Raw genomic sequence first — 72,089 nt, 5'->3', positions numbered from 1 at the left:
GTCCACAAATGACCCTTCCCTTTTCCGTCTCCCAGCCATCCCCTCCCTCTGCATATACCTGTGACACGAATAGTTTAAGACAGTGACTGCCAACCAGAGTTCTGAAGTACCACTGGGAGAGAGACCCTGGAGAACGTTGGCCTTTTGCTGAATTGGAGAAGAAATTCACAGCAGAAGGCTTGAGCCAAGTCCCAATTATAATGTGGCCTCAGGGACCAGTTCCTATGTGTCCCAACAATGTTCCATTTAAAGATGTCAAGAAAATGGCCTAATGGTAAATTCTGTCACAAAAGAACTACTAGGCTAAGGGGATCTGATGATCTGGAAAATCCACTGCCACTAGCAAACTGTATGATCTAGGGCAAGTTATCAGTCTTACTGCATCCATATTCTTTCATCTGTAAAATGGATATAACTATTGTTGATTGAGGTTCTATTATGCGCTATGTCTTTTCATTCTTATGCTCTCTTAATCTTCATGATAACATCATTATATACTTACTCATCCCTTGGTAGAAGAGACAACTGATGCTTAGAGATGTCAAGTATTGACCAGGGTCGCACAAGCATGGCGGCAGGATTTGAAAGCAAGCCCTCCATAATGCTTGACCTGAATTACTGCACTGATTCCCAGGATGCTAATTAACACCTACTTCACAGGATTGTTCCTGGGCTGAACTTATTCAATGCATATAAAACACATAGCACAAATATCTGAAAACAAATGCTAGCTTTAGCATCTGGATCCAGTTGCAGCAAACACAAAGTCTTCTTAGGTAATCTTTTTATTAATTCCCTTCTAACATTCCCCTCACCTTTCTTCAATGTTAATAAATTAAGAGTCAGTACCATCTAACAGGTATTTGTCTGTATCATCAAAACCTTTTCATTATTCCTTAATTATTTTATGAAGAATATTTCTCTACAATTTCCACTGGTTTATGCAGGGAGAGTTAAGAAGTAACAGGCTCTTGGTTAGAAGATCAGCATGGATTCTTAGCTTTTCCATTGGACTTTGAGGGAAAAAAAACTTCAGAAGTTCAATTTTCTCACTTCTGAAAGGGGAATAATGATACCTGTTCTTTGCCTCTGTCAGCTCTACAATAAAATTAAAATTAAAGCAAGCATATGAAAGGATTTATACATGCTAGTGTGCCATAGAAATGTAAAGGTGGTATTAGCAAGGGTTATGACATCTTCTGCTTTCTTTCCATTCATCCATTTTTATGTGTCTATCAACATAAAAAGCAATAATTTTTGACTTGCAAATTTTACTGTTAGACAGAACTGTTGAATGACACAATGAAAGAAGGATGCATTCACATTTTATTTTTATGTGAATAAATTATGGACAATTGTTTTTCCTTTTTACTTTTTTCCCCCTTGTGGCAAATGAGCTCATCTTATTCATATGTAGACCAAAGATTCAAATTTCTTTCTGGAAAATATTCAGGCTGTAAGATGTTATGTGAACTAATCAATTTGTATGAAGTTGGCTGGGTTTTTTCAGATGGTGTTAGAGGTTGGTTTCCTCCTGAAGGAGACTTTGAGACAGAAATTTGGATATAAGAAGGCTATTAGGAAGTGCCCTTGGGTTCAACACCTGTGGGAGAAGGGATGGAAACAAGATTGGGCAAAGGGAAAAGGTCACTCTAATCTAATTCAGAAAAGGTCTCAGCTGATCCCATGGGTAACTCTAACATGGGATGCTCCTTCAGAGTTGTCTTGAAGTGGGAGGAAGGACTGAGTCTTTGTATGCTCACAGCAGTTAATCTTGGATGCCAACTTCCCCATGGAAGAGGGCATGGTGTTAGGTGAGTTGGCTTTCTTTAGACAAAAGCAATTCCCAGAAGAGACCGACAGCCAGAAGTGCTTGCAGATGGGGGGAATCACGCTGTCTGGTTCTGAAAGGGGTCTTGCACAGGATATTACAGTGTCCACTACAGATGGTAATGTACTTGCTTTACCATATTTATTTATGAATCTCATCAACATCCTTCTGATGAGTTATCATGCAGTCTCAGGTAAGGCATTAATTACCTCATGAGTATTTCTAAGTTTAGACAGAAAATAATTCTTATTATATTATGTCAACCTTATATTAAGCTGAAATCTGACACCAGATTCCTTGATCTCTGAAAAGAGAAGATTCTGAGGAAACTCTACTAAAGAGCTCAACTTGGCATTAGAACAAAGTGGGAACAGTACAATACTTGGAACTCATAAATGTTTGCTGAAGGAATAGTTGAGAGAAATGGAGAATTTATGCAGCTGATGGCTATAGCACCAATCTTTACTCACAGTCACAGTTTTCATCCCCTGAGTAAGAATAATGGCTAATACTTTTTGAATATTCACTATATACTGGACACTGTTCTAAGTTCATTATATAAGTTAACTGTACTAATATCACAATAACTCTGTAAGATGGGCATTATAAACCACATTTTACAAATAAAAAACAGGCTCAGAGACGTTAAAATGTATATCTAAACTCACATGACTAGTAAATAATGAAAACCATAACACTCATACATCTCATGAAGGGAATGATAGTAAAGGAAATTTGCGTCTCACATTTTAATCCTTACTTATCTTCCTAACCGTTTCTCTTTGCCATATGCAAGAAGAGTTGCCCTAACAAAGTATCACAAACTATATGGCTTAAAATAATGGAAATTCATTCTCTTACTGTTCTAGAGGACAGAGGTCTAAAATCAAGGTGTTGGCAAGCTTGGTGCCTTCTGGAGAGCTCTGAGGGAGTCTGTTCCATGCTTTCTCTTAGCTTCTGATGTTACTGACAATCCTTGGCTTGAAGACCTACCACTCCAGTCTCTGCCTCTATCATCAGATAATTTTCTCCCATTGTGTCTGTCTCTGCATCTCTTCTCTTCTTATAAGAATACTAGTCATATTGGATTAAGGGCCGCCATAATAAAGAATGACCTCATCTTAATGACATCAGCAAAGGCATTGTTTCCAAATAAGATCACATTCACAGGTACCAGGGTTTAGGAATTAAAAAAATCTTTTGGGGGGACACAATTCAACCCATAACACCACATAATTCTTAAGAGGATTAATTCTCAGAGAACATACCTAATTCAATAAACAAGTATCTCTTATGCATCGAGAATGTGTCTGGTGTTGTGCCAGCCCCTGGAGGTAGAACGGTTAACAAGCAAACTCTACCATTAAGTCAAAATATTTATTAAACATCTACATCTACTATTTATCAGGAACAGGTCCAAGAACTGAGAATACAGTAATTAATAGGATAAAGTCTCAGTTCTCAAGGAATTTATCTTCAAGTGAGACAAGATAGACAATAAATAAATTAACAAATATGATAATTTATGATACCAAAATGTGCTATGAAAAAATAAAGTAGGAAAATATGAGGAAGAGTGACTGGGGAAGGGTATCTAAAGAGTCAAGGAAGAACTCTATGGGAGGGTAAATTTTGAGTTAAGAGCTGAGTGACTAGAAGGAAGTGGCCATGCAAAGATCTTGGAGCAGAGAATCCAAGCAGAAGGGCAGCCAAGGGCAAAGACCCTGGTTGGGAATGATGTAGAATGTTCAAGCCAGAGAATGAAAGCCATTGTCCCTAAAGCGTATGAACTAAAGGAAAAATGAAAAGAAACATGGTTGAGAAGTCAGTGCATAAGGGGTTTGGCTTTTATGATCTTTTCCCTAGGTAGATATTTAGGGGTTTTTAAATGACAATGACTTGAATGTAAGTTTTAGAAACATAACCCTGGCTGCATTCTGTGGGGTAGACTATAGAGAGAGAAGAACAGAATCAGGAAGACCACTGAGGTGACCACCGGATGAATCCAAACAAAAGACAGTGGGAACGTGGGGTAGAGCTGTAGTGGTGAAACTGGCAAGAAAAGAGTTAGAACAGAGATATATTTTACTAGAGAGGATGGAAACTTCTCATGAATTAGATGCAGGGTACGAATAAAAAAATAAATCAAGGATGACACCTCTTCATCAAAGAGCTTACAGTATAATGGGAGATATCACAGAAAGGCACAATTTTAATTCATTGTGATCAGTGCTGTAATAAGAATAAGCCCAGACGGAATTCCCAGAACCATTTGGGAAAACTTGAAGGGAGGCTAGAATTCCCTCAGGAGTTGTGGGGAGGTATCTTTTATAGCTGATGTTTTGTCCTATTCTCATTTCAAAGGCCAGCTTGCCTATGAGAAACAGATTACATATGGTTTTCTGCTCAGAAAGAACCCACATCAAAATGTTACATTTTGACAAAGACTTCTGTTTCATGTCTGCTGAAATATAAATGAGTGTGTATTGGGGAGCCATTTGATGAGTGGAAGGAGGTTTGGAACCAGAACATGAGATTGACCCCAACTGTCTCTCTATGACTCTAGAGGAGCAAGACTTGAGGCCGATGAGGTACCGTTCTTGAAAGGAACCCCAGGTGAGAACATAATAGGGAGATACATGGTTCACTTAAGGCCAGTCTCTCGAGATATTGTGGGTCTTTAGCCAGCAAAGTTTCTCTCAAAATGTAGAATGGGCTTCCTCAGAGAGGACAAGAACTCAGAGTGGAATGTGCATGACTTCATAAGTTCCTAAATCACATTTCCCTAGACACCATCATCTGTATCTGTATATAACAAAACTCTCCTTAATATAGCCTTCATAATTAAAGTTGCTCTGTATTAATCACATGAAGAGAAAAATATATTATTGCCAAATCAGGTACAAAACTTTCTGCAACACCTAAGCAGATACACATGCACTGCCTAGTGCTTACCTCACTTATCTTTTCTAATATTAGTTTAATCTGACCTTGCCTCAGGATGTTCGCTTCTCTTGCTGCTCTTCTAGGCTTCTGACCATTTATTCATGGATTGTTTCTCTTGTTTCTGTACCTTCCCCAACACTCGCTCTCCTGTTGATTTGCTGCTGGGGTTCTATTTATTTCACCCCAGCTGCATGGTAAGCTATGCCAACATGTATTTTGTTAGTCTCTGATTTAGCAGGTAGATTCTCAAAATACGTTAAGTCTTTCAGGCAAGTCATGACCTCTTGGAACCCTGCTTGGGATACAGATTGTTATTACCATTTGGGATAGTGAGTTTACTTCACTATTCATTTGCCTAGTCATAGATTAGGAAGGAGGACATAAAATCAATGTTTTCATAATCAAGGGTGCTTTTCTTTAAACATAAAACTTCTAAATAAAATATTCAGTATAAATATTGACTAAAGTAAACTGTAAAGGAAAGGTCTAGGAAGAAAAGACAAAATGGAACAAGATTTAAGCAACTACAATTGGGTAAGCGCAGATTAGGGCGCTTACTCTAGTCTCAGCCATGTGCATGTGCATGTGCATAAACATACACATGTATGTATGTGCATGGATATGTGCGCATATAAATCAAACTTCTGGTATTCTCTCAGAATTAACTTCCATATCCTGACTTTTGCTTAAGTTCTTAAAAGTTTCAGTTTCATGCTTGGAGCTAGTGGTATCTGAAAGCTTAATGCACATCTACTTTGGGCAGGCTTTTGTATAGATACTGAAGCCTTAATTGAGTAAATAGTTAGCATTTTTACTATCTTAGTTCTTTCATTAAGCTTTTCATCTGACTACCTAAGGCCATCCTACTTTCATTTGATAAGGGAAACAAAACCAAAGCTCTTTGTGTCATTTTCTCAGAAGGCCTATTGAGAAAAGGAAATTAATATGTATCAATTCTCCTTTCTTTTCTTAGGACTAATTTAAGAAAACTCTGTGAATTCTCATATTTGCCCATTTTGTTGATTTCTGCTTTTACACTCAACTTCTGAAAAATGGTCATCAACTTCTTTATAACGTTTAAACTGCTGCCACTTTAAGATGCTGAACTCTTCTGTCATGAAGGCTTTAACACATCCTGAGCAAACCTTACTGCAACTATTTTAAGTGAAACCAGAGAATGGCTTACCCCGAAACAGTAGCTAGTTTTCCCAGTGGAGAGAATTATTCCTTTCAAAACAGTTCAGAATAAAAATCAAGACCATCGGTATAGAGCATAAGTAGAAATATACTCTAGGTTGTCCTAAGTCTTGGTAAGTGCAAGGTGGAGGAAACAAGCAAAATTTAGTGAAAAGAAATTCTAGGTAATATATTTTTTTAAGATGTGGTATGAATAAACCTGAAAGCCCACTGAGACCTTACAATTTCTAGAAGTGAAAGAAATTTCACAGCAGCACATTTAGGAATTGAAAAAAAAAAAACCTGAATACTCAAGGCTTACCTCAGTGAAACAGCTACTGACTTGTAGAATCTTGGAGGTGATGGTAGCCAATCAGAATAACCAGATTTTTCTCGAATATCAGATTCCAACATTAATACACAACCAAAATCAAAGTCAGGCATCAGTCCTCATGCCACACACCTTTCCTGAAAAGGGAAAAATATGAACAGAGAAAATGACAACATGATACCATGGAGAGGTCATAAGAAATCATAACCAAAATTAAGCAACCATGTTAGAAATAAATTGTCATTGTATTGTTACTTTGCACTTTCCTGTTATATTAGCTCCTAGCAATTCTATGATTTCTACTCTCTTTCTGCAGGTACTAGCACCTGATGCTTTTTGATACTAAATGAGAGAAAACCAAGAAAAAATGTTCATTGTGCATTAAGTCATCTCGTCAGTCTTTCAAGAACACAATTTCAGAAATGTTGATTTCCACATTGCTATACCCTATGGTACACTGATATGTATTAACTGGTGAGTAATACATAAAACATCAACATTCTAAGTATAAGATTCATGACAATTAATGAGAATTAACAGTGGTTTTATTATATAGATACAAGTTTTGGAAAATGGGTCTATATACATCATTAGTGTATAATGGTATCATTTAGAAATTCTGGGGAAAGTACAGCAATTTTATCTTGATTAAAATATTCTTCTGAAGGGATTCACTTTTGAGTAACTCAATGTTCCCGAGTGCTGGATGACATTATCTTTTCAATAATACTTATACAAAAATGTAATCATTGTAATTATATTATGGGAAAATTCACTGTATACTACATATAGAATTATTTCCCTCTGTTGCAGATTTTATCTTTCCTTCAGAGTCACTCTGAACTGAGCCATTACAAATAATTATTGAGGGGCATATTTAAAGTGGTGCTGTCTTCTGATGTTTGGGGGTATTAAATATCACTGGTTCTTTTGATTTTTTTTTTTTGTAATTTGTATTTATTTCAATGCTTAGGCAGCTTAGTTTATTTATATGACTAGGTGACAGTGTATGTCTTCTTATATGTCATAGAAAACTGATGAAAAGGTGAGAAGTATAGCTCATCATGCTTATACTCAGGTATAAAGAAGTATTAGATAAAATGGGGAGTAATTAAGGGAAAGATTTATGTCTTGTGCCAGTCACATGAATTTTAAAAGTAGTTTTACTTTTTAACACTGAAAAAGAGAATTTTTAATAGCGATTTTCTTTCTTATATTTACCTGCACCATATATCAGTATATGTGTGCCTTCACTAAACTCAGTGTGGGCTTTTATTTTGTAAATCAAGAAAATAGAGGAAGTTTTGTTGGAGTAAATAGGAAAATGAATGGAGGGGTACAGCATAGCTTTTGTTCCTTCAAACTCTCTGCTTTTGTTATTGTTTTTAATCACTTAGTGTTAGAGACGCTATTTTGATGAGAGGCTGTGGAAATTTGTGTATCGCACATTTTGTTTTGGGCCAGATGACAAAAGGTAGTAAAAACTGGAGAAGGCACCTATGCTGAACATAATACAATACTGTGGCTTCGATAACATTGAGAAGTAGCTCTCTTGGTGCAAATGTTCTTATAAGGGGTAGCAGCAATGCAAATGCTATTTGAGTGACTTGTCGGGCATCATTCTTCAAAAGGGAGATCCAGAGCAGAAGCAGAACATGATGGGCACCAAGTATGTACTCTAGCTGATAGTTTGGGTTGCTAACATCCTTGTAACATTTGTTGGGGGGCTGTTCTGGAAAATATATGGGAGTCATAAAGACCCTGGCAGTTCTGCGTGCGTAAGTGAGAACACTTTATAGGAATATAGGTTTATTGACTTTATCATAGGTTTATCTGTACTGATCAGATTAAATGGCTTAGTACTTGGGAGTTGTAAATTTTAGCCTATCTTTGTTTTATTCTCTGGATTAAAGTCAGAGTAAAGCTTAGATCCCAAAATATTATGTTAGGATACTTGGTGTTAGCTGTCTCAATGATGTGTCACATAAAGGTTCATTTCTCGCTCAGGTAAAATCTGATGCAGGTCAAGTGTCTTCCATTTTAAGTTACATCGCGTGAAGGCCATGACTTCCACATTCTGCCAGAGAAGAAGGGAGGGATAGATGAGGCACCTGACTCCTGGGACCGAACCCTGTATTAGTCAGAGTTCTCCAGAGAAACAGAATCAATAGGACATAGACTGATGCATCAATAGACAGATACTACCTATCTGTCTGTCTGTCTGCCTGCCTGCCTGCCTGCCTGTCTGTCTATCTATCTATCAATCTATCATCAAGAGATTTAGTATAAGGAATTGGCACACGTGATTATGGAGGTGATCAAGTCCCAAGATCCAGAGGATGAAATAGCAAGCTAGAGACCAGGAGAGCCAATAGTTTAATTCCAGTCCAAAAACTGGAAAAAAAAAAATGATGTCCCAGTTTACAGGTAATTTGGCAGGAAGAATTCTCTCTCACTCGGGGGAGGATCAGCCTTTTTGTTCTATTTAAGCTTTCAACTGATTAAATGAGGCCCACTCACATTAAGGAGAGCAACCTGCTTTACTCAGTCTACCTACCAATTTAAATATTATTTTTTTCCCAAAATACCCTCACAGAAACACCCAGAATAATGTTTGACTAAATATCTGGGTACATCGTGGCCCAGTCAAGTTGACACATAAAATTAACCATCCCAAGTTCATCCCTTGCTACTGGGCACCATACACATCTCTTTAAGCTGTATTTAATCTTTAAATAAAGGCAATACCAAGATCATCTTTCACCTAAAATGATACAACTATCATGCTTATAACAGAAAACTCACTAACTTCTTTTTCCCAGAAGAAAAGATAAAGTTCTTGAGTGAGGTTTACTATTCTCAATATCCTGCAACTTAAATACTATGATGTAAAGGTAAGAATACTTAAATACTAGGATATAAAATCAATCAATCACCACCTTATGTTACAGAAAAAGAAATAAGAAAAGGAAGAAAACAAAGACATTTACTTAAAATTACATACATACAAATATAATCATAACAAAATAAGGAGGAAATACTTATGACAATTATATTCTTTGTTTCTGAAACTGATCATGTGATTGTAGCTTGTTATAAAAACTACCTTCTTTCACTAGTTATTCTGTATTCCCTTTGGCTTAATCAAGCACTTTAGCTGGTTCTTCACCTAGTGGAGCATCCCAAATCTTCATTCCTGAAGGGTCTGATGGGGTGTGCAAGGAAAAAACACTTGGAATATTTGGTGAGCCCTAAACATCTCCAATATGGTAGCTGAAGCTTGAAAAGTGAAAAGCACATTTGAAAACCAATTGTATTCAAAGCTAGAAAACCAGACAGACATTTGTACTTTTGGATCATGTAGGGCATCTTTTTTTTGGGGATCAGTTCTACATTCTTTGCCTAAGTGAAAAAAACCTGTTGCTTTTATGCCTCAGTTCTGGATGACTCTGCTATTAATATTTTGCCTCCCAGATGGATGATCTATCTACACTGGCTACTTCCTTAGGGAATCGCAGACATTTTCACAATAGAATCTGCATTAATTAACTATGAAGTGATCAAGGCTGTTCATTAAGTAATACAAGTCCACAGCAGACTCTACCATCTTATAGTCATTTTTGAGGTGTAAACAAGCCTCTTCATCAAATTCCTCTTCCTGTAAAAGCACTGTTGGGAGATTAAACAAACAAAAAATTGTACCACATCGACTTATTTCACTGTTTACCCAGAAAGTATGGTGCTTCTATGTCATCTTCACATCCAAAACATCCATTAAACAGAAATAAAACAGTGTAAGAAGCAGGTCTACTTATATCCTTAAAGACTCTTCCTTCCATGAGTCTTCTGCTCTACCCAAGACTAAGCCAAATGCGAAGTATGCTTGAAGACTTCTTGTTGATCTTCCTCCCAAACAAAACACAACTAAATATTATTATTATTATTATTACTATTATTGTTTGACTGAAAAACCATAGTTGAGAGAGAATGGGTGGGAATCCAAAAGAAAGGAAGAAAGAAAGGGCAATGACCAGGAAGAATGCTGCCAAAGAAACAAAAATTAAGGAGACAATTTTACTACCACCTATTTAAATGGTTTCCTAGGTCTTTGTTTACTTTTCTATTCTCCAGTAGTTTGATTGCAGCAGTTACCTCCTAGTTTGAGTCTCTTTCTATGATATTTAAAAAATTGATAGCCTTAGTTAACTAATGAGAATATTAAATTTGCCTTTATCATCATGTGACTAAAACAACAAATATTTTCTGGCTTTACATTTTTCAGCTAAGTTCTCTTGGAATCAAGGACACATTGCTTGACCCAATTAATGTGCAGAATGAGGTTCTCTCCATCTCAGCTTATTCCAGTAGTCCAGTGAGGGTATTAAGCAAGTCGCCTAGTTCTTACTTATTTCCTGTTCTTCAGTTAAGCAGACCCAGGGTTACATACTTTATTATAAAGATTTCTTTGGCATATAGAAGGGCATACAGAGTATGTGTATGTGTGTGTTGTGTGTGTGTTTGTGTTTGTGTGTATGCAGTCTGCAAAACAAGATTTAAAATTAATTTGAGATTTGACTCACAGCCTGTTAGACTTTGTTCTGAAAAAGTGGTCACTATCACTACTTTGTGACAATACAGATTTTCAGTCAACATGTTTGGGGCATGAACATTTCTTCTCATATAGTACTTATTGCTTTGATGTTTCTGACTCCCTCCTTAGATAGGATTTCTTGTGTTATTTTCTTCTCCCAGATCAAAGAAATGTCACATTGCCCAGCGATTTCATATCTTAGTGTACAGAAAATTCAAAGGCATGAAGTTTAGAAAGATTTAAAATAAATATCTGAGTAATGTAACTCTGATATCCAGGTGTTCCTTGCAGCTTTATATTATTACAGAGGAATGATATAACTGAGATCAGGTCCAGTAAAACACAATACATTTTTTGTACAAAATATAGTTTACAAAGAACATTCACATATATCACCTGATAGTATATTTATAAGAACTTTAATGAAAGTTGGAGCAGATATTATTCTAATTTTATCAACCATAAAATCATGAGCCAAAGAATTTTAAATAACTAATATTTTAGCAGTGGAACAATGATTAGAAATCATCTAGTCCAATGTATGTCAAACAAAGCTAGTCCAAGTTTATGCAGCTGGTAAGAGAGACAACTAGGACTCTGATATTCTCAACCAAAGTTCCTCAGTAAGAATTGAGATCCAAAAATTGGAGAAATCAGATATACAGATGAGATCCAAAAGACAAGAGTGAGGCTATACATGGACAATAGAGCCAATGGTCAGAGTGACTGAATAATAAGACTAGACTAGTTCAAACTAGCAGAAGACTCCTGGGTCATGGTGGAAAAGTGCTGGGGGGCTATAAACTGGGAGTGTGCTAAGTCAATAGATCACGGTGGTAAAAGGGTATAGAATTCAAATAGACCGTGTTGTCTGTATAGAATTTCTGGACTGTGAAAGGAAGAACCTGGTCATCAGATTCACTTGTCAAGTCAATGTGTGACCCAGAATGACTCCAAAACTTTAAAAGATAAAAATTAGTACAGCATTTGTATAGAGAGAGTCACAGACACTGCTCCGTCATAGACAAGATTTGATACCATGGTGGTAACAGGCACTGATATAGTGCTGGAACTCTGCTCCCTCAGGAACTCTGCCTTAGGGAGTTGACTTACATAGGGTGATTCTCAGATAAAGTGAGAATGTTGGACTAGGAAAGGCATTCAGAAAATACTTTGATCTGTGAAGCCCTTTTTTCCAGAGGCGATCATGCATGGTTACCCAGTCTGTAAAGGAGGTACACGTTATTGAAGCTTGCTTGAATGGAGAGCTTGCTTGAATGGAGAGACCCCTGCTCTCTCCATTCACCCTACAGTTAGCCCCTGAGTGATACTTTGCGTCCTTCATCATCTGCAGAGTATTGCTTGAAAATCACTAGATTGGACGATTTATGATCATACTTTCACCGCTAAAGATAGTAGGAGACTGTGGTTCTAGAAGCAGGCTTTTACATTTGTTAATAAAGGTAGAGCGTGTATGTCATTGCTCTAGTTTATAACATTTGTCCATGGCTTCTTAGATAACTCTTACAGGGAAGAAGCTCTACCTCCCATCTGGCTTTTATAGGACTCAAGTTTGGGGATATGACAGAGAATGAGGATTAAATAGGCAAAAATAGGTGTCAAGATTGTAATTCCCTCTTCCTAGGGTCAGGGGATTCATTGCCTTTGAGGGGGACAGAGGAGGTCAGGAGGTCAGTCCTAGTCTCCAGACGGCCTGAGGAACTGGACATTAGCAGCATAAACAACATCTGCTGTCACTACAGGTATGGTTTTCTGAACATGGAAAAACTGAGCAGAGGGGGCAGTGCTGCTTCATTTTATTCCCAGTTTGCTTATTTCCTGACTTTGGGATCTTGGATGTATATCATTTGACATAGCATTTAGCACGCTATTTAGCAGCCACCAGGAGCATCAAGAGACATAGAATCTGTAGCCCCAGTTTGCTAATTCTTAGTTTCTTGACCTTGGGCATATTAGGGTGGTTGGAGGAGTAAATGAGATAAGTTGCAGCAATAACCATATTACCGAGTGGTGTAAATAGTATCTATAAATGATGGGTACCACTAAACCATCAGTAATCATAGTACTAAGTGTAATTTCTTCCCTGTGACTAGTCTATTCAGCAAAATTATAAAAAAAAATAGCTAATAAACCCTTTTCTGGGAGTGAAGCATCTTTTATTTCCATCTAGGACTCTTTGGGATCTCTCTAGAGGTAGAGCCATAATTTGGGGCGGGGGTAGGATTTAGCAGCAGAGTCTCATGGGTTCTGTTGGGCCCAATCTCAAAGGGTTCTGCAGGAGCAACTTTGCCACCTACTTTTGTGTAGGTGCAGTAAAAGGGACAGTGGTGGAATTACTTGCTATATGCTTTAGAGGCAGGTAAGGGACAGCACCTTAACATTCTTGGAGACAAAATACTCTTACCTGAGGTGACAACATTCATTATCAAGGATAATTGATAATGAGTGAGATCCTTTCTTTGCTGCTGATAAACAGGTGACATCAGGCTACAGAGGACGTACATTTTTGTGGTGATTCAGTATTTCTTTCATTTTGCTATTACTGACAGGAGATGTATAATTGACCTTTGCTCAGTCATGAAGCCTTATCATTTCCATGATTTCAATAATAAGATATTTGATTGATAGAGGAAAACTAGTCTCTGAGGGAAGCACATAATGGGCCACCCATAGTGTGGAATTTTAGAATATTTTCTAGCAAAATATGATGGAATCCTTCTGAATAAGTTCAAACTGGGAAGAAACAATATTAAATAATTCTAAATACTGCAGTGGAGTTTGGGACCCTAAGGTTGATTGGGCTGTTTGTTTTGTGATGTTCCCCCGGGTTATTTTGTTGAGAGTTTGCCATTAAGTGGTCTAATTGTGTCAGTGGATGGGGGCCTTTTCAATTTGCATAATTTCCTCAGGGGACTGCAGTTGCTAATTTGGTGATTAATTATCCATATTACACATTGTTTATTTGACCATGCCTAGATTAATTTCTTTTTTCCAGCAAATCACATTTAGATATGAATTTGCATATCTTGATTACATTTTAATGCCTTGGCTATCATTGTCTCTTCCCTGGACACCTCATCAGATTACAGAAGAGTGCTCAAGCAGAGAATGATGGAATGTCTTAAATGACATTGCACATCAGTGGACAGATAATGCACATGACTTATTTTTAATGAAGAATGTGTTATTTCATAATCAAGTGAGTTATTACATCTAATGTACAATATATTTTGTGTTTTTACCATTTCCATTTCACCATTATCAACCAGTTTTAAAAAACAGCCTTAATTAACATTTTGGATGTTGTTATAGATTGTTTATCTCTCTATATGTCAAAATGTTTTATTTCTATTTATTTGTAATCTTGTTATTTGGCTATCAATTACTCGTAAGCTGGTTAATATTCAAGGTCTCTAATTAGTTAATTTCCCATCCAATTTTTTCCAGGATTGAAAACCACTAAGATTCCTGTGGCACTCAGTACACCATAGGTTTTTAACAATCAAGGACTGTGTCTCAGTTTATCTTTTATTCAATTTATCTAATAGAGTGTCTTTGCTGCTCTCATTATTATAAAAATATATAATAATTCATATTATAGCTATACTTTTTTGAGCATTATCTGGGTTCCATATAGTGTTAAGAGCTTTACTTGCATCATCTGCTTCAGTTGTGAAATCATCTTATGAGAAAAGTATTATTTTCCTTGTTTTACTGTGAGATAATGAGTTTTAGAGACAGACAGAAAGGAATTTGCTCCAGGTAAGATAACTAGGAAATGGTGTAGCCAAAATTAGAAACTGTCTAATAGTAAAGGCTGTGCTTTTAAGTAACATTGGGTGCAGAATGCTAAGTGATAGGTGCTCTTAACCAAAATGAATAAATGCTCTTAATCAACAATGAATGAATGCTTTTAATCAACTGAATGGGCACAAAATGAGTGAATTAATGTTCATAATCAGCAATGAATGAATGCTCTTCACCACTTGGAGGTGGTATATGGATGTGAAATACTGAGTGAATGAATGAATGAATGGTGGAAAGTTACTCTCCTATACCAGAGCTACAATCATGTAAAGAAGTTCTATTTCAACCCTCCATCCAAGTGTCAAGGCAGGAATAAATAGGATCAGGTCCAGGGCCTCCCTGAAGTGGGGGCTGGCAGCCTTGACGTACAGCAGCCTGTGGGATGGAGCGCAGGCACAGTTCACCTCTCCCCAAACTATTGCCACATTCTCCCCAAACCATCCCTGGGATAAAACACAGAAACTGGATACTCACGAATCTGCAGAAAATGTGGCTTATAGCTAACATTGTGGTTTTGAAGCCTGCACGTAAAGAACAACAACTACCGAAGAACTCTGCTGGTTCTTATGGGGAGGAACTTTTTGATACATTGGACTCCTGCTCTCTTGAAGAGATATGCTTCAGGGCCATTTCCATATGCTGGTCCCTCCTAGTACAGTGTGAGGTCTTCAGAGCAACCTTACACTTAACTGCTTAAGCTAGTACACATAACCATTTTACCAGGGAAATATGCTAGCTATGCTATGCAGGACATTGGGGCAAACTATTTAACTTCTCTGTACTTCAGTTTCCTCATCTATAATATAATAATATGATTATTAATATATTTTACACTATGCATTTAATATATTAATTTATGTCAATTATATATTGTTATATAGCTAACATAGCAATGGTGTAATTTATATATAATATAAACAAATTGTAAAATAATTGATATATTTATATAATAGACTTCTTCTGGCAAGTAAATGTTACTTCTTATCAACTATTTAGAACTCTGCCAAGCTCTAAGTATGTTAGGTATTATTATTGTCACCAAAACTCTTTTTTGTTATGTGTCTTTGCTAACCTGAAGCTCCCCCAATTTATACTCTGGTAGCCAGTTTAAAAAATTCAGTTTCACCACCTCTACTTCCTGCTCTTTTTGGAATTCATTATTACTCCTTTCCACTACTGGAAATAATACTGGAGTTAATCTGTTCATTAAACAGATGTTTATTGAACATTTTCTATATATGAAATGACTTGGACTTGAACCCTGACTTGAAGAAATTTGTGATCTAGAAAGGAAATTCATCAACAAATTAATACAGAATATACTTTAAATATTATGATGGCAGGAATCTTAAGTTTTTTAGAAACTGAAGAGCCAATAACTTAACTGTTTGGGAAGCTGGGAAAACTTCAAAGAGAAATTTGGAGGCAGAAGAAGGAGGGAAGGGCATTTCCAGACAAATGTCCGTCTGTCCTTCCTCCCTCCCTCCCTTCCTTCCTCCTTCCTTCATCCCTCCCTACCTTTCTTTGCATCATCTCTTTACAGTCATGACCATGTATCACAACCAACCTCTCACCATCAATAGTTTCTTACTTGTCTTTCATTTTTACTTCACTTCTCAAAAAAAGTTGGTTTATTTCTCAAACACCTTTTAAACTCCCAAATACCCTCACCATTTATCTTGGCTTGTACTCACCCTACAGACACCCTAGAGGCCCAGCCATCTTCCCTACATCAGCTGTGCCAGGCCGTACCTTCCAGTTCCCAGAGTTGACCAGCGTAGCCAAGTGTGTCACGGAACCCTGATCTATCCTCTACGATTTTCTCACTTTGTAACTTTACCTAAGCTTCGCAGCTACTTAGCAATTTTTGTATATTCTTTGCTGTATGAGTCATGGCTGTTTTAATTATCCTACAATTTATTTATTTATGTGGCATTTAGGATATTCTGCTTCATGTTGTATATGTGTGTAGTTCTTGCCTGTACCTCTTAGAAGTCAGTCCTAAGTTTTAATAAATTTTTAAAGTCCTATCATATCTATTTAATTTTTATTTATTTATTAACAAATATTTACTGAATGAATTCTATGTGTTATACATGCTCTAAGCAGAGGGAATTCTGCAATATCCCAAATGAGCATTAAATTCTATCAAGAGATAGACAAAAAATACATAAACAGATAAATAATCAAAATAATAGCAGATAATAAGTAAATTACTTATCCCCTCAAGACTATGGTTTCTGCTTTGAGAAATAGTAAAAATTAGATCTTTCCTGTCTGCCTTTTGAAGTTGTTTTAGGGATGATACGGATATATTTGGCAATGCCTATATGCCCCATAAGATTATTACCATTAATGACAATAAAAGTGGAAGAAATCCTTGGTTAGGTGTCAAGGCACCCCACCCAGTTCTAGTCACAACTTAGACATGAATTAGGTCACGTCAATTAGTCTCTCTCAGCCTCTGTGTCCTCTCCTCTAAAATGAAGGATCCGGTCTGGATAATTATAAAGGCCCTTCCAGCCTGTACAGTATGTTTCTAAGATCCATAATGTTGCTATTCATATCTAGAGGCTCCAATTGATCTGTCGAAGTATTCAGAATATCTTTGAAAAGACACTGTAAACATCTTCTGGGAAGAGTTTCATTTTAATAACTATTAGGACAACAGGAACACTGTGTTTTTTATTAAATTTGTCTGTTCCCTGGTGCTGATAGTATCTTCAGAATATAAATTGCACAATAGAATATAATAAAGCACAGTTTAGGATTGTTTTCACAATAGTGCATGCCATAGTAGTCGGCCATAAAATAAGAACTGAAAGTACATCTTGTTCTGTAAACTCGTAATTTTCAGCTGTCTAGAAACTGGGTGGAAAAAGGAAATTAATAAGAGAAAAATATTTCACAGCATGCACGCACAGCTTAAAAAAAGATTGTGTTCTTTGTAGAAAAAAAAACAGGAATGTCATTCTTCTGGAATTTGATAACCTAGAAAAACATTTGTATTTTTAATCTTCATTTTTGCTAATAATTATCACTGTCACATGTACTCATTCACTGACTTATTCTGTAATTCTCTTAAGAAGCATTGGTTTAGCAGTCACCATGTACTCAGCTCGACTTGAAAATCAACTGATGTATAGACTCATTAGACATTAAAAGAAAAGGTGGCCCCAGAAGATTGGAAGCCATGAAATTTTATATTAAGGATAAGTCAATATCATATCCAGCTGATGAAATTCAGCTGAAGTTGGGTACTGTTAGTTGGGTTTTGCCAACCTGTAGGATCAGCTTAAAAGTGATGTTTTTCTAGTAGCATTGTTCAATTAACTTTGGGAAATCATCAGTTAATGTGGGCATACGGTAAGTAAAAGTCCAGATTGGATGTAAAATGCTTGTTTTAGCAATGCAGTTTTGTTCATCAACGTTATGGCCATTGGGTTTACTTTTTGTGGAGCTAGATAATATAATAATGGCATTAATACTATTATTACTTATTTTACACTTAACATATACCAGGGGCTTCATTCTTTCATTGTATAGCCATCATTTCACCATATTCTTGGGAGAAAATGGCAAAAATAGCAAAGTCCTTGTCTTCTAAATGCTAATTTAGGAGGCTCATGGCTACAGTGCAGTGTGATAAATGCTAAGGAGTGGTATGGACACACATACTAATGGTAACTAGCCTTTGAAGGGTTAAGCGGACAAGTTTACACATCGTGTGTCTTGACTGCTTAAAATCTTTTAAGGTAAATATGACAATCTACATATACTGATAAAGAAATTGAGGCCAGAAATAAGTGACTAGACCAAGTTCATGCAGGTAGAAATTATGATAGCTGAAGTTTTAACACCTGGTTCCAAAAACACTTGCTCTATCTGCTTCAACAGAGATTGCAACCTCTGTCTCTTTCCTAAATGTTTGCTCGCTGATAGCCATGTGCAAAATGATTAAGAGAATGTGAGCAGCTTAAAATAAAAGGCAGAGAAAAAAATGACAACTGTATATGAATATACACATATGATACACAAATATATATACAAACTAATAATACATGCCTGCATTCACACACACATACATATTCTACTTTTTTGAGTGAATAGACTAATCCTTATACAAAAGCAGCATGATATAAGATGAAAAAAACTGGCTTGTGGAGCCAGACGACAGGATTTAAATTCCATTTTCAATACATGCACAGTGAAACTGCCTCCTTTACAGGCTCTTGTTCCACATCTGTAAAATGACATTAATAATGATAATATTTACTATTCCCATATGCAGAAGATTACACATTCAATAATGTAAGCCATTGTAAACATTAAATGTTCTACATATATTAGTAGTTTATTTTGAAGATGGTGATTTGTACGAAATTGTCAGATGCCATTGTTAATCTACGAGCCTCTCTGCTCAGAGTTCAGTCCAGGTGAATTTGAGGCAGCAGTAGACATGATGAAAAATTACATGAATAATTACATTCCTCTTGTCATAGTATTTTTGGAGATTTATTTTTATACTAACACATGGGTCATCTGGATAAATAACTTTTTTTTTTAATGCAGAAGACAAACTCCGTGTTGCTGGATTCAACAGTCAGTTCTCAAATCTCAGTTTACCTATCCAGAATTAGGACACAGTGATGACTCATAGCCAAGAAACACATTTGCTGCTAACTTCATAGACACTATTCAAATCTCTTTTAGTGATTCTTCATCAACTCCCTGTCCTCCTAAGGCTACAATCTCCCTGGTTTTAGGACATGGACCCATTTACTGATCAATCTACATTCACTGCCTCAGTGATTGCATCCACTCTAATGACTTTTAATGCATTTACATCTGGAACATTTATTTCTCCAGCAAAAACTTTATCCCTGAGCTCCAAATTCATATATCCAACAGTCTATTTGACACCTCCACTTGGATGTCAAAAACACACCTCAAATTTAACATGACCCACACTGAACTAATGATATTACTACTGCTCACTCTTACTTGTCTCTCAAATTTCCCTCATTCAAATTAACAAAATGTTACTTCTTTAGCTGCTCATATCAATAAGTGTCATATAATCCTTGACCCATTTCTTACCTTCAGATGCCACATGTGGTCTATCACCATATTTGTTTGACTCTTCCATAATTTCATCAGTTCTCAACTCCAGTGTTGCCATCAAAAATATCCTCACCTTGCATCCGGATTACACAAGAACCTACCTGCTCTCCTTGCTTCTATCCTTGCTCTATGCTGTGATCTGTTCTCAACACAGCTGCCAAAGCAATTCTTTTAAAATGTAAGCCATAGCATGTCACTTCTTTGCAAGAAGCTTTCCAATGATTTGTCATTTCACTTAAAACAAAAGTCAAAGTCCTAACAGCAGCCTAGGTGACCCTTGTAACTTACAGCAACCTTCCTCCCCATCTTTCTGACCTTTTCTTCTTTTGTCTCAATTTGCTCCAGCCCCATGAACCCCTTCCTGCTCCTTAAAGTCTTGGGCACCCTCCTTTGGCCTTGGCACTTGCCACAAAAAAAAAAAAAAAAGTTTCCTTTGATACCTCACATCAAACAAATTAGGTTGTTATTGAACCAAACTTGGGTCCACTTGCCCAATGCACAGCAAAGTCAATCTACTGACACCAAGTTGTGGTAAAGGGAAGTCAGCATTTATTGCAGGGCCAAGAAGGAGGACAGACAGCTCATGCTCAAAGACTCGAACTCTCTGATGTCTTTCAGGAAATGGTTTTAAAGACAGGGTTAGGAAGAGGATCACAGGGTGTGTGATCAGCTTATGCATAATTCTCTGATTGGCTGATAGGGAGGTAACAGGGTGATGTTTCAAGAAACTCAATCATCAACCTCCTGGTTCTAACCAGTCTGGGGTCTACATGCTGGTGGGCAGCATATAGTTAACTTCTTCCTCCTGGTGGGAGTGTTAGTATCTGCAACACAACTCAAGGATATGACTCAGGATATTATCTATAGCCTTTAAGGAAGGACCAAAGGTCATTGACTTTGTTTTATGACTAAGCAATTATTATTTTGTCTTGTTTGACTGCTTTTCTTTGTTTCTTCATTTTCTTACTTCTCTGATTAAATTTGCTTTTTGAAACTTGAAGAAGGCCCAGGAGGCTAAAGCTTTTCTACAAAGGCAGGGGACAAGGCGAGGAGAGGGGTCTGTCCCAGGGAAGGTCCCCCAGAATCCTACTCTGTTTCAACTGGTCCTTTCCTAGAATATGTAGAATATTTTAACTGGTTTATATCCACATGGATTCAATAGGTCTTATTCTGCATTTATGCAACCAAAAGTTTCTCTAGTGTGTGAATCATCCTTCCTGATTTCCTCATCATCCCTGATTACTTTGACCCAGTGACTACTGGTTTAGTGTGATGTCAGTGTCAACTGGATTTTGCTGACATGGTGAGATTATAACTGAGTTTTGGTCATTATTGTAAGAGGATCTTGTTTATGAGAAGAAACGTTGGAAAAATGAGAAGCTGCAAGTGGAGATATGATAAATTGAGATGTTAGAGGTTACCCTGACATTATATATAAATGTTAGTTATCTGTTGTTATATACTCCACTTTATAAACTTATGTTTACAATATAACATATTCATTCAACAACTAATGAGCAGGCTTTACTTAGGCTCTGGATATACAATATACAAAACAGGTACTAGTTTTACTACTAAGCTTCTAGGCAGAAAATATACATGTAAGCACACCCCCAAAATATAGTGAATTACAACTTATGAGGGAAATAAACAGGGTTCTAAGACAGACAGGATTTGCTTAGGTCAATGACCAGTAGTAGCATTTCAGAGGAAGTGACAATTAAACTGAAACTTGAAAGACAAAAAAAAGTCAACTGTGTAAATACTGGGGGAGATGGGAAGGTGGTCTAATACTGGGGAGGAGAACAGTGCAAAACCCCTGAGACAGGTGTGTTAGGGAAAGACTAAGACATTTGTGTTAGAGAGGGGAGAGACAAGTAAGTGAAGGGGAAAATGGAAGCAGGTGAGGTTGGAAGGCAAACGGGATCTTTAAACCTCAGTAAGCTTGCTAGTGTTTCATTTTGGAAGTAGACCAGATAGCAGCAAACACTGGCTTTACACGTATCAGTGCTTTCCTCTTCAGATCTGAGTCTTTTTCTAACCCTTTAAAATTCCATACCAATTGATATATTATGTAATAGCATATTCCCTATGAGCATCATGATTCACTTTATCCTGGAAATTATTAATTACTCCTGATTTCTGAAGAGTTACCATATCATTAAAAAAAATCTTGAACCATAATAAGTACCTAAGGTAGGTGTTAGAATCAAAGAAGCTTGGTAAATATGTATTGGTAAGTAGTTTGCTGCATGATCTTTGGCAGTTAATCTGTCTGAACCTTAGTTTCCTTAGCAATAAAATGGGGACAAAAATACTTACTTAATCAGGTTGTTGTAAGACTTAATTGAGATGATACATGTAATGTTCAAGGTCTCAGTAAATAGATGATGATGATGATGATTACCACACTATTACCCTTATGACTATTGGATAAAATCACTTTCTTGCTTGCTTTTGAATAAAATACAAGCTTAAATATTTATCTTAAAAATTGGCAAGTTCTGAATAAAGTTTATTGTATATTCTATCTCAGGGGACTAACAGGCTAACTAGAGTCGCCTCTCCAGAGAGATGGCTCAAGTATATAAAGAGTTATCACAGTGGTTGTAGGTTCCTCCTAGATTGGAAATACCATTTCAAAGATTTACAGAAATGTAAGTCACCACACTTCTATGTATGTGATTTTTTTTTCTTTGCATCTTTCTGCTGTATATTAGAGGGAATGAAGCAGCAGAGGAGAAGCAGAGAAATTACAAAGTGCCATGAAGCATTTCTTTTGATTACGTTTCAGAAGCCGACTATGAAACAGTCATTCTAGAGAAAGTGAAGAAACAGACGTTGTCTCTGAAGGTTTGTCCTTACACTGTAGAGAAGCTTTGGAAATGAAGCTGATGATACGAAGGTATGGAGGGCTTTTTTAAAAGACAAAAGTTTGAGATTTGAATGGAGGAATGACTGTATAATGTTATTTTGGAGCAGTTCTGTTTTGGCTAGTGGTATTTTAAAGTGGAGAATGGCTCTAAAGTTAAAAATAGATATTCAGTGGTAAAAGGTTAATCCTAACATCTTAGTTTGGGAAAAACAAATTAGTGAGTTGAGTATGTCAACATTTCTTAAGAATTGTCTAGACAGGACTCAGTCACTCTAACTGGATGGGGCAGACAGGTCGCCTTATAGGTGAGCAATGCAGAAAATACACTGGGGAAGGATTCTGAGGAAGTTGCAGACACAGGAGGTTCAGCTTGAGAGTCAAATCCTAATGGCAAAGGTCTCCAAAAATGTAAACAGAAGGGAGACCACAGGATTTGCTATTTTAAGACTGTTCTAAATTCTGTTTCAGTATTATAAAATTTAGTAAAATTTGATATATACTCACTACTTGTTAAGCCAGAGGTATACACACATGAAAAAAATCATACCTGTCCAGGAGAAACTACACATAAATAAATGAGTGTAATACAATGCGAAGTAGGGTGTGTTCCTTTTGGATCTTCAGATCACATTCTAGAAAATGTCAATGATTTAGCATTCTGAACTTGGCACATGCCTGGATCTAATTCTTCATTACATTACAGTAATATACACACACATGTGCCATAAACATACATGCATGTGTGCATCTGTATACGGTATATTATGGGGTTATGATGCCAGTGATAGTACAGAAAACCTCTCTAGAAGTAGGATATCTATGACTCTGTAACTTGGTTCTAACACTTATTAGGTGAGTTACTTAACTTCCCTAAGCTTTCTTCACATATGAAACAAGACTGGTAGTGTCTATTCCATGGCCTTGAGATGATTACATAAGACAGCTCTGGTTAAGCATTGGCCCAGTATATGACACAGAGGATGTTCAACAAATATTAGCTGTTACTTTGATCTTTGCTTCTGTCACTTTCATTTTTACTCTTAGTAGTAGTAGCAGCAAGGTATCTAAAAGAACAGTTTCTCAGTGGCTACTAATCTCCTATCTATCTTAGAGGACACATACTGAGAAGATCTTTCCCAAACTTTCATTGTATCAAGAAGAGAAACATTTCTGTGACATTTAGTAAGTGCCCAGTAGCGATCTAACTGCTACACCAGCATTAACTCATTTAATCAGCTTAATAATGAGACAGCAGTAATGATTATTGTATTGTGTCACCTTGTACTAACTGGGACGCTCCTCTCCTAACCATTGAATGGGAGGGTAGGCAATTTCCAGAAAATTAATTCAGGATAATCCCTTAAGTACTCTCTCTCTCTCATATTGGAAAATAGATTCAGATTATACTACAACTTTCCAGATTTCCTTCTATTAATATACCATGGACATCTTTCTATGTTATTACCTGTAGACTCATATCATCATTTTTTAAGTTTATAGTTTCAGTTTTGCAAGATGAAGAGTCCTAGACATGGATAGTGGTAGTGGTTGCACAACGATATGAATGTTCTCAGTACCACTGAACAGTCCACTTTAAAATGGTTGAGCAGTAAATTTTGTGGAATGTGTATTTTACCTCAATAAAATATTGGAGAAAAATCAAAAGTCTGTGGAATGCCAAAGCTGTAGTAGATTTGGTTAAACTATCTCCTATTGAAGGATGTTTAGATTATTTCAAATTATTTACTTTTATAAGCAGTGCTGCAATAAATATCAAATAATTTTCTTCAGACACCGATTTTCTCTAAAGTATGGTAAGAAAAGAATAGCTATTATTTATTGAGTGTTTACTATGTGCCAGGCACTATGCTAAGCACTTTGGACAGATAATCTCATCTGAACCTCACAATAAGCCTGTAAAGTTAATACTCCTTGCCTACTCTCCTCAGATGATGCAGGATGTTCCTTGCAAAGGGTTCCCTGTTTGAGGTGGCAAGTTGGAGCTGACATCCAGCTTGAACTTCTTTTACCAGCAATGGCCCTGAAAATTCCCCCCTAGCATGTATGGTGCAAAGGCAGAGTTGAATTCAGGAAGTCTCACATGAGAACTCCACACTGAATCACTACACAAATGCCTCCTATAGAAATAAATTCCCCAGGGTGCAATTGCTATGTCAAAGGGTACACACATTGAAGATGCTGAGTTTCTTTCAAAAAGACTTACCTATTTATTTTCCACCAACAGTTTCTGAGAGTGTCTGTTTCCTCACATCCTAGATAATCCTGGATATCACATTTCCTTTTTTGTTGTTGTTAGGTTTTTAATATCATGGTGCAAAAAGTTGCCAGACACAGCTATAATTTTTTTCCTGGAAGAAGTCATTGTTGTTATTTTACCCAATCTGTGGTAACTAATATTTTTCTGTTATTTGAATTTTTGTCCTAAAAGTAAAAGTAGACGTTTAAAAATCTTGGAAAGTTGATGTTGTGATGGCAATGATTTTGCTCTGCCTGAGCAACTTGATTTGACACACAAGCGTATCATAGTTCTACTGACACATCTGATAAAGAGATCTGGTTATACAAAGTCTTAGACTTCTTTTCAGTGATATTTTGAAATTTTTTGAGAACAGATAGAGATACTAAAATGTCTTAACTGTATTTTTAAAGGTCATTTCATCCATTGCAAGGCCATTTCCCTTGGTATGAACAAAATCAATTTTATTAGAATATTTGCCAACCATAAGCTGTATTTATAGACAGCGTATGTGCTTTATATTAAGCTACTTCAAAGCCTGTGTTAATAGAATCATCAAGGCCCTCCAGTCCAGGCATACTTGTAAATTGCTAGTGTGTCCTTTTATCTTTCAGGATCTTCTGATGTGGAGAGTGGATAAAAGTTTGGAACCATTTTTAAAGACTCATTTAAAATTTCATCCATACAGATGTAGATCTTATTTTTATTTCTTTCACTCAAATACGTGTTCTATTAGATTAGTTCAAACTTTATTTCTCGTTTTACTCTAGTCCATGCATTCACATTTTAATTCTGTTTATCATCTTTTGATGCCTAGTAAACATGTAGCCTCAAATAAAAAATTAAATCTCACTCTCAGTCCAACAGAGTGACTCAGAAGAGGTAGAAAACGAGGAGGCCAGTTGCTCTTATCCTCTGCTAGAGGTCTACTATGGCTTCCCCAAAGGAAGAAGAATGATAGATCTTAACATTCACAATTTAAATAATAGCTACCACTTATTAAGGGGGACTATTTGCCAGCTACAATGCCATTTTTTAAAATGTATTGACCTTTTTAATCCTTTGCATCCTACTTTGCAAATGAGAAAACTGAGGTGCAACAGGCTAAAAAACTTGCCTAAAATCAAATAGATTTGAACTAAGTAAATTGATCCATTTCTCTCAACCATTGTGTTATACTGCAGAGAAAGGGAAGGTTGTTTAACTCAGGGTCTATATTTGACCATTTTTTCAGGGGACAAGTGTAATGAAGGGATATGATTATTTGCCGTCTCCTCCCCATGACTTGTATGCTGTTCTTAAAGCTCAGTTTTGTCCTGTGTTGAGTTCAGGAAAATGAAGAAGGACAGCCAGTGCATCAGTGTACTGCAACTGTGTCTGATCATAGTTTGGTAGCAAAAATTATCTTGCAGAAATTGGATGTAATCAATTAATTTTAAATAAAAAGAGGGTATTTAAAAAAAATTAATTTCTGGCTTGATGAGAGAGTGAGAAAAGAGAAGAATACTCAAGAAATCAACTAGACAGAATATACCAAATTCTAGCACAAAAATGAAGGAAAGCAAATCCCTTTCGGTGAAGCTTTCTAACCAACCCCTGGCCCACTCTCTAACGACAGTAGTAATACCAATAGTGACAGTACCAGCTGAGCAGCAGCTAAAGCAGCAGCAGGAGTATAAAGCGTGGACAGATTTCACTACAAAAACTGTCTTTCACTCACAAGTTTTGTGACCTTAGGGAAACTAATTGCTTCCAGCCCCAACTTCTTTAACTATAAAATGAGCATAATAATATCTAACTCACAGGCCACTGAGGATAAGGAAGATAGCAATGTAATCACCTAGAATGTACCTAACACATATTAGCTTCTTAATATCTATAATACATGTTAGTTTCTTCCTCTTCTTTTCATTCTTATTTTCCTCCTACCCCTCCTTATTCTTTTCTCTTTCTCATTAAATGTCTTCAACTAGACTGGAAAGAGCACGATGTGTGGCCGTTTCCAAAAGCACTGTTCAGTCGCCCATATTGGCATGCTGCTGCCATAGCTCCTGGACCAACTACTCCCAGCATCTAAAACAGTTACTGAGTGCTTTCCATAGGCTTGGCATAATCTCCCTACTACAGCTCCCAGGTCAGTCTAGGCTTATTTAAGAATCCTCTTGTAACACATGTATTACAGTTTGCCATTTCTTTAAAATAGTTATCATCATGGAAACCAAAATTTTAAAATTCAGTAGTAAAAGCAGATTGTATTAAATACCTCAAAGACTAAGACTTTTATTCTTATGAGTCATCTCTAGAGTCCCCTTAAGATATTCATCTTTCTCTTGAGCCTCAAGCATGAGGGTAGTTGTTTCTTTTCATTTGGATACTGAGTTAAAGTGAATATTAGGATTAGGTATGTCCAGTAATCATAGATAATTTTTGCTATCAAGTAAAAGTTTTCTGTCAAGTCTTATGTTCTTGTGGTTTTTTTTTTTTTCTTTTTTACAAAAGATCAAGTAAGTGAAACGGTAGGACAAATGAAGAGAGCCAGCTCAATTCCTATTGAGAACAAAATCACTCCTGGTCACACACAACAATGTGGTTAAGATTGCATCCTGATTCAGACACAGAGATAGTAAGTGATCAGCCAGACCCCAATGTCTGCAAGCAACAGAAACTAATTCTAGCTCATTCATACAGAGAAAAATGGACACCAGTTAGCTGGATGATGAGAAGAGCAATGGGAAGGTAATCAAAAGGCTAATGAGAAGACTAAAGAATGAAGCTCCTAGAAAATAAGACTCAGGTAAGGTCTGTGGGTTTAGATTACAATAACCACTTGAAATGAATGTGCTTCAACTGACTATTTTTTCTGCCCCTACATCATGCTTCTCAAGACTTAAGGTCTTTTAAGAGAAACTGATTAAACTTGTTTGGATTAGGGAGGAGGGCATAGACACACTGAATAAGAGTCCCACCATGACTGCATCATAGAGGCAAGATAATTCCTTAAAGTACTAAAAAAAGAAAAAAGAGTGAGTAGATGCTAAGCAAACACAAATCAAAAAAAATATATTATAGAAGAATTGAATTCTTCCTGGCAACAACTCCATTGTTTGGAGACATATTTTTATTTTAAAATTTATACACATTTTATAACAACTTTTTAAAAAGAACTATTTAGATTTAATGTAGAAAGATATATAATAAAACTTAACTAAATAAACAATTTTTTAGCCATTTTTAGCCATGGCAGAACAAAAATTTATGTCATAATTCTGGCTTTGCTACCAACCAGCTGTGTGACTTTGGGTCAATAATATTTTTCTGGATAGCCAATGTTTTACTTACTTAAAATGAATAAATTGGGTAAAGATCCCTCCAAGGTATCAACTATAGCATAAGAATGATCTCTGGACCCCACTTGCTTTTTCAACTTAAACCCAAGCTGATAAGGTGAGTAGATAGAGCCATGCTTTCAAGCTTTGGCCATAATGAACTGAATTAGCTTTTCTTGATTAACTTGTCTTGTTTCAATAAAAAAAAAGTTCCATAATTATTCTCGGCAAGCATCCAAAAATATGCCTTACTATCCAGTTCCAATTAATAATGTGTGACTTGTTAAAAACAGATTTTGTTCATTTGAAGGTTTTAATAGCACCCAGTTTCAACTTAGTTCTCTTGGGAAAATATTTAGCATGCATTTAGCTAGCTTGACATACACAACTAATTAATTTGTCTAAAGCGAGCTATTACATGAATCATAAACAAAGAACTGAAAATTGAAATAGTGCCAGAATGAAAGCTTGAGGTACCTTATGCTTAATTAGCCTCAGGTTATTTTTTGGTCCTTATTTCTATTAAATAAGGCACATAGATTTATGTTTTGCCATTTTCCAGATAGAAAACAAAATTCATATATAGTAATGGGTGTTCTTTATGCATTTTTAGAAATTAAAAGAGCTTTCAGAAATCTAAATTTTAAGAAATATGTCTAACTGACAGAGATTAAATGATGATGGGTAGGCTGACAAACGAACATGAGCTCCGGTGCCTCACTCCCTAGCTCAGTCCTAGAGATGCAAAGAAACAAGAAGGAGGTTGACAGATCTAAGTAGGATATTTCTATTACACACTTAGTAAATATTTAAGACTTTCTATTTCTTGGTAGGAGTATTCATTTACTACAAAAATCTTGGGAAACAGAAGTTTGTTACATTCCAGTGTGAGAGAGAAACAGCCCTCCAAATTCAAAGACAACCAGGGCAATGAGAGGGTGAGAGGTACCAAGACAAAATTTTTAGTTGTGATGTATCCCTACTCCCTGACTTCTACTGGTATTGCTTCAGAAAAGCCACTGCCCAGCCAGTAATTAATGCAAGACAGAAAAATAGCAGTGCCATTGTATCTTGGGGGTGGGAGTATCATCTAGCTGAGATGCAGTGCAGATAACAAGAAATATAGGCAGACTGGTTGGCCGAGGCCATTTATTATTTCTTCTTCTCATCTCTTTTTTCTGAAACTGAAAGTGAGAAAATTATATTCCCATAAGATAATACTAGTGGAGGTGCACTTCCCTCCACTAATTGTAAGATAGATTTGCCTAGTGTGGGACAGTTTGTAAAAACTCTGTATCTTGAGACATTTTCATCTCCAAGTACTAAACTTAGGGTTGGCTGATAAGTAGGGCCTTGGCTGCTTTAGCTCCTTCCCCACCCCTCTGATCATCAGCCCAGTGTTTGGTATGTCCAGGGAAAAGCTGACCAGAGGGAAGAATAGCATTTTTATCTGAGGAAGACAATCACTACAGAAGACAGATATTCAACAGCTTATATGAGAAGAGGCAGAATTTCTTGACCAGATGGAAAAAGAATTTAAAAAAGAGAAGAAAAGAAATTATCTTCAGAAAGATAAAAAGATATTGGTATAACAGTAATAAGCAGTTTTATAAAAAAGAATTAATTCAAAATATTCAGTATGAAATATATAATTTGAACAAACAACTAACTGAATGAGGTAAACAGCAGAAAGAAAACAACCAAAGGATGAATTAAAGTAAATTGAAAGATTAGATTTGTAACTCTTTTACTGTATCTTAGGAAAGGATCTGTAAGGGATAGAAAGATAGAAAATTAAGAAAGACATGTGGAGGCTAGAGGAAGTCTCAGCAGATGTATAATGGATTTTCCACGAAAGGGAGAAAAATAAACAATGAATAAATAGTAGGAAATAGTTGAAGAAATAAATTATCCTACTTTCTCAGATTAAAAAAAGGAAAGAAACTCATTTTAAGGGAGCACATGGAATGCCAAACAAACAATGAATAGAACAAAGTGAAATTAACCAAAAAAAAAAAAAAAAAATCCTTAAAAACATCAAACTGAATTTTAAGAATAATAAAGGAAGGGGGAATGGGAGGCTCTAAAAGCTTATAGAGAAATAAATAGATTCCTTCCACAGGTACAAGATTTGGGTTGGTGTCAGACTTCTCAAAAACTTTAAAAATAGGGATACAGTGAAATAATATTTTCAAAGAAAAGAAACTCTAACATAGAATTTTGTATTTGTCTAACTACACAAATGTGAGAGTAACATACAATCTTTCTCAGGCATATACATCTCAGTTTTACCATAGAAAGACTAATCTTAAAAGGAATCTCAGATGAAGTATTTCATTAAAGACAAGAACCAGAATTCCGGGAGGAACTATATGAGAACTATGGGTAAGTAAATAATTTAATAGAATTTAATCTTTTCTTTAAAGAATGTGCCCTAAAAATGTGTATAAATGACAATCCAGAAGTAAAATCCTACAGTACAAACATGATGTAGGAGTAGGACACATTACTAAGCACTTATGTTTTTCATTAGGAAGAGATGAATAAATACAGTTAGATTAAATTAAATTAGAATAAATACAATTCTAAATACAGTTAGAAAATTGAAATGAAATATTAAATGTCTTAAATAAATTAAGTCCAATTTTAAACAGTACAAAATTATGTGTAACTTTTTTTTAAGTTTTTTTCTTTTTTTTTTAGTCAATTACAGTATGTAACTTTCAAATAAACAAAAAGCATGAAAGGAGAAAAAGAAATAAAGAATGTGGTAAATACATAACATGAAATAAGACAGCTAAAAACAGTCAATACAGCTGTAATCACAGTAAGTGTAAACAAGTTAAATTTACTCATCAGAAGAGATTCTCAGATTGAATGAAAATGATCTGTCAATCTCATAATTTTAGTTTCCCAAGAAACAGATTTTTAGACAGTGACTGGTGTGCAAGAGGTTTATTGAGATGGATTCTTAAAAGCAATAGTTGTAGGGAATGAGGGAAGGAGGATTGAGCAGAGGAAGAAGTTGAACTATGTAACAGTTTCAACAAAACTTGCAGCTGATTCCACAGGGAGCTCTGAGGCTGGAATGGTCTTTCAGACATGTCCAAAATTGAAGCAAGGAGGCTGAGACTTCATATCAACACAATGACCAAGTAAATATTAGGTGTGGGCTAACACCAGGAGGTGACAACCTTGAGTGAAGCAGGTCTCTTCGACCAAGGGTAATTCCTGGACAGGGACTCATCTGTGAGTCACAGATGGGCAACACTGCCAGTGACTTGAGAGAATGAGTCTCTTAGTCCTGAAGAGGGGAAGGGAGGGGTGCAGCACAGTCTCCAGCACAGCCCACACCTTGAGTCACTCAACTTCACTTGCTTAATGAAATATCTTCACCCATCTAGGAACTACTTCTCCAAAATTCTAGCTGCTCTCTTTTCCTAGGAAAACTTCCAAGAAAAAAGGTCAGTGGGACAAACTATAGCCCCTGCTACTGAGGCTGTGTTAACCTGTTCTAGTAACTTGCACAGTAGCTACAACTTGGTAAAGTTTGAAACAGTCTACCTTAATCCACCAAAATCTGTCTGTGTGTTGTAGGGACAAGACTAGTTTCGGAGATATAATCAGAACCATCACCTCTGCATCATTTAGTTTTTTAAGGGAGGTATCAATCTCCACCAATCCCCAGGATGCAGTTTAGGTTTGCATTTACTATCTTAGCCAAGTTGAGAAGGGCGAATGTTCAGTGCCTTCCTCTTGGTTTTCCCTACTCTGACGGTTCTTACCTCACAGACCAAGGAACTAATGTATCAGCTCTGTCAAGTAGCAAGTATATGTATTCCAATTATTTATTTGGTGGCTGGGGAAAGTGGCCACTGGGTGACTCCTTGAGCTCAATGAACCTGTGGGTGAGCTGAACCTTCATACATTCTTACTCTAACAGAGGCATCAAGATCATGCTTCAAGTTCCTATTTGTCAGTACTAACTCAGATTCTGTGTCCAACATTTCCAAATGTCTGTGTAGTTTGAGTATTCCCCTTTTAGCAGTGTAGTTACCTGCCTCAATGACCATGGTTCCCTTTGGAGAAAGACAGAGGGAATAATTACAATGAACATTTGTAATGGTATTACAGGGTTCTCCTCCTGAGGGCCTGGTCTTTCTTTCAGTCATTGAGTTCTGGGTCTAAAATATGGCTTAGAGCTAGAAAGTGGCAGGGAGTCATGATTTTAGTGGAGTGGATATCCTCAGCATCCTGATTATCTATCCTTGAATTATGTTGATTGTACAGATTGAGTAATAACCCTTGTGGGTTGCCTACCCATCTTGCTTCTAGGGTATTGTGTTCTATGTAACTACCTCCATAGCTCTCTGTAGGTCAGCACCACCCCATTTTCTGGCTGCCATTCAGATCTTGTTGCTTACTTCTATAATTGCAGCCACCTGCCTTCTCATAGTTAAACACCACCAGCTAGTCTCTATTATTTTGAGATCTTATCATGTCCCATTACTATCAGTCTGAACCATCATCTTCTACCACCAGATGGCAAGCTTCTCAGTGATGTTAGTGCCTCTTTCAGAACATTCTTTAGAGCTTTGGAAAACCAAGTGTCTCTGGGCTTTCTCGTGGAACACTGTTAAGATGTTAGTTTTCCTATCTGCTCTGGTTATCACTGAGAGAAAGGGGACTTGCCATAGATATAGGTTGAGAGGGAGCCAGGAATTTTTAGTGGATGAAAACAGTAAAGGTGAAGAAAATGATCAAGGTAGAGTCCTTTGGAAAACAGTAGACTGTATTCTGCTCAATAAATTAGTTCTTTCTTTCTTTTATTTAATGTATGCACAGCTGACTTTAGCCCAATGATGTTAACAAAAAATTGAAAAAATTAGAAAACATTTATCAATCAACCTTAGTTCATAATTGTTATTAATTCTAAACTCAAATATATCCAATGATTTATTTCTGAGTTATTAAAATCCATAAATTTATTCTCTTAGGGAAGAATTTATTGACCCCATTTTGAATTTCACTAAAAAGTAAGAACCATGGATGCTAAGATGTTTTCCCTATTGTTTACTTAACCTAAAGTTACAAAGAATTTTCCTATATTTTCTCCTAGAAGTTTTAGTTTTCAGTTTCACGTCTAGGTCAATAATATATCTTGAGTAATTTTTGTATATGGTGTGAGGTATAGATCAAATTTCTTTCTTTTTTTCTCTATGCATATGGGAATCCAATCATTCAAATATCATCTACTAAAAAATTTTTCCACTGAATATTTTTTCTCCTTTGTTAAATAACTATATATGTGTGGGTTATTTCTGAACTCTCTTTTTTTTTTTTCATATTGACTTACTTGCTTATCTTTACATCAGTACCATACTGTCTTGAAGTTTTTCATTTTGAGGTGCTTTTATTTCTTTTTCTTGAGTTATTGCTCTGGTTAGAGCCCCCGTTATAATTTTGAACAGAAGTGGTTGTGAGTGGATATTCTTGCCTTGTTCCTGATCTTAGGAAGTAACTCCTCTTTCACAATTAAGCACGATGTTAGATGTATGTTTATTACAGATCCCTTTTTTAAAAATTTTTTAAAAAGTTGTCTATTCCTAGTTTGCTGAGAGTTTTGTTTTGTTTCATTTTTAATAAGTACTGGGTTTTGGCTTTTGTCAAATGGTTTTTCTATGTCTGATTTAGTCTATTCATTTTCTTTAGTCTATTAATATAGTGAATTACATTGGTTTGTTTTCAAGTGTTAAACTAATTTTGCACTCTAGAGAGAAATACCAATTTGTCTTGATTCTTTTAATATATTGTTGGATTCAATATGGTAACATTTTATTAGGAATTTTTATATTCTTTTTCATGAGGGATTTTAGTCTGTAGTTTTCTTTTCTTATAATGTCTTTGCCTGGTTTTTGATATGAAAATATTATTTTCCTCATAAAGGAGTTGGAAAGTTTTTCCTCTACACTTTTCTAGCAAATTTGCATAGATTTGTGTGTATTTTTTTTTTCTTACATGTTTGACAGACTTAGTGAAGCTATCTGGCTTGGAATATACTCTTTTTTGGGAGGGAAATTTTAACTTGAAACTCAATTTCTTCAATAAATATAGGAATATTCAGATTATCTAAGAAGATTCAAATTCTTTCATAATACTGCTTAACTAATAGTGTTACTTTTGAAGAAAACTAGGAAAAAGGAGAATTCTCTAGCATTAAAGACTCGTAAAGATTAGAGGAAGAAGGTGAGAAAAATAGAATAAAATTAATTGCAATATAAAGTTTTTAAAGTTGACATAAATTATGACAGTGAAAAAATATATCAAGGGGTTTTATTAGTATAAATACATCTAAGTTTATAAGGTTGGTTTTTATCAGATATCATTCATTTATATAAGCCAATAAAGTTTATGGAGATGGATAGCTCATGATTAGTAATACACAGTATTTCATATTAGTACTGATATAATCAAGATAATATGAATGTCAAGAAATAAAATTCCTTTATTCATGCACTTATTCGCAAACTCATTTATATATTCATTGATTCAGTATCTTAACACATTCATGAACCTATTTATCCCCAAATGTCAATTACTGAAGGTCTTTTATATGTCACACACTATTTCAAGCCCTGGAAATTTAGCTGTGAATAATAAAGATCAGCTTAAGGAAACAAATAGGAAAATTTCCAATAACCGTAAACACTGCAACAAAAGTAAAGCCAAATGATGCAAAAGAGAATGACCAGGGACTGCTGCTTTAGACTGAGAAATCAGAAGGGTGTTAATAAGGAGATGGAATTCAAGCTGACCCCTCAGTGACAAAAAGGAACTTGTCACAAACATATTTAGAGGACAAGTAATTCATGCATAGGAAACAACTCATGAATAAAACAACATGATGGAATGAGCTGGGCCTATCTGAGGATCTCTGAGGCCAGTGGAGCTGGAACAGACTGAGGGAAATAGTCGGTGGGATCTAAAGAAAGAGGAGTGGAGAGGATCTACATAAAAAGCACTGTAAGCCAAAGTTTAGTACAGGAGAGATGGGAATCTCGTGGACAGCATCAAGCAGAAAAGTGACATATGATTTATGTTTGTAGAAGATCACCCAGATGTTCTGTGGAGGATAGATGATGGTGGCTTGGATAAGGATGATGGTAACAGATATGGAAATAAGTGAATGAATATATGTTACACTTTGGATCTAGATAGGACATGATGCTGGACTGGATTAAGGAGTTGGGGAACATTTTCCTCCAGCTGACTTGCATATTTCTGGACTTAATGGCTAAACGTGGTGCTATCATTTCCTGAGATAGAAAGTACTGAATAAGAAGAAGATTTGAAGGAAGGCATATTAATATGTCTTTAAAGGTATCTTCAGTTTGAAGTATCCAGTGGATATTCCAGTGGAAATGTCAAATAGGCATTTGTACACATAAATTCAGAGTTTAATGAGATGCCATTCACTAACACATTAACTCATTCCACAAAAAGTTATTTAGAGACTATTACATGTTATGTAACTGTGCCAGTAATGGGGATGTTTATATAAGGAAGAATTAAGGTCATCTCTTACTCTTAAAAATTCACCTTCTAGAGAGGGAGACAGACACACAAATGCATAAATACCATACAGGTTGATAAGTGCTATAATACAAAAAGGGAACAGAGCACTTTAAATATCAAATGATGGCACAATCATTTCTGCTTTAGAGAACTGGTAAAGGAGCTGCTGAAATTTTGAAGTTGATAGTATTTTATTTTTAGTACAAAAATGATGCCAAATTACTGGAGTAAAATTTCTGAAAATAATCTTGTAAATGTGTATGAGACCTTTGAAAGTTAAGCTTAATATCTTCAGAAAGACACCATAGGGAATTATCTCCAAATAAAAATAGAGACAAATAGAAGAATCAATACACCACGTGTAGTGAAAGTAGAGTGTTTCTCACATACTGCATTTTGTCCAATTAGTTTTACCACCTTTCTTGGATAACATATTTTCCAATGTGTAATTCAGTGGGCATCAATTTCCTTTCCATCCTCTTTAATATTGTCTAGGCAAGTGAGAATTTGTCAAGGTATATTTAAAAAGTATGCATAAGTGCCCACATCCTCCAGTTTCTTGGCAACACATATGTACCAAATCTTATTTTCAAATGTTTGCTGCTGCTATCACCTACTCTACTTAATTAAGGACTTTGTGGACTTCTTGTCCTACCTCTGTCTTTATAGCCTTGAAAGCAGCAATCAAACTGCTTGAAACCAAAATCTTGCACCCTCCTGGAAACTGTGAGTGTAGGGAGGGGAGATGGGCGATTAGGTAGATAATTTGCCTCAGCCAGTTGTGTATTCCCAGTATAGAGTTAAGAAACAAGGAAGCTCTAAATGGGGGATGCAGGAGTGGTACATTTGCCAGTTTTCTGGTCCCTCTTCAGGTGTAGGGTAAGGACTAAAATTAAGGATCAATATTATGTGCTGCCTTGACATCTGCTGAAACCAGGAGGACCTCAAACAGCCTAACCACACGCTCGCTTCCCAATGCTGCTTCCATGGATAAGACCTCCTAGCCAAGCAAGGCTGCTTATCAAAGGGACCAACTGAAGTTCCTGCTTGTGTCCCAGTAGTCAGTTTCAGTTCCCTTCCAGGCCACGGGATTATGCAAACAAGCCAATTATATCTTCCCACAGAACCAGGGGATCATCCCACCCTTTTAATTCTACAAAGGCTGCCTCCCCCAGGCCCCGGCTGTTCACTCTGTTTCTGAGTGCAAGCCCCACGTGGTCCTGCATTGCATGTGGTGTTCCCCTCCTCTGGGTTGTGAGTATATGTGACTAATCAACTGCTGTCAGTCTCATCTGTCCATTCTCATCTGTCAGGTCTTGCGTGTTTGTCCATCCCCATAACCTTAGGGCAGGGATCTCTCCTTCATGAACAGAGTGAATAGGAGGTGACTGAAATGAGTTGGTAGTAGGATATATGCAGCGCTTTGTCCTGGACAGGAACAGAACAATTTAAGAACCCAAGAAGTGTGGGTTGGTAGCAGATAATTTTCAGTATAATGAAAATAAATAATTTGCCTTATTTGCCATCCTAACTTGTCCTAAGTGCTTTTTGAAACTTGATGTTATATATTCACAACTGCTTTCTTCCTGCCTCATTGCCTTTAACCTTTATTCCACATCTTGCTATGATCCTCTATCTATATCAGGATCTTAATCCTCAGTTCCGCATAACTGAGTCCCTTTTCCAATTTTACTTTCCTTTCTGAGGACCCTTCCAAGATAAACATCAGGCCTTCTCACACTGCATACAATGGGTGTTCAGAGTCACGGGTTCTGTTAAGAGCAAATCCTTTCCATCCTCTCTTGGCCCTTGACGTCCACAATTATGATCCTTCAGGTTTTGAGTGGAGTCTATTCTTTGCTCATCAACTCCTGCCAAGTTCAGTAGTTAGGATGCTTGCATGTGGTCTCATTATTTTGTTTGGAGTATTATCCATTTTTAGATTACCAGGCAGCATTCCTTCCAAAAATGTAAAAACTCTTCCACAAATGATAGCTATTAAGGTTTCTTTCCCGCTCCTTGGATTAGCACTGCGAATTAAAGTTGACTAACATCTATTACCCACACGGGTATGCCTGTGAACATTTTACACAGTAAGTTGTGATCCAGTTGCAGTTGCCTGCCGTCTTCAAGTACATAGAGTTTTCAGGAATAACTGTTGATTCTATCAGCTTTGTAGCTATTTTCATAACATGGGTAGCTACTCTGGGGTCACACGTGCACATACACTCATGTATATCCCATTTTCATACATACAATAGATTACTTGTTTGTTCCCCCTTCCCTCTCCACTGTTGCAAAAATATACCATTTCCATTTGATTCTAATGGAAAATGTTCTCCAGAGGAGCAAAAGGGAGCACTTGGTTATCCAATAAACTGGAGCTGCAGTGATAACACATTCAGAGTTGTCAAGGAGGAGGAGATTGATTTCTGTAAATGGAATCAGATGGCAACTGAAAACGATAGCTTCAAAACTATCTCCCCCTTCTGTTTGACATTGATCTTTTCTACATGTGCCAGCTCATTATCTGGTGGGCAAAGGGGAATTGAGACTTGACGTCATCCATGGCAGTTTTACAAGGGGGAGTGGAAGGGCAGACTGTCTGGTACTGATTGACAGAGATTTGCAGCCCACAAATGATGGCATGATATACTCATATGAGAAGAAAAGTATTTATTTGCGGGTTAAAATTACATTTAAATAGTTGGAGATCCTGTTATAAATGGTAAGAAAACCTACAATATGCAATTCTAGTCTAGGCTAGTAGTTTAAAAAAAATAGGCTTGTATTAATATGGCATTTCCCAGCTCATACTTTGGTCTGCTCTAATAATTGAAGACAATTTAATTTTAGTTTGAATCTTTGGAGCACTTTTGGTGCATTTCCAAGGACAGATTAAAGACAATTCATGGGCTGTGGAATGTATCACAGTTACCCAAGTTAGGACCTGGTAATTGATAGGAATGAATGAATGCGTTTACTGTAGGAGGGTTTTGAGATCAAACAGGTCTAATGAAATTGTTTTAAATGGATTCTTCACCTCATTTAGAAAAGAGTGTCTGTAACCCCATCAATTTACACTGAAAGGTCCTTTTGGCCTTCCAGGGAGATCAGTATGTACATTTATTTTTGATAATATCGACTGGATGCTGCCCTCTATTACATGTGTGTCTGTCACAGCGTGCTCTCATTGTGTGGGAACTCTGCATCGCAGACTTTTTGCATTAATTTTGGAGATAATATAGCTTTAATGGAACTGGAATCCTGTGGCACATGGAACAAAAAAAAAACCTCCCTGCTTCCAGGTAGAGTGCACTAAATAGTACATCAAAATACACTGCAGCATAGGCATTGAGCCCACAGATTCAGCTTTTAAGAAATAAACACAGGGTAATTCTCTTGTTTGCTTACATTTTAAAGCACAGCTTACATCCTTCCTTCGCTTCTCAACCATCCTCTGACTTCTATGCCCCACCTCCATGATCCTTACTCTCAGCAGGTAACTTTGTCCCTATGGTATGAAAAACATGAAAGGCCATAATAAGCAAAAATCCTTACAAATTATCTCCTATCTATCTTAACAGAAACTTCCTGAAGATGGGTTCATACCAATTCCACTTCCTCATCCTCTGCTTGTTCATCGCTTATTGTAGTTTGACTTCTAGCCACACCATTCTATTAAAATAGGCACCCACTAAAATCAAGGAGGACTTCCTAACAGGTAAATGAAACCACCATTTCCCCGCCTCACTCCACTTGATCTCTGTGACATCTGGCATTACTGTTCCATATTCCTTTCCCTTCCTCTTCTTCCTCCTTCTCATCCAAAATACCATTTCCTCTTGCTTTAATTTTTTTTCCCTAATCTCTTGGACTGTTCCATTTCTGTCTGCCCCAGGGACGCCTTTGCCTGTTTGCTTGGAGTAGAGACGAGGGGAGGCTTATGCTTGGTTGCAAGTATTCTCAGAGCCACACAGCACATGGGGCTGGAGGGCTCACTACTCTGCCTTGCCTTCTGTCACGCGTGGTACCCACTCTGTAACCATTTCATGTCCAATTTTCTGGCCAGATGTGAGGATAAAAAGTTCTTAAGTCATTACTTGGTATACAGTAAATGCTTAATTAAAGCCAGCTAATTATGGATGCATTTAAATGATCTTGTATAAATATTTAAAAATTTTTTATAATTTGCATTTGCCATTAATTCTCAGTAATGCTTCCTCTCCTTTAAAACAATTTCATTTATATCCAAATGAAAACTATCCATGAATTATCCTATGTCATTTCTTTCTTCTTTCCTCTCTATTAATCATTTATTTTATTGAATTTAGGCAATTAGTTCTTTATATACATATCATCAGAGTTTCAGTAAAGTTTTTTGATAATTTCATGCATAATTTAGAAAATAAATATTATTTCACAGAATAAGAATCATAGAAGAAATTAATGGTAAAGTTAAAGGTATTTCTGCAGTAAGAGGGAATTGGAAGGCACGCATTTGCTTTGGATGAGCTTTTAGTGGGACTAAAATTTGCAGTTAACAATGGAGAGCATTTGTGCCTTTAGTTTTTATCTCAGTGTTAGGAGCTATCACCAAAACCTTTGCAAAGATTGCTAATAATTCGGCCAGTGTGTCATAACCTCTGACTAGTGTAAAGAGGTGATGCACATGAAAAAAAAATAGAGAAATGAGGTAGTGAGGTTTAGCAGAAAAATATAAAAGACCTACATTCAAGTTATAACTGCAGCACTCAAGCACTCATAACTCACTTCAACTCTCTAAATGAGAACCTGTAATTTGGGGAAAGTTACATCTATTTCCTAGTGCTGGAAATTTCTTTATGCACAGTAACTGCTATACATATGTAAAAGATTATTTAGACTATCTTTCACTCAATAAATGTGTATTATCAATTGGCTAAAATGAGTTGTCTTTTTCCTAAAAGACGATAGTTTCATGGACCAGGCAGATCACCCCATGCTGCCTAACACAAATCATCCTTATAATATTACCTGTTACTTTTACCTTCCCAAGTTTTATTTTGTTCATCTATAAAGTGGGAGCATTAATAGCACTTCTTTCATGGAAGAGTTGTAAGGATTAACTGAGATAATACATGTAACTGGTTGGCAGGTAGTGAGCACTCCACCTCTCTGCCTACCTTTCTGGTCTCATTTTCAATCATCCTTTCTCATGTACCTTAAGAACTCTTCCTGTTGCCCCATGTTCATTTCTGGGATGCCATCCTCTCTCGTGCATCCATACTCTTGCACATACTCTTTCCTCTGCCAGGAATGTTGTTCCTTCATCCTCTCTCCTGTCCACATTCTTCCCACAAAATACCATGTACCTCTGTAAAGACAATTCACTTCTCCTTCTGGTGCTTGTCACTTCTGACCACCAGCCATGTTGTGAATTTCTCTTTAGAATAATAACTTCCATCCCAAAAAGTACCTCACTGTGTGAGCAATATTTTCACTCTAGCCTTAAAAATGGTAGACAAGGTGGATCACCAGGTGACATCTGCCACTACTGTCCCCTGACCTCCCATTTTGGGAAATTTCTTTTATAATGCTACTATTTGAAAAATACATAGAAAAGTGCTATTAGAAAATGATATTTTAAAATCATGGCTAGACATACATTGCTACAAAAATCCTAGGAAAGCAAGACTCCAGAAAAATGGAAGTTTGTTACTGTGTAAAGCATTCAACTTTAAGTTCCTTTTTTATTTTTACCAATATTAACTATTTTTAAAGTGTACAGATCAATAGTGTTAAGTATGTCCACCCTGTTGTGCAATCAATCTCCAGAACTCTCTTCACCTTGTAAAACTAAAACTCTGTACTCATTAAACAACAATTTCCCATTTCACTCTCTCCTGACTCCCTGGCAACCACCATTCTATTTTCTGTCCCTATAAATTTGACTACTCCAGGCACCTTGGAGAAGTGGAATTATCAATATTTCTCTTTTTGGTGACTGGCTTATTTCATTTAGGGTCATGCCCTCAAGTCTCATCCATTGTAGTACGTATCTGAGTTTCCTTCCTTTCTAGGGTTGGATAATATTCCATTCCATTTTGTTTAGTGTTCATCTGGTGATGGACACTTAGGTTGCTTACATCTTTTGTCTATTGTGAATAATGCTACTATAAACGTGGGTATACAATTATCTCTTTGAGACCCTACTTTCAGTTCCTTTGGGTGTATAACCAGAAGTGGAATTGCTATATCATATGGTAATTTATTTTTTAATCTTTTGAGGAAACACCTTATTGTTTTCACAGCAGCCACATCATGTTACCAACACTGAACGAGGGTGCTCATTTCTTCACATCTTCACCAGCACTTGTTGTTTGTTTGTTTGTTTGTTTGTTTTTATAGTAGCCATTCTAATGGATGTGCTCCACGACTCTTAATTGGGGTAGTAGAATCCTCTCTGTACAATCTTTCTTCTAGCACTGGCTCCCTACCACAATGAGCAGATCCAAAAACACAGAAGGAGTTTCCTTGTGCTGATGTAAGTTTCTAGGCCTCAAAAAAACCAGAGATTAGCAGATGTCCTTGACCTTTTGGCTGTCAAACTCAAATGTCCAGACACATACTTCATCTCCTCCAGATTTTTGCTGTGTCTTAATTTGGACTCAAGACTGTTCAATTTTCCTGCCATTTGTAAAACATTACTTGCCTCTTCAGGCAGAATAGTGTATCTTTTCACTTTTTTCCCAAGACATTGTATATATCTGCTTAAGTGAATACATTACATTATAATTATTTGCCTATGTATGTGCCTCTAGAGCAGACCCAACAGACCCAATTACCAGCCCCCACTTTGTTCTTACTAAAATAACTATGATTTTCTTTTGAATAGCCTGTATCCAGCTAAGAACCTATATTCCTTGGACACTTTTGCTACCAAGGCTAACCACCTGACACAGTTCTGATCAAGACAATAGCTAGAACATTGTTGGTGATTTCTGAAAAAGTTATGGTTTCTCAATGTAGGCATACCCTTCTTTATAACTGGAATACAGATGAGAGGATAGACATGGAGTAGCCATTTTGGAGTCAGTCATATGGCAACCATGAAAATGAAAACCATATGTGAAGGATGATGAAAGAAGAAGATAAAAGGAAGCTATAATGACATAATGGAGCTTCCTGTACCTTGTTTAGCTGTGTACTATGGTAGTACTATGTACTATTATTTTTAATATGATGAAATATCCACTGTTTGGTAAAGCCAATGGTTTCTGATTTTTTACATTATAAAACATATAGAAAGTGATAATATTTGATACTTGCAAGAAAAAGGCAACTCAGAGACAAAGTTAAATATTCAGAATGCTCTCTCTGCTCTCACAAACAGAAATAAAGAAGTGCATTATGTTGTCACACTGGTAACACACTGGCAAAACAATAATGCACTGTGTAGCACACCTGTTGATGGTCTCTGACTAAACCACAACAGTTACGTTGTTTTCCCAAGAAGCTGGACATAACTTCTTACCAACAGAGTTCCTCTATCTAGACAATGAGATTGATTATTGAGAGCAAAACTGGGCATTACTTATCTTGTTTCTCTCGTACCCAGTATGCTGCTAGAAACTTAGTAGTTAATAAATATTTATTGAATAAATGAAAAGAAAAACTAATTCATTGTTCCAGACTGACTGGTTTTCTCATAGTTCTGGATTGTGCTCATTTCTGACCAAAAGGCTTTATTCATATTGTCCCTGCCTGGAAAACATTCTGTACTCCTCTCCACGTAGCCAAATCCTCCCCATTCTTCAAAGTCCTTCTTAAGTCTCAACTCTTCCACGAAACTCTTCTTAACATTTTGGCTCAGGTCATACCATTTTATCCCCTTCTCTGAACTCCTATAATTCATACTGGAAGAAAGGTTCACTGTGACCTTAAAAATACAGGTATTCTCCAACTAGTGACCCAGTTTTTCCAGGTTGTCATATGCCAACCATATTTCTTCCTGTCAGAATACTGTACTTTGGATATTATTTTTCTAAAAACATTCAATGCCATGAAATACAAACAATCAGTGACAAAAATAAAAAAAATCAAGCAAACAATGAAACAATGTAAAAATTACATTTTAAGTATTCTCTTTGGGGAAATGCTCTGCCTGAGATGGATTAGCTGTAGTTTCTTAAAATATGAATTTAGGAAAGTTGGGATAAACACATCAAAATGGTCAGAATCTCCCTTGGGTAAGCACTGAGATTTTTCAGGGCCCAACGCTCTTAGAACTGCATTTAAAGATACTACTATCTGCCTCAAAATTTCTACTGAAAATTTAATGTGAGGTAGGCTTATAAAGGTCTTTGGATGGTAAACTGAGTTGGGCCTTTTATTTTCTTCAATAATTCTCTCCTGCCAGATTCAGATTCATCACCTTCAATATTGTAAAGAAAAGCTCACATTTCTGAAAATAATTAGATGCCTTTAGACTAGTGCTTAGAGCTTCCTCTTGAGCACTAGGAATTTGCTAGCATTCCTCCTGGTACAATCAAATTATTCTTGGCTTACTCTAAAACTTCTTTAATTTTTCACTTTTCCTGTTCTTCAGTATTTTGAAAAAAGAATATTTTAACCAGAATTTTTGCTCAGGTGTGTTTTGATTGTACACTGACGCCATCAAAAGTTATGGCATTTGTGTCCAGGTATTTAGTGAACTGGACACTGATTAAAGAGTCCGGTGTGTCACCTTCTACTTCTTCCATTTAACTGGCTTTGGAGAACTACTCAGGCCTCAATTTGATTCTACCACGAGGAACACTGCCAGCTAACAGAGAACTTTATAATATATCCAAAAGGGGCCTACAGTGTTTTTCAATCTGATATATTTAATGTTTCTAGAATTTGTGGCTTATTAAGACTAAGACCTTTATTTTTGGTTGGAATATCATAGGTAATCCCTTTAAAATCTCTACTGATAAAATATGGCAGGATTGGTGGCGATATTGAAGAGGCAAAGATTGAGAAATGAACACTAGGCTTAGAACCAAAAGTCCCTACTTCGCCTCTTAAAGTTTTTGTGACTTTGAACAATAACAATAAACCTATAATGAAGATGGTTCTAAATTTACCTACCACACAGAGTTGTTATAAAAAATCATTTAACATATTAAAATTTGTAAACTGAAAGCATTACTTAAAAAATCCAGCTACATGTATTAGTTATCTAGTATTCACACATTCACCCACATTTTTCCCTATGAAAGGGAATAATGTTTTTCATATTACAGAAGTATTTCACTATTTTGGATTGTATTAATATTCTTAATCATTTGGTTAATGTGTTCCTTGGATAGTTCCAGGTTGGTTTACTTCCAGTTTGCACCAAAATGAAATATTTCTGTCCCATTCTCTATATTCAATGGGGAGAAAAATGCCCACCTTGATCACTTAAATCGACTTAAAGCTGAAATATTGGCCTGAAACTTTCACATTTACCTTCAAGTTTTTGTATTCCTTGATTAACTGGATGAGTTATAAATTTTCAAGCATTAAATACACTATAAGTAAACTGTGTTTGGGGTTGTACTGTTTGCTTATCCTTTGGGTGTTCATATCAGATAGCTGTCAGTCTTGAAGAAGAAGCAGTCACATTAAAATATCGTCAGACCTGAGCAGTCACTTATCACTGGCTAGAGATAGTCTATAGCTTTGTAAAATCCACCCCTGGCTAATTCCGGTAGTTTATTTTGAAAGTTTGGTTCACAGCACCAAAGAAGTCCTTTAACAGGAAGCTTATAGGGCCTGTTTATCAGGTAATACTAGTACATGCATTCAACTTGCAACTGTTTTTGAATTCAGAGCCATGAGGCTTTCTGCAGGTGTGGCTTTCAGTAGGTTGTAAAGTGCTTAAACAGATGGGACATACTTATTAGCATGGATAATATATTTTCATTGTATTAGGGTTGAAAGTGATTTTCCAGATAATGGCTTAGACAAATGTTTATGGACTCAGTCCAGTTAATCCACCAAAAATGCAGCCTGGCTTTCAAGAGCAATTCTACTTTTATTGAATGTTTTCGATTAAATACTTAACTCCTGTGAATTTCTTACCACATTGTTAAAGAAACTTTGTCACTTTATTTTCTTCTTGGAATCATTGTTATCGTGTTATTTAACTTAATAGTGATTTCTGACTAATCCAGAAGCCCATATTAAACTAAACAGCTACATATTTTATTATTTATTAAGTAATTCATTTAAAAATAATCTCAACAAAGGTCTTTTTATATTTCCACAGGTATCATGGAGTGCAGGTCAAAGCGTTGTTTGAGATTACTAGATGAGATGCCGTAGCAGGGGGTCCAAGCCCAATGAACTGTTCTCTCTTCAACCTAAGAATTAGCCATACACTAGCTGTACCATCTCTTTATTCCACTGGCAGATTAAGTGTCTCTTGTGTAACAGTCACCGTGCTAGGTGCTGGGGACACACCAAATTAAAAGAATATCTTTTTTTCCCCATGAAGACAAGGAAATGAATAACATTTAAAAAGCACAATTTCTACTTGCTGTAATTAGAGCTTTACTGGGAACTTAACACTTACGACCTGTGTGGCCGAATTACATAACTTATTCTGTCTCAGCCCCAATTTCCCTGTTAAGACGGAGAATATTAACCAAATAGAACTCCAGAGTTGTTGGAGGAGTTAAGTGGGATATGGCTGGCCTGGTATAAACGGAAGCTGTATATAGTAAAAAATAATCATAAAGTTTTGAAGAACTTAGAGTTCACAATATTTACACACCATTAATAGCCTTTCCCAAATTTCTCAGCTGATAAATATTTTAGCAGCTATTTCAGTATTGCTTTTATTAGTTCTCAGGTTCTTTGGGTCTTTAAATTGCCAAATTCCTGTTCATTGTTATAACTTATGTGAGAAATGGAGAAGCCCTGATAACCACTCTTGGTTTGGTTGACTACTCCCATCCTGACATTTTATTTGTATTTGGTTTCCTGACTGAATTATAAAAGTTATTCCACACACTAACAGCCCTCCACCAACAAATAAAAAAAAAAAAACTCATGAAAATAGCAGTGTTAGTTTCCTGTTGCTGCTGTAATAAATTACCACAAATTTAGTGGCTTGAAGCACACTAATTTATTCACTTAGAGCTCTGGAGGGCAAAAGTTTATAATGGGTCAGCAGAGAAATATTCCTTCTAGAGGTTTCCTTGCCTTTGCCAGCTTCTACAGGCTGCCCACACTCCTTGGCTTATAGCCCCACATCACTCCAACATCTGCTTCTGCTGTCACATTGCTTCTCCAATCCTGTTTCTCCTGCCTGGAATACTAGGTGAGGGGCTAACTGGCAAAGATCAAATCTGTGAACTCTGATGCCTCAGGGTACCTAAAATCTATTAGATCCCAAAAGTAGCTGAAAAATTCCCTTTAAGTCTTGTTTACACCATGATTTCCCCTTGACATGCTAAAGAATCACAAAGACCACAGAAGTCTCTCAATTAACAAATAACACTCTGTTTTCTTATTTCTAATATCACCATTAATGCAGTTCATCACATCCCCAAGGTGAGCTACTACTACATTCAATAGTACACTTTTTATCTTATCTTCCTTCATAACCACCAGCAAAACTAACTGTTGTCTTTTATTTTCTGGACTGTTTCTAATCTCTAAAACCAAGAATTTTTATCATGGTCAAAGATGACCTACCTACAATTGTTTTGACAAGTTATTAATTGTGTTTAGTAACGAACCACTTGCAGCTGCTCAACACTGGAACATGCTCACTAGAAGCTGCTCGTGTGGGAAGCAACAACTCTGCAAATTAAACCTGCAAATAAGAGCATTTGCTTCATGACCCCCAATGTGGGGCTCACGGTAGAAATGCCAGGTCTCCCAGTTGGGTCCCCTGTAAGGCTCCCACTCCAGCTCCTCTGAAGGATAGATACTTCTGTATCTCTCTATAGATGGTGCTTCTTGCTCCATCAGATGCATTTTGTGTTGAACAGAGAGCCAACGTTTTAAGTCAGACCAACAACAATCATACTGTTAAATTTGGTGCAAAATCCGTTCTCAGTTTTAACTAATCTGGAGGATAACAATTTATCTCTTTTAACTACCTCCAAGGGATCCCAAAGTGAAATTCCATCATTCTAAATTTATTCTCTAAATGTATGGGTGAAGCAAAAACTTGATTTTATGAAAAGGTAAGAGGTACTGTTTATTTAAAGATTTGTAAAGAACAACAAAAATGTACCAAATGTCTCCCTGAACTCTCTAGGTTTCTAGAGCCCATGATTCAAACTTGTGCCTCAGCAAAATACATCACAGGACGTTATAGGTCATCAGTTCCATTCTCCCTTGGTCCACCTGTGCATTTATCAAGCACCTTCTGAACTGATTTACTTTGCTAACTCCAAATATATCCATCAACAGGACCACAAATGGCTTACTGTGAACTGAATGTCAAGAAACCTTCAGCGTAGCCTCTGTGTGAATTACCAGGGGATCTTCCTACTGCAGTTAATGAAGTGCCAACCAGGGAGACTCCTTATATACCCATCTTCTGTGCACACCTCACTCTCCGCTACCTCCTCAGTCATTATGCTTCCATCCTCTCACATATAGCCTAGGCAGCTGTTACATCTACTTTACAATATTTTTTCCTTAATACATTTCTTGGTGTATGTTATTGTCCAGTGAGGCTTACAGACTAGGAGAAAAAAAGCCAACAAAACAAAACTGCAGGTGCTCTATCATTTTGAAAGGTTCCAATTGCATAAGCCTTTATGACACAGGCTTCTGCCATATTTTGTATCAACAGCTTGTCACATGAGCCCCAGTTCATAGTATGGGTCATTATTTTCCAAATTGAATTTGCTTATCTGCTCTTCCCTTTACAGGTAACACTACCTGGGAAACCAAGCTCACACTGCTTTCAAGAGTGTTCATTTGAATTCTTTTTTTTTTTTCCTTTTTGAACACTCTGCTCTGGAATTAATAATATAACCTATGTATCTGGCAAAGTGGCTCATTTTAATCAGGCTCTTCTGTTCCTGCGGTGCCTCAGACTTAAGGGGAAAATTTTGGCTTTTGATTATTTTCTTCTATTTCACTTTGCAAACTCTCATTTTACTGAGTTCTGCCAAAAAGCAATTTTTTACAAGAGCACTGATATTTGGTTTCTTGATCATTAAAGGAAAAAAAAAAAAAAAACTGTGTTCTGAGATCCTCCTTCTCACCCATCCCCCACAACAGAGCAGATGACCTTGTTTCAAGCTGAATACTGTTCTTTGCTTTTATGCTCATATTCTCACCATCTTGTAAGCTCCTATTACTATTGTCAGCTCTTACTGATGTTGACAGAGCCATCCCCAGGATAAAACTAACTGAAGCAATTGCTTTATGCCCAAAACACTAGGGAGCTCACACTTTTGTCACTAGGCTGTAAGTCAGAGAGTTGGGGTGGGGGCAGGCAAGGTAGGGAGATGATGGGAAGGAAGTCTTTGATAGAGAATACTACAAAGAACCAGAGCTCACATTTTTCAATAATTTATCAACCTCCCTCTCTGCTCCATATCCCTACCCTCCTGCTTTCCTCTCACACAACACCCTTCCCTCACCCCACCTCCCCCCCGCCCCCCCCCAAAAAAACCATAGGCAATGCTACTTCATCCATGCATTTACACATCCTCTGTATCACTTGGTTTTAAGCAATCACCAACTCTAGTTTATCTTCACCTAGTGAGCTGTTATGGGGCTTCACAATGCTCATGGGAGGCAGGCATAGAAACCTGATGAGACCCAAGAATACCTGAGAGCTGGGCAGTAGAAATCACATAAAAAGTGATGCTGCAGAATCTGTCTGATCCACCAGCCGCTACAGCTGAGATGCATATCAGGACATCTTTAGATGCAAAATCTCAGGAGGAAAATATGAATCACCACAACTGTTGTTAGTCCAAACTGAGTCTTTGTGTGATTTAAAACACAGCGCTCCCTCTGGGTAAAGGCAAACCCACTGGTGCCAGGCTTGGCAAGAAGATTCCAGCTGATTTTCAGTCCCCCTTGACCTTGTTGACAGGGGGTCCTTATGAATAGGGTATAAACTGCATAATCCTTCCCATGACTGTTGGGTTGGGCTGTGCCTGCCCGAAGCAGGAAGGGGAGGAGAGGAGGATCTGATTGATTTGATATTCTTAGTGAGAGGTAGGCACTGCACACAGTGGAGAATTCCCCAAAAGGGAAATTGAGGAGGATAATTAAAAAGAATCTTTAATATTGGAAAAATATTGAGAAAGACCCACCGCACGCCCAGGAATCTAAAGATGCCCTTTGGTACATCTTTTCACTTCCATTTCCCCTTGAATGAAAATACATTCGGGCTCCAAGGAGAGCCAAGGATAAAAAGGATTTCCCCTCTTTATGATTTGTATGGGCTCCAACATCCCTAAATTCAGCTTCCTTAGACTTTCATAAGATCTCATGTAAGTGATATTACAGGAAAAGGATACATTGCCAATGCTAGACAACTAGGAAATCATTTTTCCTTTATATATTATAGCACTTTTAGGGAGAGAGAATTATACAAATTATACAGTTTAGGAAATGTGTTTAGTAACATGAATGCTTAGACCAAATTTTGCTTTTGTTTAAGTTAACTGCACGTCTAGATTAGTGATCATATGCTCTTGGTATATCTGGAATAAGGTTGTATATTATTCTTTAAATTTTTATTTTGTATGTTTGTGATGATTCCAGTAGCTTTCTGATTATACATAAACTAAACACATGGTTTTCATTTAGGTTCCCTCCCAAAACCTTCTTAAAGTGAAAATAAAGGAATCAAAAATGGTAGAAACATACAAAAGAAAAAGAATGCAAGAGGAGACACTAATAGACTGAAATGGCAACTATTTACAGTAAATGGAAAGTGAATGGTGGACTTAGTAGAGCTGAGAAAGCTGGATACAAGCGCTGGCTGGAGAGAAAGGCAATGAGAATGGTACTTAGTTCTTTCTCCAGATCCCTGGACAGGCTCTCGGAATGAGCTTATTAAGCAAGGCAGGGAAGGTATAGTGCTGCAATCAATCAGGATAGTGGTGGAAGTCTCTGTAGAGACAGGTAGGTAAAGTCTTCTTCCCTGGTGTGTACAATCAATAGATTCATCCATCTGGCAAGAAACTGCAAGTTTATCCTGAATCAGAATAAGAGGCCCTCATTTGCGACATGAATGGAACTTAAGGGCATTATGCCAAGTAAAATAAGCCAGACAGAGAAAAACAAATACTGTAAGCCATCACTTACATGTGGAATCTAAAAGCAAACAAAAAAACTCATAGAAAGAGAAGTCAAATGGGCTAGAGGGTGGGGAAAATGAGGAGATGTTGGTCAAAGGGTATAAACTTATAAAATGAGTAAGTTCTGGGAATATAATGTACAGCATAGTGATTATATTTAACAATATTGTATTATATACTTGAAAGTCATTAAAAGAGTAGATCTTAAATGTTCTCACCACACATACACACAAAAAGGTAATTATTTGAGGTGACAGATAATTAATCTTATCATGGTACATTTCACAATATATACAGGTATTACACAATGTTATTTGTCAACTATATGTCAACAAAGCTGGAAAAAATTTAAATAAAAAATCAACTGCATTTCCATATACTAGTAGTGGACACTGGAAACCAAGATAAATGAATTACCTAGGTATTATTCTAACAAAACATGTACAAGATTTGTGAACTAAAAACTACAACATGTTGATGGAAGAAATCAAAGAAGATTTAAATAAATGAAGATATATTCTGTTAAAAAAATAAATAAGAGGCCCTGGAATCAGGGACAGGAGGTAGAGCAGAAGGCAGAAGAGAGAAGCCAAACTGCAAACAGAGGATTAAATAAAAGTTTACGTGTTGAGCTGTGCAACTGCTAGCCTCCTGATAATGCTTAGCATACACTACCATCAGGAGACTGGAGGGTTATTTTAGGGGGAAAATGGGGTGGGTTGTGGGGTGGAGTTCTCAAAACAAAATGAGAGAATTCCTAATAAATCACCCTCGAGGAGAAAGCTCTTAGTTGGAAGGCATCGTATTCTCACACAGACCTTCAATTCAACTTCTGATGCCTCAATCTTAAAAATGAACAGATAGCAAAAATCTCTGGGTGTTGAGGAAAGCCTGCTCAAAATTAAGATACCAAAGAGAAAAAAAGGAACTCATAGAAAATGGGGGATGCTGAGAATGGCTGAAAACTAAATTAAAATTATAATTTATGTTCTCAGATAAATAAGTCATCGCATCTAATAGAATACTATAAAAATGAAATTGTCAGCTAGATAGAGCTCGTAAAAACTAGAAATATGCATATAGAAAAAAGATTCATCCAAATAGCTAGATAATAAGACCAAGGTATTCTCATAGAAAGCAGAACAAAATTAAATGGAAAATACGATAGACATAAAAAGATAAGATTTTAGTAGACCAGTCCAGGAAGTCCAAAGGCTGACCAAAAAGAGTTCCCCAAAAGAGATAACAGGAGGGGAAAAATTAGTTTAAAAAAAAAAAAGAATACAATAAAAAGTTCCAAAACTAAAGTACCTAAGTTTCCAGATAAAGAGCCTAAAAAATATCTAGCAGAGACATTGGAAGCGAGTTTGACAGTTTCTTACAAAGCTAAATTTGGTCTCGCCATGTGATCCAGGAATTGTGCTACCAGATTATTTACCCAAATTAGTTGACAATTTTTGTCCTTATAAAAATCTGCACATGAATGCTTATGGAAGCTTTATCCATAATTGCCAAAATACTGGAAGCAACCAAGATGTCCTTCAGAAGATGAATGGATAAAGTGATATATCCATGCAACAGAATATTATTCATCAGTAAAAAGAAATGAGCTGTCAAGCCATGAAAAGACACTGAGGAACCTTAGGTACACATCACTTAGTGAAAGAAGTCAGTCTGAAAAGGCCATACACTGTATGATCCCAACTGTATGACATTCTGGAAACAGCAAAACTTACAGACAGTTAAAGATTAGTGGTTGCCAGGAATTTGGAGGAAGGGAGGGGGGATGAATTTTTAAAAATTTTTTTGACCCTGATAGTTGGCAATTCTCCCACATGGAGAATAAACTTACCTTTTCCAAGACCTCTGAAAGTCTTATCCCACTATGGAGTCAAGTTCAGGTTCAAGTTCAGAACATTTCATCATCTAAATTAATTTGGTGGAATGGGATAGGAGGAGGCTTCTCAGGGGAAGTTCTTTAGTCACAGCTTTTAAAGAATAATTTACATTGATTTGAAGGCCTGTGAACTAAGAGATAAGTTATTTGACTCTCTGCCCCCCTTCGCTTCATCCTTTGTACACATACAACTGTGATTAGATAACTGTAAAAACAACAACAACAACAAAAACAGGCGAAAGGTAAGCTCAGAGGAGTCAACTGGACACCTGTTTTCGGTCCTACATTAGAGCTCAACTCTCCTTTCTGCAAGAGGCTCTTCATATCTCTTGGAGAGTCACCTTCTTTTTCTTTAGAAATGGCCTGTGGTTGAGTAGCTGTTTTAGTCTGCTTCCTGCTCATGAAAGTTTGGGAACCCAGTGACCTATTTTCAATATAAGTGATTTCTGCCCAATTCAGTGAAAGCTGGAGGTGCTTCCACAGTTGTAATTCTCTTAAAAGTTTTCTTATAAATCTTACTGTAGTTGACTCCATTAGACAAGGCCACACCCACAAATCTCTTTGAGACAGACTTCACTCTGTTTTGGGCTGAGCATAAGGGTCTTTTGGATAAGGATTTTAAGGCTCTTCAAAGTTCTTGTCTAGCTGAGAAAGTCCCTGAGATATAATCTTAAATCTCTCTGTGGTTACAACCAGGAGTCTTTGCCCTACTCCAAACTGACCACCTAATCAAAAGTGCCCTTCCCCCTGCCTTTACTGTGTAGTCAATCACAGAACTAAATATTTCTTGATATTTTCTAGTGTATTTTTAATTTTTCTTATTTGATTATTATCTGCCTCTGCTTATTAAAATGTAGGATCCATGGGATGGGGACTTTGTTTTGCTTTGCATTGTGCGCCTAGGGCCTAATCCAGTGTCTGTTACATAGTAGGCCATAAAACAATAAGTAAGCATGAATGCTAATTGTGTATTGGTACTATTTTTGTTATGGTTGTTGATTTTAAATAACAATTACAGTAGAAACCCATTTATAGAGAGAGCCACATGTTTCCATTAGAAATGAGTCCTGGCTTAATCGTAGGGCCCTTGTCACTACACCGAAAGTGGGGATACATTCCGAAGGATGCCATCATGCTCTCCCTTGGCCTACTTCCTTATGAGATTTCCACATCAATGGAATTAACTCTTCATATTCTCAGTTTTCTACTTATCTCACAGGGCTGTTGGAAGAATTAAAAATGAGTTTCTATATAGCACTCAACAGAAGAAGTGCTCAATGTAGTTAGCTTTTATTATTGTTAAGAGAAGGAAAGAACTTCCATCCTGGAGTGTATCCTTGCATTTCATTCATCATCTGTACTCAAGTAACAAATTATTTGACCATGCAAGGGTCCTTAGAACTTTTTTTCATTGTCAGACACTTTGACATGCTTCTATATATCTAAATAGAGATTCCCATCGTGAGTCACAACAAAATATTCAATAATAGAGTAACACTAAATATAAAAACTAACAAAGTATTGTCTATGGCAAAACTTTACCTCTTATTAAAATGGGTGCTGAATTGGTTATTGGCAATTCATAGTCCAGTTTCTGTTAGGTTAGGCCAGATTGACAAAATTGGAACATTTCCATTTTTCTATAAATACCCTCTGACACCATATCATGCATTCTTGTAAATAGAACGGACATGCTCAATTGTTGGGATTATTTTGCAGTTTGTCTTTTATTTTTGCCTTTAAGACATCTACACACACAGCCACATATTCCTTTTCTGGGGCAGCATTAGCCAAGGCTTCCTCACTCTAATTCCCTGTGCTAAATATAGCAAGGTAGATATCACAGCAGGGTTAGACAAACGTTTTCTATAAAGGGCTACATATTAAATATCTTGGGCTGCGTGGGCCAAGTGGTCCCTGTTGTAACTTTCTGCCTGGTCAGGAGAAAGCAGCATAGAAAGCAGAACATATGTGAACAAACGAGTAGGCTATGTTCCAATAAAGCTTTATTTACGGATCATGAAATTTAAATTTCATACTGTGTTCACATATCATGAAACATTATTCTTCCTTCGATTTTAACACCTAAAAATATTTTCTAAAAAATTAGCTTTCAAGTCAAGCCAAAGTAAGTGGCAAGCCAGATTTGACTCACAGGTCCTAGTTAGCTGATCCCTGTAATACACAGACTAGGAAACTGGGCTCAGACAGGTCACAAAACTTTCCCCAAGTGACACTACCAGTGAGTAGGGGAGTCCAGACTCAAAAGTGAGGGTCTCTGTTTCTTAACTCATGTGGTGTTTTGTGTCTTGGACAGTGACCTTAACTCTTACCTTAAATTTTAAAACTCTGGTTTAAATAAACTAGAAATTCAGATCAGTTTTGTTTACCCTGGAAACCTGATCACTGCTTACAACATTATATATATATGGCAAATATATTTCTATTTCTAAATCACATCATTATTTTGGAATTTTTTTCCTGTCCTGGGACTACCTATAGTATATAGTATACACTTACATATGAAGATAATTGTTCCTTTCTTCTACAAACATTTAAACAATAGTATTATCATTTAATCTATGATGACTAATTTGCACGAATGTGTAAACAGATGCATTTTTCAGTTAAAATTCAGTTTCCCTTGTGATCTCTCCACAGTGCCAAAAATTGCAGCACCCCCACCCTCTGTCTCCCCACCTCCCGCCCGGCTGGAGACAGAAAGAGGTTGGCTCGCCAGCCAAATAGGAGACCAGATTTCTCCTGGGTGATTTGGGATGATCATAATATTTGCACAAAGCTCTGCTCTGCCTCATGTTAGTATAACTATAACTATACAGTTGACTGAGCATCTGGGACAGTGCAGGATACAGAAAGATTTTCCCAGCCCTGGAAAAAAAAAAAAAAAAAACAAGGAATGTGTCTGTATGAATGCTTATGTTTATGCCTCCTCTCCCCCATGTTTTCACCCCTCGAATCTTTCCTCTCTGAGGGAGATCTGGATCCAGTCTGTTTGTTGAGAGTCTACTCATTATCTTGAACTCTAAAACTCTAACCTTTTATATTTTAATTCAAAAGGGAGCATTGTTCCAAATCATCCATTATTTTCAACAAGGGCAAAATAATACAGGCTGTCAAGGGCCCCCAAATAAAGGTAATTTATTGCTCAGAAATGCCAGGCTGAATGTGTTCTTCGGGAAAGCATTCTTCAAAACCAAGTATCAGGCACCACTGTGTAGGAATCAGACTGTAAATGATTAAAAACACGATGGATCACTGGTCAGTCATTTGGTCTGTCTAGAATCATTACTCTTGGAAGAGAAGTTAAGAAGCTAGGAAAGGAAACCCTTTGAGGTCTGTTCCCTATAAAGAAAGAGGATTAGAAAGAAAGCCATTTCTCCTCCCCCAACATCATAGACAGTGTATGTGTACACACACAGACACAGACAAACACACACACAGCCAGAGATTGCTCAAATAGCCCAGGGCTAAAGGTTAAGAATTATAAGGAAAGATTTTAAAATGCAAGTTTGGGCAATGATTTAAAACAGACAGGGATGAAGATAAAGTAAAGGGTATTATTTAATCCCATAAATGTGCCAGCCTCTGGTGTACTTCAAGTGTAGGTAAAAGGCATTTGTTTGTTCACTGTTGTGGCTAAGAGCCTAGGAAAATAAATTTATTCAGGCATGCCAGACTGTCTGCAAAGACTTTCATTTCGCCTTTTATGGGAATTTTGAACAAAGAAGACTATCTTTGCTTCTGTCAGGAAAGCAGTTTCAATCAGACTGCTGAATGAAAAACACAGCTGCCAAAAATGATCCATGGCAGGGTGAATGGAAGATGCCCAACTGCCCATTATTCTATTAAGATGTGTCATTAATGATGGCCTGGGCTAATAGAGCAGGGCGATGCAACATGCTAAATTGCTTCTCAATTTTAAAATATCAATTCCACGAAGAATTACATAGGATAAAATGCAGACCCTCAGCATCACAAAACAGAGGCTGTGTAGGGAGACAAAGGTTTGGTTTTGCAGCCACCAAAGATAGCTTCATGCAATTTATGTATTTGGTTAGCCTGTGGTTATGTCTGTTTCCTGAGAACTGTGTTTGATAAGTGATTGTTCTGTGACATTCACATCTTTTAACTGAATTTAGGAAGGCTAACATTTCACTCGAAGGAAGCAACATATATGACACTTTTAATTTTCTAAAATAGTTCTGAAATTTAGGAAGCTCCAGGAAGATGAAACAGCATCTGCTTTACCCCCTCGTTTTACAAATGAAAACACTTAGGATGGAAGCATTTGAAATTCTCTCAAACCACATGCCTGGAAGTGGCAAAGCAGAAGCCAGAATCTTTAACTCCAAATCTGTACTCTTTCTGTTCAAATTCTCTGTGGAGAAATACCAAGTTTGTGGCTCTTGAATAATGTCTCCAGAAAGGGAAACTGGATAGTTTGATGATTGTAAATAACAAAGGAACAAAACAACAGCAACCAAAAGATCACCAGCAGAGAGAAGCATACCCTTATTGGTAATCCTTCCTGCTACCAGTAAGTCCTATCAAAGCTGTTCTTGGTGTATTCAAATCTCATTGACCCTAACCTCCTCCTTCTAGTTTGCCATGCCTCCTTCTGTTACATGGCATGTTGCTGTATCACTTCATTTTATATATGTACACGTTTTATTTTAAGTGATTTTAGCTTTATGTAAGAGTTATAAAGTTAGTAAAGAGAATTTCCCTTAATCTTTTTACCCAGTTTCCCCTAATATTGACATCTTACATAATTACAATGCTGTTGTGAAAACTAAGAGGCCCACACTGATGCACTGAATATAGTTAACTAAACCATAGACTTTATTCCTATGTCCCTAGTGTTTCCATGAATGTTCTTTTTCTGTTCTAGAATCCAACCCAGGATACCAAATTGCATTTAGCCACTGTCTCCTTAGTTTCCTCTGATCTGTGACTATCTCTCAGTCTTTCACGGCCTTGACACTTTTAAAGAACACTGGTCAGGTATTTTGTAGAATGTGGCTCAATTTGGGTCTGTTTGATGTTTTCTCACTATTAGATTGAGGTAATGGATATGGCGAAACAGTACCACAGAGGTAATGCACCCTTTTCATGATATCAGTATGCCTTATTATTACTGGTGATGTTAACTGTAATTTCTTGGTTAAGGTGCTTTCTAGAAGGTTTTTCTACAGTAAAGTTTTTTTTTTTTAATCCCTTTTCAAATTATATTCTTAAAAGTGAGTTACTCAGTCTGGCTCTACTTAAATGGGAGGGAAATTAAGCTCTACCCGCTGGAGGGAAGAGTTTCAAAGATTTTGTGAATGTAAGTTAATATCACAGTAATTACTAAACATTTGGAGTGAATACTATGAGGCTATACAAATACCCTGTTTCTCTTCAAAGGTTTATCCTTTAGCAGTCATCAGTGGATCTTGCTGTTTAATAATAGCAATTTCCTATTCCTCTCATTCTTTTCATATTTGTTAATTGGAATTATTCTGTTAGGAAGATCTCTCCCTTCTTTGCCATTTAGTTACTAATTCATCATATATTTATATCAACATGGGCTCATGGATATTTATTTTATGTTTTGGATTATAATCTTACAATACCATTATTTACTTTTTTTCCAGCTTTGGCTACTGGAAGCTCTTTCGGGTGAAGCCAATGTCCTTTTGGCATGATCTCCCCACCCCTACCTGGCTCTTTCTTCACACTTTCTTACTTTTTGGTATCACAAAATATTCCAGGCTTATCCTGAACTTTCCCTGTCCCAGCCCTAGAATTACTTTTTTTCCTCCAAGGAGCCCTGGTTTATTTTATTGGAGAATGATATTTAGAAATCAGGACTTGAGCACTAGTTGTGCTTATTGGTTCTGAGATGTCACTGCTTGTAGGCCCTCCCTGCAGACAGAGCCAAACCCCCAACTCCACGGAACAGAAGCTCCTACATTTGGGACCTTGCTAGATCTCGCTGTAAGTATCAACTCATTTGGTTCATCTGTATTCTTTATCACATCATTTAATAAACTGGTAAACAAAAGTGTTTCCTGGGTTCTGTGAGCCACTCTAGGAAATCAATCAAATCTGAGGAGAGGGTCATGGGAACCTCCAATGTGTAGCCAGTTGGTCAGAAGCACAGGTAAACTTGGGCCTGTGAGGTGTATATGGGAGGGGGGGGGTCAGTCTTGTAGGATCGAACACTTAACTTGTGGGATCTGACATAATCTCCAAGTAGATAGTATCAGAATTGAGTTAAATTTTAGGATGCCCAACTGATACCACAGAGAATTGCTTGTTGCAAGGAAAAACCTCCACATGTTTGGTAACCAGAAGTGTTGGAAGTTAAGGGTTCTGTGTGAGTGGCAAAAGAGACTCACAGGGAAGAAAGTCATAGTAAGAAAGAACTGGGTTTTCTCCATACTCAGGAAGGCGGAAAACTGAGTTTTTCTGTTTTAGGGTAGAAGATCGTAAGTTCAATTCTGGATATGTTAGGTTGTCTATATGTTTTGAATGTTTAAATAAGATTTACCTGATGTAAGATGAAATGAGGCTGGAGAAAATCTGAGGCTCTAGAAACCTGAGACATCTTCTAAGACTGAGCAGAGCACAGAGTATCAGAGCCTTGATCTAGTCTCAGGGAGGCAAAGGTATGACATGGGAAGGCTGGGATTCCCGGAAAAATAGCAATGTCAAGATAAGGGAATATTTCCAAAATACTCACTAGCACTTGAAAAATCCACATCAGATTCTCTAACTCTAAATTTATTTATATCTTAAAAATGTAATTTTATCTTCCCCCATTACTGCAATTTCAAAGAATACTTCTTTTATTTCTCTTGACAGCAAAATTTGGTAATTTCACATTCATCCTAAACCTACTTTGTTTTGATAAGCATTGTCTTTTCAGACTATAAAGGTATACGTTTTATAATCTTTTTTCCCATGATCAGCCTCACTGAAAGAATTTCTAAAATAAATTTCTTTTCTCAGAAGGTCAGATAAATAGCTATTTAAAGGCTCAAGTACAAAGCAAGATAGACCCTCGTGTACACACTGACAATGATTTGAAAAAAGGAGAAAGTCTTAACAGGGAGAAGGAATGAGTTTTTCAGAGACTGCTTCTTGAAGGTGAAGAACGTCCAACTTTGCTTTCAAAGAAGTGACAGCTAACAAAGAAAGGTCCAGGAACAGAATAGGGCCCATTTATAAGATTGCTTTGCCTGAGTGCATGAGAAAAGTTCATATGTGTGTTTTTTGAAGGCAATTATAGTCTTTCTCTTTCATTTTCTTTTGTTTTCTATTTCCAAAAAGCACAGTATTTCAAAGAGGCTCAGTCTGCTTAACTCTCATGTGGTTTAAAAATCTAACCTAGACATATGTTGTTAATAGTGTTGTATGTCAGGAGCCTGGAGGGTAGAAACAATTTTAAACTTAACTTTTTAATTTTGGCTTCCTGACAATGCCTTTTTTTCTCAGCCTGAAGAATTTTGCAACACCATAAGTTATGAATCTTTCCAGATTTAAACCAATAACTCAGGTGACATGAAGCAAATGATTGATTACAAACAAGATGATGGGAAACAGGAAAGTATCCCCATTCAGTGACACAAATTCTTATCTTCATCATAATATTGAAAAGGCTGGTTATATATGAGATAATAAAGTAAATAAATAATTTAAAAACAGTACCAAAAATAAAATGCAATAAGTCTATTACAGTAATAATATCTTTCCTCCCCCTACAAAAAAACAGAATCTAAATTTTTGAGGACAGGCAACATGTCATCCCCAACAGAGAGGTAGATTCATGAGGATGGTAGCCTAGTAAACACATTTAAATCATTATGACTCACTTTTTTTTTCAATTTTAAAAACTATTTTTTAATATAATTTTGCAGTGTGAAAAAAGATCAACTATATTTCTCTCATTTGGGAGTATTTTCAGATGACTGTTAAAAGGATTTTTTTTTTTCTTTTCTATTCAACTGCTGGAGAGTAACTAGAAACAAATCTGTTGCTTGGAATAAATGTTCAGTCCATATGTTATCTTTCATAGTAACTGATGGAAGTGTGAAGTCCCCCTCAGCAAATTCTGCTTGAGGTCTTGCTGTCCCCTCCCCCGCCCCACCATATGTAACACATGCTGAGAGTGGGGAGAATAGTTCCTTCATCATTTGATTTTGTTGCTTGCATTTTTCCTTGAGTAACACAAATTTTTTAAAGAGAATCAGTGTTACTAATATGAAGAATGGACAAATAAACCAAGCTATTCTGAAAGGCACTTTTGAGAACTGATGGGCAATGGAAAAAAAAGAAAAAAAGAAAAATGAACATTAAGCATATGCTCCAAATCTCTGCACAGGGGGAGACACAAGAATCATCAAGGACTTCAGAAACAGAGAGATCTGGGTTTGTTCCCAGCACCTCCATCTATCTAGCAGATCTGGGCAAGTTTCTTAATCTGAATCTAAATTTTCCCATCTGGAGGATGGTGGTATGTAATACCTACCTTACAGTGTTGATGGAAGAATTTAAAGAGATAATCCAAGAAAAGTGACTGGAACATCACAGATGTTTAATAAATATTGGTTTCCTTCTTCTGTTCCCTCCACCTCACTGCCATTCTTGTTAAGAAAAATGAAACATTTTGTTTGTGTTTCAATGATTTGTAGGCATTCAGCCAAGATCATGAGTGTGATCAATACAGGTTTTATGGCAAAAGATTTACTAGAATTTTTTCTTTCATACTAGAAAGTCAATCTAAGTTGACTTCTCTTGGCAAAACTTTTGGTGTAGCTGGAAGAATTGGGAGTTTGAATACAGACTGATACTTTGGGAGAATTTAACCCCAGGCTAAATGCTTCATGCTGGAAAAATAGTCTTTGATGTTTGAATGAGTCTGAGTGTTGCTAAGAGCCAAATGTGTTGGGTTGGACCCCTTGTGAATTGAAACATCAAAAAAAGATTTGCATTAATTCCCTGCAAACCAAATATATAGAGTTTCATGCAGCCCTAATTGAAATGTAATAACTGTTTACAGATTTGACTGCACTATCACTATGGAGTAATTGCTTTTCCACACAAAGCAAGTGGTAGAGGAAGTAAATGTGCCTAGAAGGGTTTGGAAGTTCGATAAAATGTTTCTAAAAATACTGTTTTGAATGGTGTCTTTCCTGTCTCAAAGTTGAGTCAGAGCTTGACTCCTAGAGAGTCAAGGTACTGCTGGCTGTGGGTGTCAGAAGAGACTTTATTACTCCGGCTTGGGTTCATTAAAACATGAAACTGCATTATCGTAAAAAGCTGCATTCAAAAAGTTATTTATTGCTGTTTTTTCATATGTTCTGCATAGTACTGGGCTCAACAAATCAGAGACATCCTGGCTTTTTATGACATTAAGTATGTTGGCATCTCTACAGAGGGCAGAAAGAAAGAATGCAAGGAAAAATGGCAAACTTGAAGGTTCCTAATGAATCCCACTGCAATTCGTTCATTGTGAAAATGCTCAAGAATCATTTATAATGGAATAACGACCAGCCTGGCTCAGTGCAACTGAAAATATAGTTAAAAAAAAAAAAAAAAAAAAGAAGAACAAAACAGTATTTGGGAAATGATTTACTCAAAACAATAAGTAAAAAAAGTGGTTTTCTCCATCCCTGATCCCAAAGGCTTTAGAATATCTTTATAAATGGCAAAATAATCAGAGAAAAGGGGAGAGTTCTGCCTTTTGAGAATGTTAGAAAAATAATACTCCACTAGAGAAGGAATCTAGCTTTTTTGAGAGCTTCTATAACAATCTCATGAGGCCTGTATTATTTTCCCCATTTTAAAGATAAGGAATATAAGGCTCTGGGAAATTAATTATTTTCCACATAGAGAAAAAGTTCCAAAATACAAACTCAAATCCAATTCATGCTTTTTCCAAAACCAGTGCTTTTTCCAGAATAACAAGTAGCCAATTTCAAAATTTAAAAAAAATCCATCATAGTTAAATCTAGTATTAAGATCTGATGTGACGTTTGATTATTTTCATGCAATTATATGATTATATGCTACTACTCAGAAAGTTAAAAAATGAAAGAATTGATTGAAATACAGTTGCTAGACCTCAGGTTCTTACTCTAAAAGATGGGAGATATAATATAAATTTTCTCAGAGGTAATGTGAAGGATAAATTAAAAACAATAGCTACAGGGCAGTTCAGAAATATTAGCGCCTTTTATGATGAAAACTTTGTGGTAACTGAAACCATCTTGTCCCATCACCTAATTGTGAGCAGACCTGAGCTGGAATGCCAGTACCACTTGTGCAATAATGGGCAAGAGCACTGACTTTTCTAAAACCTCAGTTTCTACGTTGGTAAATTGGAATCATAACAGTGCATATCTCACATAATGAGAAAATGCATGCAAAGGGTGTAGTGTTAACAGTTAGCACACGGTAAGGTTCTATTAATTAATTTTTTTTATTTATACATCAACCACAGGAATACTGACACCTAACAACTCAGAGTACAATTACGCTTTTCCCAAATTTAAAAAATCTGCTAAATTTTTTAGTTCTTTGCTGACACATCCCACATCAGTACTTTAAGAACTTCTTTTCTGCAAGGTGTAAATATAGGCAAGGTACTTTTCCAATGACCTTAAGAGATTAGAGGGTTACAATATACTCTGTGTGGGATGGTAACCTTTCTAGAATGATGACATTTTTCACAAAAAGTAAAAAAGAAAACTTACTGAAGAATTTACATGTTAATTTTCTTTATCATCATATTTAAGGTTTTTAGATTGCCTCACTTAACATGAATTAAAAATGCTGTATGTGTTCAAATTTTACCTGCCAACACATCTAATAAATAGAAAATACTAGGGCAGCTGTGTTGTAATTAGTAAAGTAATGCCCATCCCCTAAGATGTCCATGTCCTAATCCCCCAAAACTGTCAATTTGTTACCTTACATGTCACTTTACTGATGTGATTAAGTTAAGGATCTTGAGATGGAAAGATTATCCTGGATTATCTGGGTGGGTGTAACATAATCACAAGAATTGTTCTAAGAGTGAAGTAGAAGGATCAGAATCAGAAAGATGTGATTAGGGCAGCAGAGTCAGAAGGGTGACATTGCTGGAAAGAACCTTGAGTCAAAAAATGGAGGTAGTTTCTAGAAACTGGAAAAGACAAGGAACAGAGAACTTCTCCAGAGTCTCCACAATTAACACAGACCTCCCAACACCTTGCTTTTAGTCCTGTATGATCCATTTTTGGACTTCTGAACTCCAGAAATGTAAGATAATAAACTTGTTTGAATTCACTACGTTTCTGATAACTTGTTATAGCAGCAACAGGAAACTAAAACAGGTATCTTTTTCATACTTAGCACATATTAGATTAGAGAACTGGAAAGTTATTATCAAGAAGAAAAGTTTTGTCAAAAATATATTTTGTATTGGGAGTTTGAGATTTATAGATACTAACTACTGTATATAAAATAGATAAACAACAAGTTCATACCATAAGAGTACAGGGAACTATACTAAATATCTTGTAGTAAACTATAATGAAAAAGGCTATAAAAGCAAATCTATGTAGGTATATGTATGACTGAAACACAATGCTGTACACCAGAAATTGACACAACATTGTAGACTGACTATTCTTCAATAAAATGTTTTTTCAAATTTCTCTCTCTGTATATGTATATACATGTACTTGTAAAGAGGTATATGCTGTAATAAATTGCTTTGCATGTTATTTCACTTTAAAGAACTGTGTATGAAACGGAGGATAAAATTATGTTAGAAAAAATGAAATGGGAATGTAGATGATAGCATTAGTCAAACTTTAAATAAAAAATTTCTCTTTTTATCTTTATAAAAACGGTTATTGTAGGTTGTTCAAGAACCTTGACCACAATCTAAATATACTTGAGCAGCTGAATGCATATATTTTTAAAGGAAAGCCTTTTCCTATACAATTTTCTACAGATTTGGAGTTCAGCTACCGTATGATACATTTTGTTTGTCAGCCTTTATTCAAACATAAGTTTTCAGTGCATGAAAGAATTAGAGGATTGTCTTTATTTTTATTCTTCAGGTGGGTCTCTTAAAAATGTCCATGGAGAATTTAAAATTTGATTTTTCTAAAGAAGTGATTTAAAAACAAGTAAATGGATTAGTTTTATACTTTCTTTTCTTATTGTAATTATGGTTATAATAAACTTTAATGGGCTTAACAAAATGGATCAGGAAATCAAATTGGTTTCATAGGTTGGATGAAATGAAACCTAGGAATAAAATTTTTTCCTGTTGTTATTGGTGGAATGTGCCAGGTCTGTACATTTGACTCCATTGTTCTTGCTACTTTGTCAATTGACCTCATGCTAGTCATTGAAGTTGTTGTTCCTCTATTGTTTCCTCATTTAACCATAAGGGGGATATCAAATTGCTTATAAAAATAGCTGTACAGGACAATGCTAAAATATTCCACGCATGTAAGCTGCCACATAGACTATATAACATGCCCCCAAGAAGCTACTGGAATTAACAGTGAGCTGTCCCTATGTATCCTCAAACCATGTGTTCTTATTGGTCCATTGAAGAAGACTGATGAATGGCCACAGCAGGGTTTTCACATTTTTAAATTATAAAACAAATTCTTCAAAATGGTAAATCCTAAAACCAACTCCAACTCTGATTTGCTTATTTATTTTCAGATATATATTGCGCGATAATCCAGGTAAGTATGCTTCACAGTCAGAAAATTCAGAGTCACAGAATGTTAAAATTGGAATACATCTTAGATATTATTTAGTCCAAGCTTCTAAATTTATAACCTGAGACAGAAGCCTAGATGTTCTGAGTCATCCAGTTAGGCAGGAGCAGGACTGAAATTAAAATTCAGTTTTAAGAAGTTATGAAGTACACCTTTCACAAACCTCACTACTTGTCTTTATGAGATTTTTCCAGCAAATGTTTTGCCCAAAACATTACCACTCATCCCACTAGTATAAGAGTCAATTTTTGTAGAGTTGTGGAAGTTGTTTGTTGCCTATAAGTTCTTTATTGAATGGCAAACACCGCTAGTATGGAATGCTATTATTAACCGCCATTCAGCTCATGTTTGAGCCACCAAATAGCACCTACTTGGGGGTGTACTACCAGATAGTTAGGCTGGGGCTGGACAGTAACCAAGAAGATGGTTATGTTGAGGGAAAAGGCTGGAGAGTGAGGAAGGTAAGAGAGACCAGCTATGACCTAAAGGATAACCCCGTTGTTATCCTTTCTTCAAACAACACCAACAACTTCCTCTAACTTTTGCTATTAAATGATGAGGAATTTGAGGTCAAGAATCAAGCCTTATTTACTTTTTCCTTAAATTTCCTTCTTTATATTCTATATATCAAACTTTTAATAAATCCTATTTGTTAAAAGAATGAATGATTACAGCTCCCCTCTACAAAGTGCAACAGATCATCTATGTCTAAATCCCAGCTCTGAAAGATGATTACTCATTATTCACAATAGCCAAGGTGTGGAAACAACCTAAGTGTTCACTGACAGATGACTGGGTAAAAAGAATGTGGCATAAATGTACAGTGGAATATTATTGAGTCCTAAAAAATAAAAATATACTGTCCTTTGGGACAACATGGATGAACTTGGAGCACATACGCTAAGTGAAATAAGTGAAACAGAGAAAGATAAAAACTGTATGGTACCAATTATAGGGCTGGGTCATGGGGGAAATACGGAGAGGTTGGTAAAAGGGTACAAAATTTCAGTTATAAGGTAAGTAAGGTCTGAGGATCTATTGTATAACATGGTGGCTAAAGTTGGTAACACTATCATCTAATTAAAATTTTCTATGAGAGTAGAAATATAATGTTCTCACTGGAAAAACAAGATAAATATGTGAGATGATGAGTGTTAATTAACTTAATGAGGGAAATCCTTTCACAATATTATGTTAAATCATGTTGCACACTTTAAAAAAGGAATTCCATTTTATATTAAAAAGGAAGTCTCAGAGATTTAAGAATATTTATTTAAAAATATTTCCATCATGCTTCCTGCCAAAAGTAAAATGTGATTCAAAAGGCAAAATAGATAAATAAAAAATAAATAAAAGATGCTTACTAGCTGTTCAACTTCAGGGAGCTCACTAACCTCTGTGCCATCATTTTCACATTTGTAACAAGGGTTAACAACAATATTTACATTTAAGGATGTTTTGAGGTTTAAATAAATTTATATTTGTGGAATGCCTAAGTGTTGCTTAGTATATAGAAAGTACTCAGGAAATATCAGCTATTATTGGTGGTTCTCTGATGGGAAAAGGGTTTGATTCTACCCCTCAGGGGACATGGTCAATGTCTGGAGGCAGTTTTTGTTCCCACAGCTTGGGGAATGCTACTGGAATCTAGTGAGTAGAGGCCAGACATCCTGCTAAACACCCTTCAATGTATGGGGCGGCCTCCGTGACAAAGAGACATCCAGCCCAAAATGTCAACAATGCTAAAGTAGGAAAACTCGAAGCCATCACTGACTACTGCTGCTGCTACTACAGCCAGCACTAGTGCTGTCCTCGTCCTGAGTAATGGAACGTGCTGTAGCCTTTCCTTTTTCATTATTATTGCTGTTGCTGTTTATTGTTTATTTGTATATTTTTATTTATTTATTTGTAGTCCCTTCTCAGATAATTATAAAAGCAACTCTTTGGAGTAAGGGGAATTTAATGGCTACAACTTAAACATAAAAATTGCTTCATATGGATAACATGTTGTTAGTCTTCAATTCAGAACAGGACAAAGTTAATTTTGTTAAGAATGCCACCAGAGCTGGTCAGAATCTTAGGTATTAAAATTAAAAGTGCTATTATTCAATGGCCAATTCAGCATTACCAGTCCCAACATTCAGGGAAATGGCCCTAAACAGAAGCGGACATGTTCACTCTTTGGTAGACTAAGGATAATTTATTTGTGTAAAACTCAACTTCTTCGAAGTTATTGATATCACTGATGGTCTAAATATGAGGTTATATGATTTTCTCTAATTTCTGAGTTCAGCTTGTGTATTTGTCTGCTCTGGCTGCCATAACAAAATTTCACAGACTGAATGGCTTAAACAGCAGAGATTATTTTGTTACATTTCTGAAGGCTGTAAGTCCAAGATCAAAGTATCGTTAGGGTTGGCTTCTGGTTGAGAATGCCCTTCCTGGCTTCTCACCATGTCCTCACATGACCTTTCCCCTTAGAAGGACACAAGTCCTATTGGATTAGGGCCCCACCCTTATGACCTCATTTAACCTTAATTACCTCCTTAGAGGCCCTATCTCCAAATACAGTCATATTAAGAGCTAGGGTTTCATACGAATTTGGCGGGGGGCAAAATTCAATCTATAACTGTGTGCTCAAGGGATGAAAACAGAAAGAGAGAGGAAAGCAAGGAGTGAGAGAAGAAAATTGTATTCCACTCCATTGTAATCTCTTTCTCTCTTTGGGACTAATTAGAGCTCGGAATTTTATTGGAAAGCTGTTTCAAATTTTGCATGTTGTAGTTAATTAACTCTGAAGAAAATTCCTCAGGTTTACATTTCTGTGCATAGTGTTACTCGTTCTTATTAGTCTGAGTATTAAACATGAGGAGAAAAATGCTCACATTTAAAAATATGTACAAATGTATACCATATCTACATTTTTTCATTGTGGAACACTGTTCATGTTATTAAGTAGAATGTATGTGAAGAAGTTTCTAATATTTTGAAAGTCTCACACTGACTTTAGTTTGAACAAAGCAGTATTCACTACTTAGTTTTGACATTTTGTCCTTAGCAAAACAAAAAATGTTAACTGAATTCCTATGATCTGTTGTTACTAGCGAAAAAAATTGTCAGGCTTTGAATGTGACTTTGGATAATCTTAAGAAATATCTTAAGTATAGTTTAAAGTCTAGTTTCCTCTGATCTACAGATTGGTAATTTGTTGGAAAATATCAGGTCATTTTTGGCTTTCTAACTAAGTTACCAAAATTTCTACCCTCAGCTTTCTTCCTTCATCTTGCCTTTCTCCCATTTTTATTGGGATAAAAGTCTGCATTATCTGAATTTGGAAATACCCTAGAGAAAAATTTCTTTACAAGAAATTATAGAAGAAGAGGTCTACACTACCTGATTCATAACACTGTATAAACTCCCTCTTTCAAGCCTGAGGAATATCTCTCCAGTCTGATCCTCCATGATCTTTCATGGATGACGGCAAAACCTCTGTAAATGAACAAGAGCCCTCTTAGATACAATTCCCCTGTTGCCTCCCTACCCTCATCCACTTCAGTTCATTCTCCACTGAGACATTTTCTCAAAGGGTAATGCAGATCAACTTCTCCCCATGCCTACAACTCTTCAAAAGGTTTAGGACAAGATCCAAACCCCAGTCTTTATGTGGTGCCTCCTTTCCCTCATATTGGCCTTGACACAACTCCCATCTCTCCTGACAGTTGTTTCTCAACCACCCTGGTTAAAGCACCGCCCCAGTCTCCATCAAGCCAATCTCTAATTCTTGCTCTATTTTATTTTTCTTTGTAAAATATGCCTCTCTTTAAAATCTATATATACATTTATTCTGTTTCATGTGTATATCGTCATTTTTACCCCATTATAATCTAGGTCCATCAGGGCAGAGCTCTTTGTCCATCACATACATTGTTTTACCTCTATGCCTGGTTCAGCACTGGAGTATCAGAGGTGCTTGCATTAGTTTTTTTTATTCCTATGCCGTACACTGCCATAGACAAATTGCCCTAGGCACTAAAATAACTCAAATTTATTATGTCATGGTTTCATAAATCAGAATTCCAGGCCTGGCTAAGCTAGATTCTCTCCTTAGGCCCTCATCAGGCTGAAACCAAGCTATCAACTGGACTGTGCTATTTTCTGAAGCTGGGAATCTTTTTTCAAGTTTACTTAGCTGTTGGCAGAATTCAGTCTGATGTGGTTCCAGCCCAAGACCCCTGCTTTTTAGCTAGCTGTTGACCAAGGGCTGCTCTCAGCTCCTAGAGGCCTTAGCAGTTCCTTTCCCATGGCCCCCTCTATGGGACATGTCATACTTTGAACTTTTCTGACTTCTGTTGCTGACCACTATCACCTGATTAGGCCAGGCCCACCCACACTCAAGGATTGTGCAACATGTGCACCCCAGGAGGCAGGTATCTTGGGGGTCATATACTCAACAAATTCTAAATTTACTAAGTGGCACCACTCCACCTCTGCAACAAATCTCTGAAACTGCAAAAATAAAGATAGGAAAGAAGTATTCAGTTTGGACTAACATGCATTGTTTGCTGTGGTTCTTTTGTTTGCTTTAATCTAATGCTATATATACCTTCCCATAACTAAATTTTTAGCAGCCAACTTTGTTAGACTCACAAATGTGATTAACCAGAATTTGGTTAACAGTTTAGGGGCATACTTGTTCATACCTAACTAGCCTTCAAATAGAAAATGTAATTTGGTTTCTCCTCTTAAACTACTTTCTTAATTCAGTGCTTATTTTATGTTTTCCTTCAAATGGTTTATGATTTTTTTGATGAGAATTTAGAAGATATCATTAAATAGGTTGTCATCCTGACATTTCATTTTACCCTTTATCTAATGTTTTTTCTCCAAAACAGAAAAAAAAAAAACACTTTTCTTCCTAGAATTGATTATTAATATGTTTTTATCATGATAGTCAGATAGTAAATAAGAAAGAGCAAGGTCTTTGGTCTTACCAGTCTGTTTGAATTTTGACTTTATTCTTTGTACGTTGTATCATCATGAGAAATGTACTTCTCTTCCCTCTTTGTTAGCCTATCAGTAAAATGCAGATAATAATATTTAACTCAAAAGACTGGTGCAAAGAGTAAAGAAATAAATTGTCTGTAAAAGCAGCATACAGCAGGCATTCACAGGTAGAAAATATAGATATGGGTAATATTACCCTAAATACTTATTTAAAAAGCAGATCCCCATGCTTTTGCCCAGACCTACCAGGTTAGATACTCTAGAACAGGGATCCAGGAATCTACATTTTAAACAAACACCTCAAGTTGTCAGTAGTACACTAATGCCTGAAAACCAAAGAAAGGGAATTACACAAAGAATTCATTAGACAGAGATAATGTGTATTTTTAATGTATTTAAAGTATTAAAAATATTTTTCTGCCTTTAAAGATATAATCACTACATAAAATGCTAAGCTTGCATCTTGTTAAATTCTGTGTATTGTATGTCAGCTCACATTATACTGAAATACATATTGCACAGTTTAAGAATCTTATTTTTGATTTTTCTCCAGATATACTGCAAACTGAAATTACTTTATCCCTCCCAACTTCCAATGGCTTAGAGTTCTGTCTCTGTTTTCAAAGAACAATATTCAAGAAGACAAACAATATTCACATTTGATTCTTCATTTTCAAGTATGAATATAGGCTTATTTCTCTGTATTTATGTTTGGTCTTTCAATCAGAAGCAAAATGATAATGTTTGTAAATTAAATATGTCTTATAGAAATATTTTTGGAACAAAAAATCAAGATGTGGTTAAAATGAATGGAGACAATTGGAGAGAGTATTTGACTATTGAAAACCAGTGCATCCTGAAAAATCAGCAACAATCCTGAAGTTCACTAAATGTCCACATGCCTAATTATACTTCTGAATAAAGAATAAAATAAAGCTTTTAGATTTTTCTCTTTAAGGGTTTCACATTTCAACTGTTATCAGTTAAATTCAGAAAACTGTCCCTTCTTTTCTGTACACCCACCCCTACCCCGACCTTGAACAATCTCTAGCTCTTGGTTTGATTATAACCATATGCAGTGATAGTCTTTACTGGGATGGAAGCAGCTCATGGCAGTGCAGTGTAACTGAAGCTCATAAAAAGCTTTATTGCCATTGTTCTTTGAAACTGGAAGGGAATGTGTCCCGTCTTCCCACTGTGTTTCATCAGCCCAGCAAATTGTATCTTTT

Source organism: Camelus dromedarius, chromosome 11, assembly GCF_036321535.1.
Source record: "Camelus dromedarius isolate mCamDro1 chromosome 11, mCamDro1.pat, whole genome shotgun sequence".
NCBI classification, from domain to species: domain Eukaryota; kingdom Metazoa; phylum Chordata; class Mammalia; order Artiodactyla; family Camelidae; genus Camelus; species Camelus dromedarius.
Note: the sequence above shows the minus strand (reverse complement) of the source record.